This window comes from Populus euphratica, unplaced genomic scaffold, assembly GCF_000495115.2.
Source record: "Populus euphratica unplaced genomic scaffold, PopEup_1.0 scaffold130.1, whole genome shotgun sequence".
Taxonomy (NCBI): domain Eukaryota; kingdom Viridiplantae; phylum Streptophyta; class Magnoliopsida; order Malpighiales; family Salicaceae; genus Populus; species Populus euphratica.
In genome coordinates, this window is record NW_011500018.1 from 179,874 (window position 1) to 251,962 (window position 72,089).

At 30.1% G+C, this 72,089-nt stretch overlaps 4 protein-coding genes across 5 annotated transcripts; all 4 read right to left on the minus strand.

The window, feature by feature from the left end:
- Nucleotides 1–10,175: 10,175 nt before the first annotated feature.
- Nucleotides 10,176–13,297, minus strand: GPAT6 (glycerol-3-phosphate acyltransferase 6). Its single transcript, XM_011049123.1, has 2 exons — nucleotides 12,563–13,297; nucleotides 10,176–11,273 (listed from the first exon to the last, which is right to left on the minus strand). Exons 1-2 carry the CDS (start codon nucleotides 13,184–13,186, stop codon nucleotides 10,395–10,397), a joined length of 1,503 nt encoding a protein of 500 aa, XP_011047425.1. The 5' UTR covers nucleotides 13,187–13,297; the 3' UTR covers nucleotides 10,176–10,394.
- Nucleotides 13,298–22,605: 9,308 nt separating this feature from the next.
- On the minus strand, nucleotides 22,606–27,698 carry LOC105141774 (CMP-sialic acid transporter 4). Of its 2 annotated transcripts, XM_011049126.1 has the most exons (16): nucleotides 27,491–27,698; nucleotides 27,376–27,427; nucleotides 27,138–27,201; nucleotides 26,939–27,050; nucleotides 26,778–26,857; nucleotides 26,430–26,505; nucleotides 26,244–26,344; nucleotides 26,003–26,074; nucleotides 25,446–25,494; nucleotides 25,307–25,348; nucleotides 24,928–25,049; nucleotides 24,695–24,754; nucleotides 23,924–23,972; nucleotides 23,421–23,515; nucleotides 23,144–23,195; nucleotides 22,606–22,798 (listed from the first exon to the last, which is right to left on the minus strand). In XM_011049126.1, the coding sequence occupies exons 1-15, from the start codon at nucleotides 27,515–27,517 to the stop codon at nucleotides 23,144–23,146; spliced, it is 1,053 nt and encodes a 350-aa protein (XP_011047428.1). In that variant the 5' UTR covers nucleotides 27,518–27,698; the 3' UTR covers nucleotides 22,606–22,798. The 2 variants fall into 2 exon arrangements, with proteins under 2 accessions (XP_011047428.1, XP_011047427.1); XM_011049125.1 differs by lacking the exon at nucleotides 22,606–22,798 and having other exon boundaries at nucleotides 22,871–23,195.
- Nucleotides 27,699–35,284: 7,586 nt separating this feature from the next.
- LOC105141775 (probable aquaporin PIP1-4) lies at nucleotides 35,285–36,985 on the minus strand. Its single transcript, XM_011049127.1, has 4 exons — nucleotides 36,490–36,985; nucleotides 36,007–36,302; nucleotides 35,778–35,918; nucleotides 35,285–35,686 (listed from the first exon to the last, which is right to left on the minus strand). Exons 1-4 carry the CDS (start codon nucleotides 36,821–36,823, stop codon nucleotides 35,594–35,596), a joined length of 864 nt encoding a protein of 287 aa, XP_011047429.1. The 5' UTR covers nucleotides 36,824–36,985; the 3' UTR covers nucleotides 35,285–35,593.
- Nucleotides 36,986–44,622: 7,637 nt separating this feature from the next.
- On the minus strand, nucleotides 44,623–47,078 carry LOC105141776 (histidine-containing phosphotransfer protein 5-like). Its single transcript, XM_011049128.1, has 6 exons — nucleotides 46,920–47,078; nucleotides 46,546–46,676; nucleotides 46,320–46,388; nucleotides 45,983–46,054; nucleotides 45,319–45,391; nucleotides 44,623–45,031 (listed from the first exon to the last, which is right to left on the minus strand). The coding sequence occupies exons 1-6, from the start codon at nucleotides 46,980–46,982 to the stop codon at nucleotides 44,981–44,983; spliced, it is 459 nt and encodes a 152-aa protein (XP_011047430.1). The 5' UTR covers nucleotides 46,983–47,078; the 3' UTR covers nucleotides 44,623–44,980.
- Nucleotides 47,079–72,089: the final 25,011 nt, after the last annotated feature.

Consider the following 72,089-nt stretch of genomic DNA (forward strand, 5'->3'; position numbering starts at 1 on the left):
TAGTCAAAATTAAAAATTTATAGAAAATTTTTGATTGAAATTTATTAAATAAAATAATATAATCAAAATTCAGTATCTCATTTAAAACAATTGCATATTTAGAGATTAAATAAAATTTATCTTCATGCATGAATAGTAACAATAACTTTGACCGTCCGGTAACACTCTTTTCTTTCACTATAATTTTTTTGTCCCATGTTCTTTGTCTCTTCCTATTGATTAATGTTCCATGTTAGTTGTCTCTTCTTTCAAATATGCACTTAGTACGCAATTTTTTTAAATAGCAACTGTCATGAATTCTTCTTCTTCTAGGAAGTTCTTATTAATTGAGGAGATGTATCGTAAGACAAGCCTTCACATATATAAACTTGTTATTGATCTATTCACTAAGAATTGGTCTTTCAAAAGCATTAACCATTTAACTTTATATTTTTTATGAATTTTATGATGATGGTTTGTTTCAAGAAGTTTTACAACTTTAGTCTTTTTTTTCATATTTAACAAATTTTCTAGTTAATCTGTCATTACTAGACTACCACAAGCGTATAGCACACACTACTTTCAAGATTATTTTCTAATTTTTGATGCACTTGAATATACTCTCAAATATTAAAAATGAACAAAAGATATTTTAAAACACTACTAGTCAATCCTTGAATGGGCACATATTTGAGAAACTAATTTTGCATCCTTTCTTACATATGACTGCCAATTGAATGTTATCTATTCTTTCTACAACCATTAAAATCCTTCAAGTGACACATTATCCACCACAAATGGCGATAAGTCTGTATCATTTTTGGAATTGAAATAATGTAGCGGCTTTCTTATTTTTTGCACTTTTTATAAGAAATTCATCCCTTCAGCTAATGAACTTGATAAAGCTAATAGGAAAAAGATGATATTTTATTTCAAAGAGCTACAAGTATCTATTCATTGCCTTTCATAAAGGTCAAGATTAGGTAGATTTCTGGTTTCGAGATGATTTTATATATAAGGTGTCTTTCTCTATGAATAAGTCTAGTGAATACAATAAAATTACTTATCCATCTAGCTCAATCAACAAATCTTGTATTCGCTCTAGCAATTCATACATCCTCTGAAAGAGCTTAATGTCCTTTCTCATATTTAGGATGAAATTTTTTTAGTGGCTTTTCTTTCATGTTGGCTATGCAAATTTATATTTTCTAAAAAAGATGTTGGTTTAATTCATCCTAGTACTTTTAAAGTATCATTTATGTAAGCAGCTGAAAAGAAATTCTCTCTCGTTATACTAGTTTTAACAAGTATTTTCAAAGGTCTAAAGAAGATTCAATCTATATTAGGTGTAATTATATGAGACATATATTTTTCTATTTATTTTCTTAGCAATTTGCTTGCAAAAAAAATTGGCACCAATCAAACAACCACTTGCCCTATTAAGTTAGTTGGGATGACAAAATATACTGGTGAGGGGTTAGCAAAACATTTTAATGAATCTCAAGTTAATGCTCTTTTCATAAATCCCAAGCGAATCATATATCCTGTATTACTTCCCTTGGTTAAAATGGTTGTCTTGTTTGACAATGACAACTTATCGGGCCTCAATAGTGACTACTTTATATGTATTTAATCTGGCTATTTGACTCTCTATTGTGATGATATTTCTATTCTTAAGCCTTATTATCATACTAGATTTACCAAACAGTTTGGATTTTGCCAATATATTACCTGTGACTTTTGAGGGAGTACTGAGATTCTAACTTTGGAAGATGTGTTTCAACTTTGGCATAGCTTTACTACACTCAACACTCATTTTCAGTGCAAGCTTTTATTGCCCCATAATACGGGACTTCCTTTAATTATAAACTCTATATAAATTGGTAAACTCCAGAGTGGTTGAAAGTTTATCTTCATGAGATGAAAGTCATTTTTAAAAGTCTTAATAATGTTGATATAGTGCTTCCAAAGAAAAAAGAAAAGAAGAATGACCTTAGCTTAACAAAGAAGAAAATAACTTCACCTACCCATAAAAGAGACAAGAAGCCAGTTGATATTGATTTAGGTAAGGAAGAAGGTGCCTAAATATATGCTCATATAAAAAAAACACAAATTATGATTCATTATGCGAATAGAGTGAATACTTTAAAAGATCATCTTAAAAAGAAATCCATTAACTCCTCAAGGCAAAGGAAAGGAGTACACAATCCTTTCTCCAATAGTGGTAAATGATCACTTGTCCTTTTTATATGCCTTGTTGTTGTTGTTTTTTTTTACTAAGATGCTCACAATGATATATGTATAAGAGGAGAAATAAGATGATGTTGAAGCAAGTTTAAATGGTGAAGATAATAAACATAAAAACAGTGATCATCATTGGAAAGGTCTAAAACATACCAATAAGGTGTTCAATCCTTGAGAATTGAGTTTTCTTCATGGAGTCCCTAGTGTATCAATCATGCCAGATAATATTAATGAGTTGGTTTAATCCTTTCTTTGTTCTTAAATTCATGTTACTTATCATGTATTAACCTTCCTTTTTTTATTGTTTTTTGTTTCAGCTTGGTCAACAGGATCTACGGAATGACTTTGATATGTATATTGGGTAAGAAATGAGTGTTATGTATGTTCCTAACCGTAATCCCTTTAATATTTTAGCTGTTGTGATTGAAAAATCTCATCATTCATCTAGTTACCATATGAGCAGTTTAATCATCAATCTATAGCACCACCTTCACTAGTCTTTAATAATATAGGGACTAACTTGCATACTCTTAGATCTACTATTGCCTTTCAGAGTTACTAGGTATTATGTTAATGATATAATAGGTGATATAAGATTTGAATTTGTTGTTAAGTGTTGCGAGAGCATAAAAAATAAGATTGTTCGCACACCAGTCCTTTGTATTACTAACTTAACTAGTGAAGTTGAAAAGATCCCCCACTTCATAAAAGACAGTTGAAAAGATCCCCCACTCCATAAAAAGACATAAAGGTTGATAGCTCATATAATAGAAGAACAGTGACTGAGGTGATTGAAAATACTAAAAAACTTATCCATTTTGAGTTTTCACGATCTTCTATAATGACATTAGTGTAGCAAACCTTACACATTAAAAAGCTTAAAGTGCCACTCAAAAATTTTGAAGCTTTTGAGGAGAACGCATCTAGATCTATTTCCACCACTCATGTTGAGATAACAAAAATATAGGAACAATTAAGGGAGCTTTTGAATAGAAAGACCAAGTTATAGTCATCCCTCAAAGTGCATGATGAAGAGTTTTCTAAGAGAAAAGTCACCACTTTCGGCATTCAAGTAGACATTACCACAATATCCACTTCCCCTTTGATAACTAAAATTAACGCAGTTATTCTTTGAAAATTAAAAGGATTATTGGAGACCAAACAAAAAAAGATTAAAAGGACATAATTGGAAACCATAGTATGTTAATAGTTTCTCATGCTTTGGAATGCTTTTTAGTTTTGGTAAAACTAGCTTATGACTTTATGTTGAGAATACACACTTTATATAGTAGAATTCTTTTTTCTATTAATAAAAACTATATTTTTCCCACACTTGCATCTTTTTACTTGTGTTTCTATGTTATAATTATGTTGTCAAGTTTCTTTACCTTTTTTTTTTCTACACGAACAATCATATGGGTTTGAATAGTTTTAAAAAATGGTCATTATATATAAAGGATCAAGTCACGATGTCATTCAAAGGATTTGTTTTTGTCAATCATTTTTTCTTACATGACTTTACTTAAAACGAGTTTTAAGTTGCTTACATACTTTTATGAATAAAGGATCAAGTCATAATATTGTTTAATTTTTTTTCTTTGTTTTTTATGCAGTTCTCAATTTTAGCTTATGCGGGCCAGAAGTTATATTAGATTTCAAGCATAATATCTTTTTTGGAATTGCCATTGATATGCTTAATCCCTAATCTATTCTCATGGATGATTGATTTTGTAAACTTCATTAATGTAGACTTTTTAAACCACATAAAGACCATCCTATTTGGAGGAACTTATTGCCCATGTGTTTTGATATTATTATTAAGCGTTTTACTGCCATGATAAGATTTCCCACTTAGAATGAGTGCGGTTGCACCTTCTTGTTGAAAGCTTTACAAATTCAAAATTAATAATATTATAATCGTTATTCTACTTCAAGATGCATATCATCTAAAGCTTTAACTTCTATAAGGCATAAACGAACATTATCTTCATTAAATAGTCTTTCTTAGATTGCAATTCTTAGAGATAAAATTTGACTTTATAGTGGAAGAACAACTTTAACCTTGTATACGAAGGAATATGGTATAACTAAAGTTGGCATTTAGGCATATCTCTAATTATATCATGTTAGTCCTTCTTTGAGCAATTTAGCATCTTTTTTAGAATATTGTATAAAGTTTTGTTAAACATTTCTGTGAAGCCATTAGCCAAAGCATTATACATAAAAGAATTATGTTGTTTAAAATCAAACTATGCACACAACTTATTCATAGTTATATTGTAGAACACTTTTCCATTATCAATTATGATATATCTTGGTACCCTATAATGATAGATTATATTTGTTTGAATGAAGTTTACAACTCTCTTTCTTGACCTCTTTTAATGCTACAACTTCTACCCACTTTGAGAAGTAATTTGTTGTGATCAATATACAAAGATGCCCCCCCAAAGCTTTCCAAGAATGACTATACCACATCAAGTCCCAAGCATCAAAAAGCTAAGAACAAATTATCAGGTGCAAAGGTTTAGGTGGCTGGCAAATCAAATTAGCATTCAATTGACAACTTTGATATTTTCTGACATAATATATGCATTCTTTCACCATTATAGGCCAGCCACACCTCTCTTTTTTTTATTCAAAAGTAAAGTTTAAGATCTAATTGGTGCGCTCCATAAATCATCAAGTATGTTTCTTCTAGTGCTTTTGTAGCTTCTTCTTTTCTAACATAACACAAAATGACTCCATCAAAAAAGCGTTGATAAAAAGTGCTTTAAAAGTATATGAAGTGAAAAGCTCTTCGCTTTACCCTTGTCTTAAGGCATAGGTCTTTAAGAAGCTTACCATGTCTTAAATAATGGATAAGCAGCTAGCGTTAGTCTTCTTTTTCTATCTTATAAATAGAAATTATACTTACTTGTTTTTTTCTTTTATGTCATAAGTCATTGGTGATATAACCTATCTTTGACATACAGGGACTTTTATTTCCTCATTACGTGATGCTAATGTTGATGCTAAACTTTGCTTAAGGCATTATTTTTTTATTCTTTTTTCTTGGTACATATTCTAAAATGACACAATCAAGTGATGTCATTAGTTTTAGTGCATACTTATGATATGGGACATATTCTGGCTTCTTTACTTCATAAAGTGAAAAGAGTTGTCTGATAACTAATTGAGAATCTCCAAAAACTTTAAGATAAGGCATCTTTATACTTATCATCATTTTCAGCCCAATAATTAAAGCTTGATATTCAGCTATTTTATTGGAATAAGGTAAGTTAAAAGAAGAAAAGCAAGACCTTTCCTTCTAGTATGAAAAATATCACCCTAGCTTTAGCTCTATTTTTTCATGTTGTACCATTAAAGAATATTTTTCACGGTTTTAACATTTCAATAAACAAAACATCCATATCAGACAGGTCTTCAAAGAACTTTCATTCATCAAGAATAGGATGATCACGAGAAAACCAGTTAGTGCTTACCTCTTAATCATCTTTTGTGAGATATAGATAATTTCAAATTTTTGAAGCAATAAAACTCATTTTACCAATCTTCCTAACAGTGCTGGCCTTAAGATGATATACTTGAAAAGGTCAACTCGAGAGATTAGTCATACTGAATATGTTCAGAGGTAATGCCTTAACTTCTTTATTGTAAATATTAATTTTAGACATGTCTTCTCTATTGAGACTAATTCAATTCAGCCCCATTTAAGGTTCGACTAAGGTATTAGAGAGCAATTCAGTTCAACCCCATTTAACGTTCAACTAAGCTATTAAAGAGCATTTTCCTTACTTTCATCATTTTGTTATGTCAACGACACTCCCAAAGAACATATTTAAGCCATAATATATAGGATAAATAAGTGTTTTGATAGTTATGCTTGTAGAATAGATGGATTCAACAAGTACTTTTTAATCTTGTTGAAAGAATTAGTACAAGCTTCATCCCAATAAAATAATGTAGCTTTTTTTATCAAGTGGGTGAATGGTTTACATCGACCCGCTAAGTTAGAAATGAATCTCCATATATAGGCCAACTTTTCTTGCAAACTCTTCAATTCGTGGATGTTTCTCTAACATTTTTATAGTGATGTTGATTTTAGATTGGTCAATCTCAATTCCTCAACGTCGAACTATAATCCTAGGAATTTTCCCAAGGAAACACCAAATACATATTTTAGTGGGTTTATTTTTAAATAAAATCAACATAACTATTCAAATACTAAACAAAAATTTTACTAATGATTTTTCTTTTCATTTGATTTCACCACGAGGTCATCAATGTAGCATTCAACCTATTAGTGAAGCATATCATCAAAAATCTTCTGCATCGCCTTTTGATATGTGGCACCTATTTTTTAAAACCAAAAAAACATGACTTTATAGCAATATATCTCTTTAAGAGTTTGAAAAATCTATCTTTTCCTCATCTACAGGTGCTATTCAAATTTGATTATAGCTTAATCAACCATCCATGAAGGTTAATTTCTCATGGCCTGTGGTAGCGTCGACCATGATCATGGTGATTGGAAATGAAAGTTATATTTAGGACAAATATTGTTAAGGTCTCAAAAATCCATATAAACATGGATTTGGCCTTTTTTTTTTACAGGCATAATATCTAAAATCCATGGAGGATATTTGACCTCATAAATGAAACTTGCTTGGATAAATTTGTTAACTTTGCTCAATATGTGAGACAATATGTGAGATGAGTATAGGATGAAAGTGACGTTAGGTTTGTTTTACAGGTTTTGCTTTATTTTTTACTACTAATTAATGGACAACAACCTTTGGGTCTAAACCTAGCATTTTATCATTATCAAGTGAAGATATCTCGATAATCCATTAAAAGTTCTATGTAATTCATTTCCTATTTAGGTGATGTGTTTGCACTAATAAAGGTTAGGCGTGGGTTTTCAACGATGCCCGAGTTAAATTTTTTAAGCTCATCCACTATAGGTTTTTTTTTTCTGATTCAAGGGGGGGTGGAGCTTCCTCAACATCTTTTCTAATAATAATCTCATTTTTATTATCTTCTTCAATAGTGATGTGATTTGAAGTGAGATATATTATTTCATCTTCTTTCTCTTCATTAAAGAGGTTTAAGATCATTATTGTATGCTTTTGTCCTTTCAATGTTGCCTCAGCACTCACCACCTATTTGCATTGTCTCTTTATATATGTAGGTATTTTACTATGAGGATAATTTGAACCTTTCATCAAATTTAGTTAATCATTGAGTACATGTTTGTCATCTTTTAACTTGGATTATCTGAGTCTTATAAAAATTGATGAGCATTTTAATGCTTTTCCATTCTTTTGGGTTCCAATCCTAACAAAAACAGAAGCATGAGTTGTAGTCATACCAAGACAATCCCAAACTAAAGCTCGAAAAGGTGTAGGCTGACTTTGTTGTTTGTCCTTCACTTTGTCCAAACTTATGTATCGCAAGGCTTCTCTACTAATATAAAAATGAAGTGGTGTCTAAAACTAGCCTTTAAAGGTTTGCTACAAGTTTTCTTTTCTATGTAAACCTTTTTAGTTTTTACAGAAACTTGTTTACTTTTGAGTTGGGTCATATTGCTATCTTTTGCTAACTTATTGATGCACTCATGACTATAAACAACCCTGACTAAAAGCTTATAAGCATTAAGATCAAAGTTGTTTGCTTATTTATTAAGAAGTCCTTCAAGATTTGTAACCACCAGCTCAATCTGATAAACAACCCCTTTTAATAACGGTTTTAAAACCTTATTTAATGTAAGATTAGTAGCTAGTAAGGTCAGATTTTCGAGCCCCTTATTGTTCTTCTCTTCATACTTAGTAAAATAAAATTGACCCATTTTTTTTGCTAATATTAGGATATATTGTAGTACCATGAATTAACGTGATACCTTATCATTCACAAAGTCTTCTAGTATATTTTTTTATTATTCTTTATTGGACAAGTCACTCATTCATTTGCAGATGATTTATATTCTTTTGAGCTTTTGGAGTCATCTTTTCCCTTTTCTAAATGGTTAGGTGGAGATCGTAGTTCTTTCATCATAGTTGACTTAAAATAGAACTTTGAATCTATAAATTGGGTTTTGGTTATGGTAAAGCGATCAATGTTTGCCATTATCTTTCCCACTTGTTTATCTTAACAATACTTAAAACATTAGTGGAGTGTTTACCTATTAAGACTATTATCTTGTTGTAATAACATGGAAAAATACATTGGATTCCATATCTTCTATGTGTATCACAAGTCTTATCTTTCCTATTGTGTTTTGCCTTTATTAATTAATGCCTTAAATCATTAGATGACTTAAGAAGAGTTCATTTATAGAAATCATAAGTTCTTTCATAGTCTTAATAGGTAATATATTGACAGTTGAACCATTATTCACCAAGATACGATTCGCCATCTTTTCATCGACATATCCTTTAACAAAAAAAGGTTGATTATAGAGTTTTGATCCAAGCAACATGTCTTTATCATTGAAGGATATTTATATGGTGCATATATTATGAGGCAAGTTTGAGAAGTCATCATGACTTTCCTTTATGGCCTTTATGACCTTTTCAATAGGATTTTTCTTTTCATCAATATGATAACAAGCAACATACATATTTTTCATCCATTAGTATAACGGGCTTTTTTAAGGTTTAAACTAGAAAAACATCCTCTCTAATTGATATGGATTTTTGTCAAATCTTTTGGTGTATCAGCTCATCTTTCTTTCAACCTTTTGAAAAGTAGCTTGTGTTGCACGATCATTCCTTTTAACTCTAGTTGGTACCTTTATGACAGCAAAGTTAACTATTATAGATTGTTTTCCCTTGACCTTTAGAGCACTTTTTCTAAATCTATGACCTTCAGGTTTATTTCTCTTAAGTTCTTGTATATGTAATAATGAGCTTTCAACTACCGCAACACTAAGATCTATGTCATGTGCTTGAGTAGCCAATTCTTCAAAAGACTTTAATTTGATACCTTGTAAAATTTAGCATAGTCCTCAATGCATCCCTTGAATACATATGTCTAGTGCAAAAGTTTTGGTGAGTTGATCTTTACAGTTGAGGCTAAGGTTTCTCTATCGATAAATGTAATCAATAACAAGATCTTCCTTCTACTAACATGCATTGGTGAGTTCAATCATGCTAACCATACAATGCATATTATAGAAGCGAATAAAAAACTCACATTCTAATTGCTCCTAACTATCGATTAAGCCAGACTCCAAGTTAGTGTACTGGTCGAATACATTACCTTTCAAAGAACAAACGAATGAGTTGTTTTACCATGAGATCACTATTAGTTCCAACATGGTTGTAAGTCTCTATAAAATGAGTTATATGTTGCATAGGATTCCCTTTGTCATCAAATTGTTGAAACTTTGATGGTTGATAGCTTAAAGGCATCCTTAACAGGTTGATTCTTTGAGTGCATAGCTTCGCATAAGAATACGAGAGTTGAACTAAACTTTCTATTTTGTTTGTGATAGCTTCCTTGATGAGTTCTTTCAATTGATTCGTGGTGAAGAAGATATTTGTACTAACACATATAATCCTTACACCTCCAATTTTAGAATCCTTAATGACATCTAATTGATCTACTTAAAAAGTCTTGGTAGTCGAGCTTTGGCTTCCTTCGTTTATGCTTTCAAGTTTGTTCAACAACTATGTTATCCCGCGATCATTTGCTTTGAGAGATGTTGAAAGCCCCTCAACAAGTTTTATCAAATTAGCCACTCGATCCTTCAAAGATGCAATTTGAAATTAATATATTTAGCTAAAAAAATATTTTTTTCTCATTATTCATTTAAATTGTTGTGAATGTTTAAAAAAATTAATATCAAGTTGATGAAATTACAAATGAATAAATAACAAAAGACAAGAAGAAGAAACCACTAGTTGGAAAATTTAAAGAAAATATCTTTTTAAGGGTGAAAGTAATAATAAAAAGTTGAAGATTGAATAAACATTGCATTAGAGTAATTTGATATTGGTATACATACTTAAAAAAAAAAAGCAAATATACACTAAAGCTATTTTATACTAATTAATCACAATAGCGTTTGTCAAATTTTTATTGTTGTAGCAATATTTAATATATATAAAAAAAAACAATAGAGAAATTAAATCATGGATTTTCTTGTATGCCGCCTTTTGGAGAGATTAATTTTCTGAAGCCTTTTCCTTCTTAGTTGCAACACGGCCGTCTGTTCCTGCAAGCATAGCGTACTTGTCCTTCCTAGTCAAATTAGTGCACTCAAATCCAAGTGTCCCAGCCAGCACCCTTTGTATGTAATTTGCAACTTCAATGGCTGATTTGCCTCCTTTGCAAGTAAGCTCTGTGGGCAGCTGATTCAAGAAGGTGATCTCATATGTTGGCATTGGATTCATGAACACAAAATAAGGGTCCAACAGTTTGTGCCCTCGAACCGTCGTGCCATTGAAGACAGATTGTTTTGTATTGATAGCGACTGGCACAATCCTGTCTGTAAGTTCAGCAAAAAGAGCACTAAATCTCAAGAGAAATGGCTCTCTACAAGTGGTTCCTTCCGGGCAAATTACCAAGTCACCTTCTTCAAGTAGACGCTTTATATTTGCAGCATCTCTGTCTCTCTCCCTTGATAAAGCAACAGCCTTGATAGGTGAAATAATCTCTGTGAACTTGCTTATGCTGTATGTGACACAGCTAATTTTTCTTCTTAGGGCGACAGCAGTGACAACAGGGTCTAAGACAGTACGGTGATTGCAAACAAAGAGGACTCCACTTTGGCCTTTTCTTGGAGGGGGTGGGGGATTACCTTTAACAACTACTCTAATTCCTAGCAGCTTATAATTGTACCAGGCAAATCTCTCAGGCAAAGGGATGTTAAGGTAGACCCTAAGTACAGAGAGAATAATACCAATTGGCATCCATAAGAACGTCAGAAGGGCAACCAAGGGAGTAGGTCTTTGAACCAGCCGGCCCTCATGGAATATGACAGGGCTTAGAAGCTTGTTTCTTGGTAGTGGCTCGCACTTGGATCTTGGCACCATATATCCTTCCTGCAGTATAATTTAACAAAAGATTCATGTCAGCAATGTTTCACATGCATGTTTGCGTCAAATCTGTTTGCTAATTAATTGATCAAACTACTGAAAGCAAAGGTAATTAATCGAGATCAATTAAAGGAATGGGGATCCACTTGTGTTGTTGAAAAAACTGAAATTTATCTGTCTTGGAAACGACAGGAGACTAGATTAAAAAGTTATTAATTTTGATTTCTGTTCATACAAGAAAATTCATTAAAAGTACTGGTCTACATCACCCACTGGACCACCCGACCGGTTCATACTATGACGATATAACTAGCTTTCAATTCCTGTATTGTTTGTTAGGAAATGGCTCCCCAAACGGAGCAATAAATTATTACATGAATCTAGTACCAGATCAATTATATGATCAGGATCTACTGCAACAACAGTTTGTGGCCAGTATCAACTAGCTAGATCCGTGTGCATAACCAATTTTGTAGGGTGGAAATGCTCCATATAATCACGAACGAAGTGCTAACAGAATTCAAAGATGAGAAAATATTGCTGGAGCTATAATTTGGCCATCATAGTTCTTACATGATGTGCCTGGATTACAATTTGACTTGAATAGAAGAGTGGTTTTGGACATGAAGAATGAATGGCGTGGATATTTGTTGTGATAGTATATGCTATAAATGTTTTTCGTGCTTCATAATAAGGTATTTGAAATTTATCAGATAAGAGCAGGAAAAAAAAAAGAGAGGAGGAAAAGCAATAAGATAAAGGGCTAATTAAGAATAGAAGCCGTTAGCAAAGTGTTCTCTACACTGATGGTCCTGTACCAGTAGAAAATTATTAGAATAAAAGCCCTTCTAAAATCTGATGGACAGAGAAACAAAGAAAGAGATTCATGAACAAAATAATGCTTCCATAAACTTACTCACCAAACCAACAATAAATATTAAAGATATATTGACAGTTGGACTATACTGTACATATCGAGCTAGAAACAGCTCACACAGCGCTCAAAATTGTTGTCAAAATTGAATAACATCATGCTAAAAGGAGCATGCATTGAGGGCATTTGTGCATCAAGTTGTGTTCAAATCGATGCTTAACGTAACCGATTCAATTTAGACCGAATATATTACATTCATTTAACATCTGGTCTAAATTGAACATTTAGATATTGAATCTTTGAGAATGCACTTTGACATATTTTAACGAAGACAATAAAGAGTAATTTACTGAAAAAGAAAGAGGGGCTAAGTAAAGAGTAGTGAAATAATTTTACAGTTTAAGTAATTCTGAGATCTTACCTTGCAGATGGACATGAAGTCATGGTCAGTTTCGCGGTCTCCCAAGCCTAAATCAGGCAAATTTGTGCCAAACTCCTTTAAGAGAGCATTCTTTTTATGATCTCCAACAAGAACTCCAGGTTTCTTCACAAACCCAGTTGCCCTTCCAGATTTTGTAGCCTGTATTTCAGTGCCAAGAACCTTGTCAGCACCTAAAAAGTTCTTGGCAAAAGGCTCTACCATAATCCTAGGATTTGCTGTGACAATGTATCTCTTTCCAAAAGAATTGAACACCCTCCAAGTTTCTGGATGGACATCATCAGCATAAAACTTTGGCAAGACAGACCTTGAAACAAGCTCAATGTCTCTTATTTTAAGTCCAGCGAAGGCAATGAAGATGAAGGTCTTGATTGCCATTGCCTCTGATATAATTAAGTACGTAAAGTACACAAATGGGACTGATGATAAAAGAATTAGTCCTCTCAGGATGCTCCCAGCTTCAATAGCAACAAGCAAGAAGTAAGGAAAAGCACTTCTTGATACAAGAAGTGTTCCATCTAGGTCTGCAGCCACGGTCTGATTCGATCGCCCCTCTGTGCTACATTTTGTTACTGGTTCAAAATGGCGATGAGCTCCCATGACCATCACAGGGGGGGGGTAGAGAGAGAGAGGGAGAGGGATGGAAAGTGTTTATTTTGAGAGCCCTTAGGAAGTGTGAGTTTTGTTGTGTTAAGAAGAGAGAGAGGAGAAGGGTTTATAAAAGAAGAGAGGAGAAGGATTGCATGGACGGTAAGTTAAATGTTTGAGCAAGGAGCACGAAGATAATATGTGGTTGAGACTTGAGAGACTACACTTGACATTTCATTTTTCCCCCCCTCAAAAAAATAACAAATAAAAAATATTATTTTAGGTAGTGATTATGGGTTGCAAGTCAATTTTTTGACGTATAAATTAGGGCAGTTGTGAGGAGGGGTCTCTGAGTAGTTGGCAGTCGATACCACCACCCACAGAACATTCAATTAGCCTACTTTCTAGTTTTTAGACGCCGGCCATATGCCTCCTTATTAAAGCTCAGCTTCCGTTCTCTTTGATTTGGCTAAGCTTAATCCTTTTTTATACAACTAGTCACAGCAAATTTCAATGGCTTGCAGCAGTGCACTTAGCTAGCCAACATAATTTCTTACCTAATATAGAGATTCAATAAATAGATTCAAGAGATGAGTGGCATCAATCGGATCGACCCCTTCCAGCCTAGATCTTCCAGAGTGAACGATAAGAGGAGATTAGGGTGGGGGGGAAAAACATAGCATAGATTGTCCTTACTTAATTTCCAGATGTGGAACATAGGGTTTCATAGTCTGCATTCAAGAATAAAAATATATTAAAATGAATCTCAAAATGAGTTAAAATTAGAAAAAATTAAAAAGTGAAAAACAAAAATGAAAAATAAAACATATTTTTGACCTATTCAATGCCGAAGTGATTTCTATTTAATCAGTCAAACTTGATCACATATAAAATTGATATTGTTTGGACTTCTCATTAATGGGTGGTATTTAATCAAAAATACATTTTCAACGTTATTATTGTCAATCCCACGAAGATCGAAGCATAGGAATATTCAGTCCCAAATGAGAGATCTAGCAGTACGCACTACCAAAAGGAGAAAAAATAAGAGAGAGTTACTACAATTAAATGCGCCATGGCATTCTAAAATCACCAAAGAGATACCTATAAATAAAGGTGAAAAAAGAGAGAAAGAGAGAGAGTCATAAAGCTATTTAGCTTTAGTAGTTGAGCGTAAAAGGAGGCTAGGAAGAACCCCATAATGAGTCAATGGATAATTGGTCTTTTAGTTCCTAGTTTTTTTAAGATAAATTATTGTTTAACGGTATAGTATTTATTCATTAATTTTGTTTTCGTTACAGATTTGGTGATGATCGATGAGGCTATGAAGAAGTATGTACGTATGATGATATTTTGAAAGAATTTGATGAAGTAATTGGTTGAATATATAATTCCATGACACTTGATTCAAAGTTTTATTCTTAGAGGTATTTAAGAACTCAATATGTTTATTTAGCCAAATCACACTACTAGGAAAATAAAAGAAATTGTGCTTTTATAGTTTATAACTATCACAATTAATATTTATTTTGGATTAATTAAAAAATACATTGAAATTAATATTATAAATTATGTTGAGATTGAAACATGTTTTGATTTAGCATGTGAAATTATTGTTATTATTTTTTTATAATTTAGGACATTACAGGGATCAAATCTAACAACTCTTTGTTCTTGGCAGAACACAACTGTGAAATTATTTTTAATATAGTATGTGGTTGATCCACCATATTGATCCACGATGTTAGAGTTAACTAGTGCTGCAAGACTTGTTTTATTTTATTTTTATCTGAACAAGACAACCATGATTAATATTCACTTGAACAGTTCAAACGAGGTAACCGAACTGGGGGCTTGCTTTAATATAAATTTGGTTTGCATTTTTTATTTATTACTCGGAGAATAAATTAAACAGAAAATATATCCTTCTCCGTTTTGATTTTGTCGTAGTTGAAGCTTCTATCAACAACTTTAGGACAGCCTCCTTCGCCTTGCAAGACTTTCTAACTGGTAGATATTGACACCAACCGAGATTCTCTCTTGCTTGGTAAGAAACAGTTTACTTGAAAGCAATCGAGGAAAAATACTAAGTGTTAATTAATTGCAATAACTGTGGATTTTGTAGTTGAGGTTAGGAAGAACTCTTCCCCTACCAGTTAAGTTGCTGGAAACTACTCACTAAAACATCATTGTTTACTCTTTATAAAATTCAGGCATTTTGTTACATTTAACGTATCTCTAAGCTTTGATTTCTTTGAATTAAAAAAAAAAAAAAAAGGGTTTCAAGGTTATGAATTTCTCCCTCGGGATTACTTCTCTTTGTATTTGTGCCTTTCTCAACGATCTTATTTCTATTCTTAAGTGACCTAATTTAAACTACTTGTACCAAATGGGAGCAGTCGCGGCTATAACGTGGCCTGCCATCCCATGCTTGCCGATTAAAGGAGGGGCATGCCACACGCTTTTCTAAAAGCATATATATAGATATATATATATATATATCGGAGGGGCATGCCACACGCTTTCCTAAAAGCATATATATATATATAGATATAGATATAGATATATATGGCAATTAATGTGTCAATAGATAGGAGTGTTCATCGTGGTTAATATCAAATAATTATTAAAATTAAAATAATTCAATTGATTAATTAACTATAAATTTAAATTTCATCATTTTAGTCTAATTAATAAAAATTAAATATAAAATAGTATATAAATATATATATAAAAATTTCACATCCAAAAAAAATTTACTTTTAAATAAGTGAGATAGAAAAATATCTGACACATATCATTTTATTTTTATTTTTTTATGGAATGATTGGTAATTAGGTGTGCATTTTATGCCACGCCTACAACCAACTTAAAATTATATGCATGGCAAGAAATAGATTTTTCAAATGGGTTGTCTCCGTCAATAAATATAGTTGAGGATACTGAGAAGAAAATAAAATGATCATGAATGCTCGAGGTATATTTTTGTCTGGGGAGACGTTGGTTGTTGTGTGATATAATCCCGAATTTCAAGGTATGTTTTAATTAAATGTCTTAGAATTTTACGACTAAAACGAAAACAAAGTCAAATCTCATCAGACCGGAAATGATGAGATTAATGAAACATTTCCAAGACGCGAATGATCACTCCATGGCATGGATCATGCTTGAAGAAGAAGGATTTAATTAATACAAGGACGGAACCATTTAAGTTGAACCACCTGGAAAGATTTTAGGAATTGCTCGAAGAAAAAGAGACGCAAGCCAGTTAAATCATTTTTAGGTTAATTTATGCATGTCTTGATTAATTCTATAGATTTTAAAGTTAATAATTTTTAATGATTTTAAAATTTATAGGATTTAAATTGATAATTTTTAAAAAACAAATTTAAAATCTAACTAGTTGAATTATACTCATCAAAATTAAATCTAGAAAATCTAGGAATGATAATACTTTATACGATCCAAGTAAAGTTAAATTTGGATTTTAATATAAAATGTGCAACTATTCAATTTTATAGCAACAGTTATAATTCTCAATTCAACTGTTGGATTGAGCTGAAATTTTATGTGAAGTTTCTTGACATGTTATCATAACTTGAGTTAAAATTTCAGGTCAATCGGAGTTCAAGAAGACATCTTAATACAGATCAACATAGGCTGTACAAATTTTGTTATTTACTTCCTTTTGACTTGTGAACTTCCTATTTAGCTAATATTCTTTTCCTAAAAGGATATGGCAGCTTATTTTGGAAATATACTAATTCTACAAAGATCTTTAATGGGCTACAACATAATTTCCAAATGCGACAAGAATTCATAATTATTTCAGAATCTTTTTCTTACAAGAATTTCTCATTCATCCCAGCTATAAAAGGAAAGATGACTTCAGAATAATTTATACCTTCAAATCAGATTTTGTAGTCTATTTGTGACTTCTTAATGGTGACAAATCTGATTCTAGCATATTTAGGATGATAATTTTTGGATTTTTATTATTTTTATTATTTTCTTCTTAGTCTTTAAGTTATTATTACTTATTTGGGTCAATTATAACTGGACTTCATATAAGTCCACCTATGGAAGTCCATTAGAGTTTCTTTAAGTTTAGAGTCAGTATAAATAGAGGCATAGCCAAACATGTAAAGAAGACAATTCAGATTAATAAAACTTATTGTTTCCCGTACTTTGTGTGTGTGTGTTGGTGAGATATTCTCCCTTCCATGGTTCTCTAATGAATTGAAAAACAACTTATCGAAGAACAACTGTCTTCGTGACGTCATCCTTATACTTCTCGTTCGCGAATCAATATTCATTTGGTGGAGGTTTTTCGTTTCTAATAGTCCTGATGTCTAGATACAAGTTATATTTATGTCACACTCCTATCAAACCTGATTTACTTGCCTTTTCATAAATTGGTGTCTTTGCATGTGAGTTGCGTGACTACGTGATCACAAGATGACTGAATCGTATCAATACTAATATAAATGTGGCCCTTAATTTATATTTGTGCATAGCTATTAAGCTAAATTTTGATTAGGAATGAAATCACTTTCTAAACATGAATGAGCACATATTTTCTGGTTCAAAAATTAATGATTATATAAATTTTTAGTAACTCTAAAATTTATAAAATTTGAATTGATAAATTCTAAAAAGTAAATTTAAAACCTGACCACTTAAATTATACTCATCAAAATTAAATTTTAATTATACAACAATAAAAAAAAGCTAGGAAGCATTGCTCCATGGCATGAAGCACACTCTAGGTTGGATTTTAGGTCAAGCTACGGGAGCTCCGATAATACTAATATAAATGTGGTCCTGTAATTTATATTTGGGCATAGCTGTTAAGGCAAAATTTGGTTAGGTATGAAGGTCACCTTCTAAAGCATGAATGAACCCTCGCTCATGGTTCCAAGGCATGCCTAAAATTAATCAAGGGCACATGCATTGCCCTCAAAATTCTCACCTAATTAGACGGTTAGCTTCTCCTAATATTCAACACATTAATTGAGTTTTTTTTTAAAAAAAAAAAAAAAACCCCACTAAACACTACCTAAATGGCCCTATATTATGGATACTTGCCCTTCAGCTACGAAAGTGATCATCACTATCATGTCACAGAAGAAGATGAAATTAAATTAAATTAAATGCATCAAATTGTGAAAACGATGCAAGTTCCATCAGTACATGCACATGAACGGGTATCAGTCTTATCGCCATTGTTGTGGATAATAAATCACCGTATCTCAGTTGGTACAGTAACTTTTTGTTAATTTTCTTGCTCTTTTCTTCTTTTTTTTTGCTAAAATTTAAATTTTATTTTTTATTTAAAATTAATTTTAAAAAAAAAATTGGATCATTTTAAATGCTTGGTGTGCTGATATAAAAAATAAATTTAAAAAATATATTAATATATTATTTTTTAATATATTTTTAAATAAAATATATCTTAAAAAAACTGTTACCCCCATGCTAAATAAGTTACTAGTTTAATTACATGTATTTTTAAAATCATCAATTATATGGAGATAAGGTAATCTTTAAATCTTCTTGCATCTCATTTGCAATAATTGAATTTAATGTGATTACTTTTTATACATATATGTGATAAACGTGGATTATTCAAGTTTTGAAAAATCTTTCTATATTAATGACACTATCTATCTTAATGAAATATATTTAAAATATTTTTTAATATACATATTTTGCTTCTAACTTTATAATATTTAAAAAATCACATTAATAAAAATAAATAACTTCCCATTTGAGAGAATTCTTGACACATACATAAATACATTTATATCAAAAATAAATTTTAAAAAATATTATTTTAATATATTTTTAAATAAAAAAAATATTTTTAAAAATAACATAAAACGCCTTTACAACTACGTTTTGTTTTCAGTAATAAAATGCCTTTACAACTACGTTTTGTTTTCAGTAAGATATTTCAGACAAACCTTAGTGAGAATGAGAAATTTGAGTTTTCAAATATAATATTTTAAAATTATACTTTTTGACATGTGATAGCACGTATTATTTTAAAATCTCATCCACCGTACCTAATATACACGGATAGCATACCAACAACACATAATTCTATACCACTATTCCTATTCTACATGGTAACGAATTATGGATGTTTAGAACTTTGAATGTGATTATTTTTTGAAGTGATTTTTATTTAAAATATTAATACATTAAAATAATTTAAAAATATAAAAAAAAATAATTTTCAACAAAAATAAAATTAACTTAATAGTTTTTTTTTAAATATGATGTTTTTTGTATAAATAAATAACTATTCAAGTTAAAAAGATTAATGCAAACTCTTTATTTATGAACTAAATAAATAAAATAAAAAATAAGCTGGTAAAAAATTAAGGTCCATGCTTGTGCCTATGTGAGCCAAGCCAAGTTGTGTCTTTTAAGCTTTATTTCTCATCTTTTAATATAAATAAAATAATTGCAATCAATCTCCTAAAATTTCGACATTTTCTTGTTTAGTTGCATTTCTAAAACACACCAATAAACTCAAGGAAATATTACTTAAAAAATATCTCTACAAAAACATAATCTAAACTTTAGAGTTGAACGAAAAACATGTAGAAAAATAAATTTGAATTCTAAGGAAGTTAGTTTGAAAAACTGAGATGAAAAGGTGCCTGAAAATTAATGGAAATTTTTTTTTCATCAAATTTATTTTATAATGAATTTAAAAATTTTCATCAAATTTATTTTATAATGAATTTTGGAATCAAAATTGATATAAAGTTTATTTTAATGATAGCTAGAATTAATTACTATCATTTATCAGCCTTAATTACCCACTATAAAAACAAAATTAACTTGATAATTTTTTGCTTTATAATTTGATAATTTTTTATATATAAAAAAATTACTCATGTTAAACTAGATTTTTTAAGCTCTTTATTCATAGGCTACACAAATAAAAAAATAAACTAGAAAAAAATATTTTTTATGATTTAAAAAATTATTTTACAGTAAACTCAAACAAAAATTAATTTTATATGAAAAAAAATAAATATTTTTATACAAATCCAAACTCAAGAATGAACGGAGGGCTGAGGTCGATGCTTGTTCCTATATCAATCCGAACTGAACCATGTACTTAAAGCTTTATTGTTTATCTTATAATGCAAATAAAATGATATCAATCAGTTGTTTAGAATTCTAACTACATCATTTTGTTTAGTTATATTCTTAAACACGGTTAATGAACTCATAGAAAAATTATTCAGAATCTCTCTAAAAAAAGAATTTAAACTCTAGAAGGAAAAACAAACAACAAAATAGAGTTTAACTCTAAGGAAGTTAATCTGGAAAAATAAAATGTAAAGTACAAAAATTTATGTAAAACACTCAACCCTCAACCCAGGGGCGGAGTAAGAAAAAAAAAACTTAAGAGAAGCTAAATTTAAAAAATTATTTTAAAAAAATTAAAATTTTAGTTATTTTACTACTAAAAATATAAACATTGACAAGGAAGGGGACTTTGCCATTGCCTCAACCCTATTTTATAGTGAAATCTAAAATTAAAATTAATTTTCACCATTTATGAGCCTTGATTACCCATTATAAAAATAAAATCAACATCATAATTTTTTACTTTAAAATTTGACAATTTTTGTATAAAAAAAACTATTCATGTTAAAGAAATAAGACTATTAAAACTCTTTATTGATAGGTTAGACAAATAAAAAATGGACTAAAAAAATTTAGTTATTTATAGCTTAAAAAATTATTTTGCAGTAAATTCAATTCCAAACCCAAAATAGATAAACAAAAGATAACTCCTTATGGTCAAAAAATTATGAAAATACCAGCCTTATAAAAAAATATCAACTATTTTTTTAGTGCATATGACTTGAGCCTGAAAGCTCATTTCACCTCCGTCTTCTCCTCTTTAAAAATTTTAATGCTTTACATGTTTATTTTTAATTTTTCAACTTTTCACTGTAAATTACAAAAAAAACTTATGTTTTATAAAGGGTTTTGGCTCTCACAAAACATATCAATCAAGAATTTTTTTATTTTAATTTCTCAATCATTCATAATTTATTTTAATTATTATAATATTTCATGTTAAAAAAATTTTGATATAATAAAATTTTTAATAAAATTTTAACCATAAAAATAAATAAACCTCAGTTTTAGACTCACCTGAAATGTATCAATTAACCATGATTACAACTCTCCAACACAAAGGTCTGCAGTTCTAAAATGGTGAGGCCTCGAGATTAGTTGAGCAATTTCAAGGGATGAATACGTTTTTTTTTTTTTTCGGGTCTACATATTGAGTCCAAATTCTCAAACACAATCAAATTCTATTTCTTCAGCTTAGACATGGCCTCTTAATGAGTTTGTATTGTTATGCCACTCAGTGGCAAATTTCTTTCCATATGTCCTCCAAAGTTCTTGCAAGCAAGTGAGACCACCAACAATCAACAAACCTGAACGGCTTCAATCCCTAATTAACATTCTTAGAACCCATTAAGAACGAGAAAATTATATGAATTACCTTTAGGAAGAATGTGAGTTTACAATCAGTGAACCATAGAGACCAGGCTAAATTAGCAAAAGCTATTTCAATACGACTCACTGAACATGATTGGAACACGCAAAATCTTCAAACAATTTAAGGCAATTTAATCGGAGCATAAAGCTTAAAAAAAAAAAAAAAACCCTCGAATATGACGGATTCGACCACTAACCTCTATCACATGGTGATAGAGTTTTTTTAGCTTACCCATCAATACCCATGAAAAATCAAAATCAAAATGCAGCAAGGTTAAATCTTTCGTAGTAAATATCGTTCTGAAGAATCATAATCAACATAAAAACGACAAAATCACAATTAATTCCTATTATAGTAGAAGATATCTTGGCGAACCATATATAAAAAGAATAAAAAAAAAGTTGCCATTTATTTTTTATAGCAACTAGAAAATATAAAGGAATAATTATTTTTATGGTGACTGAAAAATATAAAAGAATGATTATATAATGGATTAGATAGCAATCATCCACTAACATAATATAAGACAAGGATTTGAGACTTTGCCCTCTAAAGGTAAAGGTAGAGGATGGTGTAAAAATGGCATGCAAGTAAATATCAATCTCTCACATCATGTATTTTACAATAAAGGTGTGAATGTGGTTGAGACTGTTGAATTCAAAAGGTTTGTTTTTTAGATTTAAAATTATTTTTAAAAAATTATTTTTTATTTTTTATTTTATTTTATTTTAAATTAATATTTTAATTTAATTTTATAGCATTTTAATGTACTAATATCAGAAATAATTTTAAAAAATAAAAAATATTATTTTAATAAATTTCTAAACAAAAATCACTTTTAGAAAAAAAAACCTTCGTTATACCTTCAAACACCTGAGAAAAATAATCACAACCCCAAAGGTGTAGCGGACAAGTTGCTCATTCTTTCCCAAGCACGTTACGGCAAGAAACCCTCAACTCAAAAGCTTTATTACATCTACGACTCAGGAAACAACCATTAAAATTTACGGGTGTTTTGAACTTCAAAGATGCCATGGCTCTCACATGCACCCCAGTTTCGCTTCTGAGTCCCATGAGTCTCATGTCTACATGAGAGAAGGGAGTAGAAACCATTAAAAGAGCACAATTCTCACGAGGAAACCAGAAAAATATAGATGGCAGCGTTTAAATTTACAAGTGACCATTCATCAAGAAGCCATAAATAAAATCAATGCAAGTTCTATCAAAAAAGATAAATAAAATCGAGTGGAATAGAGCTACAATTACAATCCCATGATATTGATCTGAGAGCACACTAATTTTCTTCTAATCTAATGTTCTATATTGGTGATTTCATGATTATCTTTCGAATAAAAAAATAAGTATACGTAGAAAGCCTTGAGAGAAGCCTTTACATTATGATTGTGAGGAATGGTAAGAGGACGATGTACCTATCTTTGCATCTTCCCAACAGAATGTAAATATACTGAAACAGAAACAACTCTGCAAGAACCAGAAAAAAGTAAGCAAACAAAACTTGAGTGCATTTTATCCAGCCTGTATTCAAAACAAAACAAAGCCAAGAACTCGTTATTTTTATAGTTAGGATCGTTTTAAATGATTATATTACAGTCTGGCAAGTCCTAGTACCACACATATTCCATTCTTAGAGCAAGAGAATTAAGTGGTTGATAGATAGACTACGCAAGCACGCCAAAGGTAACTTACGTTGAGCCAAGGAAAAATGCAAGGGACAGGTGAAAGTCAAACAGAAACACAGAGACAACTGCAGTAAGAAGCATTGCCACTGAGGTAGAATACACCTGCAACACATTGAAAAGCTAAATGAAGATGGAATTTCAAATAAATTATAAGAAAATGTGTAGCAAGAGAAAAAATGAAAACAGGTTTTCACATTGATTAAGCCACCAACTAGAGTCTCAACCCCTATCTTTCCTCCAACCAGACTAGAGAATCTAATGCTGAGGCTGAAAGGGGTCATGAAGTTTGTAGGTAAAAATTCCAAAATGATTGCAAACTCTCAAAACTTGGTGAATAGTACCAAGGACCAGAACCCTAGATCTTTCCAGTAGTTGCTAACAGCAATTAATGTAATGGAATTAAACTGGTGCTCATTGGAAGTTATCAAAGGAAAAGATTATCACTGTCATACGCAAGAAAATGGAAATTGGTAAATTCCGGAAACTGTTAAATCACAATTTGCATCTTACCTTTACAATGTTGTCTGCATACTTCATTACCATGGATACAGCAATACCACTGCAAAAGAAACAAAATGTTACCATGTAAATTTTACCTACACACTCATTGGATAAGGAATTTTTTAACTGACGTGACAGCAGACGCATTACTTAATGAATTGATGTTCTTCATATCAAACAAATTCTGATTTATTGGCAAAGAGGCAAAAAAGTAGATTTATAATCCCATTGAAATAGATTCAAGAAAAAGAACTAATGTCCCAGTCAAATATCTTGATTGATAATGTTAGTAAAGTAATTAGCATCTCTAGCACATTAGATATTTTATAAGCACAATAGTGACTTTCAAAGAAATGCAAAAAAAATATCAATTAAATGTCCATTTGTGTAGATATTTTTTGTGATATTTATCTACCAAAACTAATTCTTCCAATTGGTTTAAAGAACAGATGAGATCCTAAGCACAAGGCATGGAATCATCAAAGAAACACTAAGGATAAGGGCACTGGAAGAGTTGGGGGACTGCTATTAATATATCACTTTTGTTGGCAGTCTGTTTCTACTTAACTTGCAGGGAGGACCCAATTATGCATAACAAAAAAATTCTAACACCAATAGATAATAGTTTGCTACACAGTATATATATCCCAGTATACTCTGAAATGTCCTCAGATATCCCTCCATAGTGTCATCAGAAACAGGAAACTGTGGCAATGAAGAAGATAGCACTAGCAAACAACTCCCGATGAACATGATTAAGCCAGGAAAAATATAGCAAACCTGAGTGCGTGATTGAGTATCATGAGAGTTGTGATCAATGAGTATCCATAGAAGAACCCCCTGGACAACAAATATATAATTGTAAACAGCAAGCAATTCAGGTAATTGTGCATAATTACAAGCTCAGACACAAAACATTGCTAAAGTGCCTGAGATTGCTTCACTAAAAAAGACAGGGACAGGGAATAGAATCATACGATGAAAACAGAAAACAAAGAAAAGCTCAAATTTACTTGTTCACAACTGCATCAAAATCTTGAGTTACTATAGCCACAGCATTAAAGATCATCCCAAAGACATACAGCCAGAAGTTCTGCACATTTATGTTCCTCGAAGGACGTTTTTTAATTATAGCCTGTCAGAACAGAAGCAAAACTGATCAGTAATAAGAACTTTTTGGCCATACAATTGAGGCTTTCAATCAGCACTCAGCTCTGTGCATCCTCAATCCAGATAATTATCATAGTCTGAAAATAATCAACTCATGAATTCAGTCTGACTATCGTTCAAGGAATGCTGGCTTTGGAAACTCTCTAAATACAAGTTCGTTTTTAAAACACGAGCTGCATCTCCAAATGATAGTGGTGTAAACTATGTGCTTTGAAAACTCACCTCAGTGTACACTCCCGCAAAACCACTTAAAAGTGCCATTACCTACAAAAGAATCACCAGCTATTATTACGCAAACAAAAAGAAACAATAAATGAAGGCCTTCATTGTACTGTGAGCATAAAAGATGTAAACAACTCACAATGGCCATCATCCAACCTTGTAAAGGTGTTTCAAGAACATGGTCTGAACTGCAAACAAATTATCATTTTTAGCATGGCAATTCAATAGACTAAAACAAATTTGAATTTCACAATAGGATTACACTAATTGTGAAGTGAGGGACAAAGGATATTAAACCCTTTCTTTTCATGCATGGCTATATCAAAATTGATTGATGGTTTGAAATGTTTACCAATATTTCCAAGTACAGGACAGTTTCTAAAAACTAAAAACATATTAGCTTTTGCTATAGATACACGGCATTGAACATTACCTGAACACACACGATGTTCAAAAAAAAAAAATGCCACCTGCCACAAGCCAGGATTGATTACTTGACCCCAGGCCAGTTTTTTTTTTTTTTATCACAACACAAAGATGCAATATGGATGTCAATCAAACTGAAACTCTATATATGACAATCACAGAGAAGATTTTGAGTTCAGGATGCCAAAAGATGAGAAGCAGTGATGCTAAGAGATGTCTCTGGAACATTTTTATCATAAGCAATAGGAAATGGGATGGTTATCAACTTACGTAGGGTTTAGTTGCGCTGTGGTACAGCCAGCACATAAAAGTATGAAACCAGCCCACTGAACCTCACTTAACCTGAAAAAGATTAGAAAAACACAAATATACTTGTCAGGAAAGAATGCCTAGTTTTGCCAAGTCTTTGTTGATTAAAATATCCATCACTAGTTCCATCCATTCACTGAGTTTTAGTGCTTAAATGTATATACCAATTAAATCTAGCATAAACAGAGTAAAAAAACCTTACTTTCTCTTAAGTATTATTCGATATAAGACACCAGTGCTAATAATATTGAGATTCTTCAATATCTGATAGCCCGGGGCATTGACATAAGCAAAAATGTAATACTGCCACACAAAACACAAAATACATACAATAAGATCTCAGAAAGCAGCTTGTACTTATAATTAACAAACAACTAGGAAAACTCACCTGAAGCAAATTCTTGACAAGGTAAAGTGCTGCGGGAATGGGGTAAACTTTAACTTCATCGAATGTTGTACTCAACCTAGTTCGATAGAAGGATTCAGACAGCATAAGACATTCAACAACACTTAGTTATTCTAATTTGCAGTGCAATTACCAAACATTACAAAATAAAAATAAGTGCCAGTATCAAGAGATAAAGAAAATCAAAAAATGGGAGGAAAAGTCAATAATCCTAATGTAGCATGAAACACAAGCCAAAAAACTCCTATTGACACAATTAAAAATTCCTAATCTTTAAAAAGGAGAAAGAGAAGCAAATCATTAAAAAATAGTAGACCCTATAAAAATAACCTGTTATCTTCTGTAACGCCTTCCTTCTTCCATGTTCTTGCCAACGCAGCGAGTGATAATGCACATTTCAAAGTTTCTACCTATTTATAGAAAGAGAAACAAAATTTCAACAAAAATAATAGCCAAGTAGAAAACCTAGACAAATGCCACCATGTCCTCACCATGAAATTCGCTGTAGTAACACTATACTCATACTTGCCAGCTCGCTTAGACCAAACAATAAGTATTGCTTGTGAACTTGTAAGAATCGTTAATGCAAGCGTAACAACCATCCTAATCCAATCAAACAAAAGATAACTAAAAAAAATCCAAAATTTATGAATTATAACTATCCATAAAAATAAAAACAGCAGGCCTTACTTGCGCTTCCAGCGCAACCGGTCAACTGAGCCAGTCGGAAAACTAGTAACCTTGGATGGAGAAACTGCATAAATCAATCAACGGCAGCCAGCAATAAAGGAAATCCATATAGAAATCAGTACAAATAAGCAGTGCATTTCATGTCACAGCCATTAAAAAACCACCACATAAAAGCACTTTGCAACCGCAATAGCAAGCAAACACACTCAATCTAATAATAGAGACGAGATTAATTTACCTCCTCTTGAAGTTACTGCGTCTCCAACAACACCATCCCCAATTTGATCTTCCTGCAAGTCGCATATGAGTTTTGAAAACGCAGGTGAAAAAAAAAAAAAAAGTAGAGATTTTACCTCGTCTTTGATTTTCCTGTATTCCATATCGCTTGCAAAATGATGTGTGTTTGTTGCTTTGGTTGGATTAGTGTTGCATTGATGGAGAGAAGAGGTGAGGGTTGTTCGTACGAAACAGATCTCTGAACAGTAGAGAAAATTTAACAGATCCTCAACACCTGCTTCACTTCTCACTTGTTTGAGAAATATTTTTTTATTATTATTATTATTTTTGTTTTTTTTTGCTTTCCAAAATGGGCTGAAACAAATTGGTTACCAATATCTTTTGCTACTCAGAGGGGCTATGAATATGAGTGTTCTTTTGGGCCATAAATGGGCTCAGATCTGAAACAAAATTTGGAATCTCACCAGCTGGCTGAGAACATATGGAGGCTGGAGATTTCTTTTTTTATTTAATTATTTAACTGTTATGGAATTTATTTATTTTTACTTGATAAAATAAGCCTATCTTGATTTAATAAATTAAATAAGAAATTCTTGATTCAGAATCTGACTCTACTAAGTTTTAAATTCAACTGAAAAAAATGAGTAATGGTAAAACTTAATTTACTTATTTAGGTTTTTAATGATTAGGTTAATCCAATTAAATTTAATTTAAACTAGCTGATTAATTACTACAGATATTTTAAAAAAAAATTATATTCTTTTAAAAATTAAAAAGTACAATATTTTTTAAAAAAATTATATTCTTTTAAAAATTAAAAAGTACATCAATAATTTTTAAATTTAGAAAAAAATAATAATTTCCATATATAATATAACACAAATAGCTTAAACTCAAATTAGCTCATCCAAAATTTTCTACCTTTTAAATTGATTTTAAAATATAATTATTTCTTCTCTCCTCTCTAGAGATCAAAAAAAATCTCATAGAAATCAAAATATATTTTTTCATATTTCATTTATTTATTTTCTCTTTACGTATGATCCAAGTTCACTTCAATTGTGAGTTATAAATTAATTTTTTTTTCTATTTAAAAAAGAACTACAAATTGATTATTCAATTTATCATGATGACCCTTGGAAAATTCTGAAGTAAATTTAAGATTCCCAATTTAAAAAAACAGTGTAAGAATTGGTATGGTACATTGAAAAAGCTTTTAGAAGAAGGTCGGCAGCATGAAGAAGTAAATGTTGTTTTAAGTTCTTTTCAAGACTATGTTGTGTAAAAAACACAATCTCAACTTTGTAAGTTTTTTAAACCACACTTTGTAAGTTTTTTAAGTTTTGGTTTGAGATGGTTTTTTAATATAAATATTAGAGTTTTGATAATTAGATGGTTATAATTTTAAAGTTTATTTTTTTAATTACAATTAATTAATAATATAAGGTAATACATGTATGTGTAAGTTTCAAGTTTAAAATTTTTTATTTAATTTAAATTTTAAAATTTAGATAATTTTTTGACAAATCCAGAAAGAATGTGTTGGCAATTAGCAAGAAAACATTTTATAGAGAACATAAGAGATTGTTCTTTTATCTTTGTAGAATGAAATGCCTGAAAGATTATATTGCCAAGCAGCCTAGGTAATTCTTTTTGTTTTTGTGGCTAGAAAGTATCTTGGCAAAAACTTGAATTTTTTTTACTTGATTTTATTTTTTTGATTTTTCAGATTGTTTTAATACACTAGTGTCAAAATTAAATTTTAAAAAATAAAAAAATATATTATTTTAATATAATTTCAAATAAAAAGAAATACTTTGAAAAACATTTATTGCTACATTGATAAACAGGAGTGGTGGGGGTTTTAGATTTTTTTTAATTTGACATTAAAATTGTAATATTTAATTTAAGATATTTTTATTCGATAACTAATCTTCAGTGGTTATTAAACTACACGTGTAGTATTCTGTTGAATGAATTATGTAAACAGGGTAGAGTCGAGAAGGCAGTGGAGATTTTGGTGTTCCTTGCGAAACATGGGCTTGATGTATAATACTCTTTTGAATGGTTACTGTCAAATATGTGATAGATGGTGTCATTTTCAAAGTTTTCAGACCTGGTTAAAAATCTATATTTTAGGTATTAGTGGAGTCATTGGATTTCGATTGAATCACTTAGTTTAATTTTTATTTTTTAAAAGTTAAAATAAAGTTATTTTAATAAAAAATAAAAAAATTAATAAGATTTTTAATCGGGTTTTACAGGATTTACTTACCAAGTAAACTGAATTACACTAAGTTTTTTTTTTATTTTCTTTTAATTCGGTCCGGTTTCAATTATGGATTAACTAGATTATAAGTAGACCTGCGTAACCAGATCGAATTTTAAAAGTATGATCATTTTGACTATTGAGTGAATGAAAATTCATGGGCTAAGGCCATGGAAGGTTAGGTTGTGTGCTTTTGCCAAGCGTGGAGACATATAATACCCTTATTGATGGCCATGGAAGGTTGTGTGCTTTTCATAGGTGTTTCCAGATTCTTGAAGAAGTGGAGGAAATGGGAAAAAGTCAAATGCCATAAGCTATGGTTATCTCATAAATTGTTTGTGCAAAATGGAAAGATTCGTAGTCTTTGGGAAGAAGGTGGTCAATGGGGTTTTGCCTAATGCAACAAAGATATATATATAACTCTTTGATCTCAGGATATTTAAAAGCAGCAAGTTCACAAAAATGTCTTGAGCTATATGAAACGATGAAGAACCTACTCTAATCATCCCCTGATCAGCGGATGCTGCAAGGAAAGGATAGAGCTTACAGAGATATTGTTTAATGAGGAGTTGCAGATAAATTTGTCCCCTGATCAAATTGAGAAAATCATTAGAGGGAATTATCTTTATTAATGGGCAGGTATTCTAGATTAAAAATTAAAAATTAAAAATCATTTGAAGTCAGGTGCTCTATATTATTGCAAACACAAAAATTCAGTTTAGAGCTTAATTAAAGGGAATTCTATGGACGATATTTAATTTAATTCTTTAATTGAATTTTGAAGCAGCAAAACAATGCAGAGGTTAGCTAAAGTGTTTTGGAACTCAAGTCTCGAGCGATTGCTTTTGTCGAATTCTATTTGTGATTGGTGCAATAACTGGGCTGGAAAAGTTAGATATGAAGGATTCAAATCTCATTCCATCTATTGATTTTATAATTAATATTGTTTTCTTAAAAAAAATCAAATATATATTCAAAAACAAAAAAAAACAAATATACTTCCAAACCAATCAATCTAAAGTTTTTAAGATTTAATGGGACATGATAATTTTTTAATTGTTTAAAAAGCACATTAAAGATGCAATTCAAGAAAAACTGGTTGTAATTGAAAGGATTCAATGACTAAGGATCACAGTATTGAATTGATATAATTTAAAAGGTCTTTTTAATTCAATCAAGGCTAGGCTTGAATTGAGTGAATATCTGATTTTATAATTAATTTTAGCTTTAATTAAAAAGACTTGAAAATCCAAGGACTATTTTGGAAAAGTAGAATTTGAAAAGCTTGTTTAATTTTGTCCATTGACCCATTTAAGAAAAAAAAAAACTTTTTGATTTTGTTTCAATTCCGTCTCATATTGCATAATCAAAACTTTAAAAGGATTAAAACTAAAAAGACGTTGATATTCAAGGACCAACTTGAAATTGAGCAGAAATTCGGGCTGCATAAAATGTTGTCCTTTCAATTTGTATAGATACTAAGCGTCCCTTTTATCTTCATCTTCAAAGGCTAAAAAACCAAAAATCCTATTCGCGAAACTTTTGAATTATAGACAATGCTTTGATGTAGAATAAAAAATTTATAATTATAATTATTTTATAATTTTTTAAAGCATCTTTATTCCAAGAATATTATCTTTATTACTTTAATTAAACATAAAAAATATTAAAAATAAAAAATGCATTTATTAAAAATAAATGTGTTTTGTATAAATAAAAGTAGTGTAATTAACCAATTAATTAGTTATATGGTGTGTGTGCGTGCTAACATATTTCGTGTTATTTAAAGTTTTCTGTAATTTTTAAAAAGATACATAGTAAAAAAAAAAGAAAAGAAGAGGTAGGCCTATTTTTTTAAGAAATAATATTGGCTTATACTTATTTTTTTAAGAAATAATATTGGCTTATATTATAATAATTTATTGTATCAGTATATTTCTTATTTAAAAGATGGGGTAAAGAAAAATACTAACATTGAGATAAATTATAATATTAATATCATGTTAAAGGTACAATAGTCTATCAAAAATATTAAAGGAGTTCTTTCTTTTATACGTAATTATGGATTTTACTTTATCAAATATTCGGAAATGTCATCATATGTGAGAAAACTTTTATACATAGTATTTTGAGGTTTATTTTCACTTTCTTTTGACATTAATGTCTTTATATTATTATTATTATGGATGATGCAAAACAAAGGTCCCAATTTATTTTAGTTTTGCACCTATTTTATTTATTTTTAACCACCTTGTTTTTTTTTAAAAAATAATTTTAAATATCAATGTTACACGTCATTATTTGCATTTTTTAATTTGAAGTAGAGGTATTTGAACAATTTATCTCAAGGAGGTTCTGTTTGATTAAATTTGCAAGAATTCAGGGATCAATCCCTTTGACTTTATTTTTATTTTTTATTTTTTGAAAAAAAATGAATATAGTATGCATTTGAGAAACTAGAGAAGCAACTAGATTCACCAATCTAAACTTCATTGGGAAATTGAAATTTTTTCCATATTTAACACAAATAGTCATCATGGACCATAGTGTTTCCGTATGAGTTTATTTTAAAAAAACAATTCTCCACAAATTTGTGTGTACTGAGACTCATAATATAAATATAATAGTATAATTATGAATTTATTTATTTTTAATATTTAACTAGTTGTTAAGGGAAAATTTATTTTTTAACCATGACATAACTGTTTTTAATATATTGTATAAAGTTAAATTTATCACTTTCTTCTTCTTTTTATTACAACTAAAATCACTACTTTAGTTTTAGAATAAAAAAAAAATCTAATGCATGTTCTAGTGCTTTCATTTTTTCTCTCAAAATAATGCAACTACTTTAATGTTCTTAGAAATAAAAACAATATAACTCTTTTATAAAGATTTTTTTTATTTTTTATTGATTTTATTGTAAATATAAAGACTATTTATGGATATTATTATAATTAACATATATTAAATATTATTAGTACAGGGATGGCTCACATGTCATTTAAGTGATGTGAATGATTCTGGAGCGGTATTTGAGAGATTTAGGTGTCATTTAAACGAGATAATCAATGCGTCTGTAAGAAGAGTTTATGGTTTGATGTCGATAATTATTTTCGTTTTCTTTTTCTTGTCTCTCTTCTTTTTAAAATTTGCGTTAGTCTCTACAAAATTTCAAATTAGCTCTTTTAATTTTTTTTCTTTACATTCGACCCCTATTCTTTTGATTTTTTATATTTTAGAATAAGCTATAAAATTATAAATGTTTTTTAAATTTCACAACTATTATTTTTAATCTATAATTAGTCTATCAAATTACAAATATTTTTCAATTTCAACCCCTATCATTTTTTAATATATAAATAATTTATCAAATTTTTTTTTCAATTTCACCTCTTATAATTTTTTTAATCTTTAATTCAGTCCTTATTCTTGTAATTGCTATTTATTTTGTTTATGATCATTTTTAAATATTTTTTTTATAATTTCATACCTTTTAGGTTTTTTTTCTATTAAGTTTTATTCTCATTTTTCTTTTGTTGCTATTTTTTATTTTTGTTTTTGCAAGTTTTTTTTATCAATTATTTTTTATAAATTTCATCCTTTAAAATTAAGTTAGTTGAGAATTAAGTTTTTCAATTGAACTCGTGTCTAGAATTCCAAGAATTGCGAGTTTTAGAGATTAGAACAAGTTTAGGAGGTTTGTCTAGATTTATTTGGTTTTTTTTTCTTTTTTTTAGCTAACATTTTTATCCATATTTTGAGGTTTTGTTTTGTTATTTTTTTGCAGTTTGTTTTTTATTGGGTTAGCCCCCTATATTGTTTTTCAATTTCACCCTTTACTAGTTTTTAAATATGTATATAATCTATCAAATTACAAATATTTTTCAATTTCACACTCTATGATTTTTTTTAATCTTTAAAATTTGATGCTCATTATTTTAATTGATATTTATTTTGTTTGAGATTATTTTTTTTCAAATTTCATCATCAGATTTTTTTCTATCAAATTTTATATTTATTTTTTTGTTGTTTTTTTTTTACTTTTGCAAGTTTTTTTATTAATATTTTTTTTTCATGATTTCATCATTTAATATTAAATTGGTTCAGAATTAAGTTTCTTGATTGATTCCGTGTCCAGAATTTTATGAGTTCTAAATTTTAAAAATTAGAACAAGTTTAAAAAATTCATCCAAATTTGCTTGATTTTTTTTTATTAAATTGATATTTTTTTATCCTTTTTTATTGGAGTTTTGTATTATTATCTTTTGCCGTTTTCTTTCTATTGAGTTAGCTTTGAGTTCTTTACCAAGACCACCAATTTCAAAAGTTACGAAGGTTTACTTATATATATATATATTGATTTATTTTAATTTAATTATTTAAATTTTATTTTTTAATTTTTATGAAATTATTTTAATTTGATACCCATGATCGTGAGGTTTTCAATTTCACCCAATTTAATAGGGTCTTTTTTAAAAATATATATATTTTTTACGATTTCACCTTACAATATTAAATCGTTTGGTAATATAGATATACTCAAATTTACTTTTTTTTTTAAAAAAAATTAGTTATTTTTCTATCAGCATATTTGTTTTTATTGTGTTTTTTATATTATTTAAATTACTAATTTAACCAATAGATTGTAATTGAATTTCTTTTACCCTGTAACTTTTTTGATGTCAACAAATCTAGTGTACATACTAATTAATTTATCCGCGATATGCTACAAGGAGATGATAAAGCCAAATTCAGTATGAAAGAAAGTGAAGTTTCAATTATGAGCTTGTGTTCATGAGAGCATGGAATCTACATGTTGAGGAGAAAAAAAGCAAGTAAATATTATAATTAAAAAACCAAGCATATCTTATATTTAACGTATTTTTAATTAAAAATATATTAAAGTAACATTTTTTTATATTTATATTTATATTTTTAACACTATCAAATTAACTTAAGCTCATAATATTGTTACACGAGTCACAAATCATATGTCATCGTCATATAGTTCAAGCACCTTCTTGTATGTCATTTTGCACCTTCCCCCCCCGGGAGATGCAAGCCATACTGAAATGTTCAATGGTTCTAAACTCCCATTTATTTATTTTTAATATTTTGATGCAGTGATGGTAAAAAATAATTTTTTAATTCTATAATATATAGTAATATTAAAAATAATTTTTTAAAAATAAAATATAAATTATTTTAATATATTTTTGGCTACCAAACTATCCACTATCTCTTACCAGCCAGCTCTCTGCAGATCGTTCATTGGCATGCCCTGTAGCTATAGTACTTTGAATATTTCTTACTAAATATTTTCGTTTAAAGTGCATGTTTATTGCTTGCATGAGTGTAATATTCACTTTTCTGTCATCACCTCACACTGGCTGAAGTTCCCCCAACAGCCATTGTAATAAATGTTCATTTTTATATTTTATAAGTACTTTTAAATAGGTTTGAATTTTTTTTTTTAATATTTTTAAATTATTTTGATTTAATGTATTGATATAAAAATAATTTTAAAAATTATTATTTTAACATATTTCTAAATAAAAATCATTTTAAATTTAAAATGCAATCGCTACAATTCTTTCATTCAACCACGAAATCTTGTCACAGATGAGTAACACACATCATAAATCCATTACAAGAAATAATTTATTGTGTAAATATGACACTTCAACAGAGAAGGCTCCCAGACGCAATTGAGATCCCAATTTCATGATTTCCGACATGTATAGCTCTGGTAACCTGGTGAGTGAAGAACTCACTGAGAGGGAATATAACCAAATACCTTAAGATATAACATTTTCTTTTCTTCACAAAGTACATGCTAAAATAAGAGACAGAAAGGAATTAGCTAGATCCCATGGTAGCAGATAAACGGGATTATTTCAAACATCCATTGATTGGGAACGATAAAGAGCCTTGTTTCTGTTATGAATCATTTGGATTTGAAAGGGATGGCCCTGATCACGATCTGGTGGTACAAGGATGCAAGTGCTGCTCCAATGAATGGTCCTACCCAGAAGATCCACTGCAACAAAACAGAATTAGACATTGCTAATGTTTTCCAAGACCTTACGAAGATGAAGTATAGGAACTCAGAAAAGATGTGCAAGGCTTACGTGGTCATCCCAAGCTTGGTCTTGGTTGTAGATGAGGGCTGCACCAAGACTTCTGGCTGGGTTAATGCCCGTGCCTGTAATAGGAATGGTTGCCAGGTGCACCAAGAACACTGCAAATCCAATAGGCAGTGGTGCCAAGATCTGACCATCCAAATTCAGCCCTTTGGAAATCAATTTCAATTATTAAAAAAGCATCGTGAAAAGAAATAACGCTGTTTTTTTTGCTTACAGGAACATGGGAGTCTCTGGCATTGCGCTTGGCATCGGTGGCGGAGAAGACAGTGTAAACAAGTACAAAGGTGCCAACAATCTCAGCTCCAAGTCCACTGCCCTTGGCGTAACCTGTGCTGACAGTGTTAGCACCACCGCCAAGAATCTCGTACTGGTTCTTTTGAAAAGCTTTTACAACACCGGCTCCGCATATTGCTCCTAGACACTGCATTATCATGTAAAACACCGCCCTTGTCAACGACAACTTCCTTGCCAACAGCAGCCCAAAAGTCACAGCTGGGTTGATGTGTCCTCCTGCATCACCACACCAACGAGAAGCCATTAGTCCCAACCACGTTAATGATTTTAAGCCATGAGTCCCAACCACATTAATGATTTTAACTTCATCATGTTAGCTATTAATGATTTTAAGTTAATGATTTTAACTTCATCATGTTAGCTATAACGTATATGATGACAACTTTGGTTACAACACCTATACCTGAAATGCCAGCAGTGCAATAGACAAGAGCGAAAATCATCCCACCAAAAGCCCAGGCAATGCCCTGAATGCCAACCGTGGAACACTTGGTGGCGGATTTCGCCACGCCCATGACAGTGAGGACTGTGATGTAAAGGAACAAGAAAGTGGCAACAAATTCAGCAATGCCCGCCCTGTAAAAAGACCATGATGACAACTCTCCAGGCTCAAAAAGTGGCGCTGGAGGTGGCTCTGTGTAGTCCTTGACATCTCGGGCTTGAGCAGCCGTTCCTATAGGTTGCCTCTCTCCATACTTATTTGCTCCGACCCGCACATCTTCTTCTCTCCCCTCCATCTTCACTATTTCTTTCGCAGTTATGAAAAGAGAATATGGTCTCACTTGTCTTTTATTACTATTTCTTCTGCCCTTTCTCAGTCAAGTGTTTTGGATCAATTAAGAGACTCACAAGTTACGAGTAGCGAGCAAGTAGGGTATTTGTAGCCTGAGCCTGGGAGAGATGTTTGGCCTGATGTAGGTAAATTTCTTTTCGTTGTCCTCTCATTGATTGAGATGGAAATGAACTGTGCATTGCAATTTCTCCACATGTGACCGACCCTTGAAAAAGGAGCTCCATGGTTTGCTGTGCCTGGAAGATCATGAGAAGATTTTGATGTCATTTCTTTCCCATGTGTAACTTTCACTTTACTCGTACAAATTGATGAGCTCATTCTTACCTTTTAATGGAAGTTTGAACCATATTTTTCAAGATAGTGACTCCAGCAATATGATTGAAATAGCCACTCATGGATCTGGAACGATAGCAGTAGTTCTTGCTGGAAGGTAGTAATCAATGCGTATACCGAAATTGCGTTCCTTTTGTACGTACTCATAATTGAAACATTTCTCATTGTGTTTCTACAACAATTAATTCTTCTATACGAAGCTATTGATATGGTCAAACACTATACAATAAAAATAATATAAATTTTTAAAAATTAGATTTTATAGAAATGCCATATAATAAAAATTTGTTTCAAAATACCAATACTATTAAAATTAAAAACCTTTACTTAGTAGATAATAATTCATAAACAAAAAATATAAAAAAAAAACTACAAAATTAATTATATATTGATAAATCAATTTATTTTTTTCTCGATAAAAAAAATATATTGCATCACATAAAATGTAAGTTTATTTCATAAATTTATAACTATTAAAAAAAATTTTAACTTATAAAATCTTAGATAATGATTGAACTAATAATCCTAATGGACTCAAAACTTATGGACTAATATTTACTTACTTACAATAAAGCTAAAATATATTAACTAAGTTCAAACATGAAGAAAATAATAAAAATAATAAATCTAATACATAAATTAAAGTTGTTACATCTGATTAAATAAAAAAAATTCAAAATAGATAATTTTCTCAGTTTAAATAATATCATCAACAAAATTCTCATCTTAAAAACAATAAAGTTTTCGTTACGACTTTTAAATATTCAAAATAAACTAGAAAGCTGATTGTTGAAATTAAATCTAGTACATAAATTAAAGTTGTTACATCTGATTAGTATATTAACTAAGCTCAAACATGAAAAAAATAATAAAAATAATAAATCTAGTACATAAATTAAAGTTGTTACATCTGATTAAATAAAAAAATTTAAAATAGATAATTTTCTCAGTTTAAATAATATCATCAACAAAATTCTCATCTTAAAAACAATAAAGTTTTCGTTACGACTTTTAAATATTCAAAATAAACTAGAAAGCTGATTGTTGAAATTACCTCATATTTAGTTTCCTTGTTTATCTATGATAACTAATTATAATTTAAAAAAAAATCAAAATATAAAAACTCTTGTTTCATTCATTTAACTTTTCTTGTAGGATTATAAAACTCTCATAAAAGTTGTCACATCCTTGTAGAAAAATAATCTTTCTTTAATAAAAAGTTTATAAGTCAAAATAAAATAACTAACAAAATTTATATATTATTTTCTGATCTATATTATAAAGTCTTTTTAAATTTCGACTAATCTAAAATTTCACTTAAATGTAGAATAATATTTTGGAAAATTTTTGTTAAATTTTTAGCTTAATTCAATAATTAAATTAAAAATTATAATTATTGTTGTGAGAACAAAAGTTAGACAGAATTACATTAGAATTTAAATTTCTTCAATCCTGAACCACATACTCAAGAATGAGAAAGTAGCTGTTGTCATGTATTTTTCCATTACAAACGGAGGGCTGGCCTAACTTAGCTAGGTACCTAGTTTTGCATCCGAAGGAAAAGGTGATGGCTACATTGATTTCAAAATCATTGGTTACTTCAATTTTTTCTTAAGGAAAATGTTTATGGTTGCTTAATTGAGTTATAAAAAATAAATTAAATCTTAACCGAAGTCAAGGAAGTAAGAACCCAATTAATTTTGTATGATCTTTACTCATATAACATATGGTGTGTGCGGCATTTTCTTTTCCCAAATCAATTATTATTAATCTTACTTCACATCTGATAATTAATGTATTGCTTTGAATGTGGCAATATGGAGTCCATTACATGTATGAACCCTAAAGCATATAATAATTGGAATCATTGATGGTAGGTGGCTTAGTGTCAAAGTTGGCTGAATTGAGTTACAGAGCTGTTTAAAATTGTAGTTATTGTTGTTTTTTAAATATTTTCTCGTATTAAAATACATATCAATGATAATTTTTTATTTTTTAAAAATTATTTTTGATATCAGTACATCAAAATAATTTAAAATACTAAAAATATATTAATTTAAAGTTAATAAAAAAATAAAAAAATTTAAAATTGAGTTACAGCGCTTAAAATTATGGTTATTGTTGTTTTTTAAATAGTTTTTTGTATTAAAATATATATTAATGATGTTTTTTTGTTTTTTAAAAATTATTTTTGATATCAGTACATCAAAATAATTTAAAATACTAAAAATATATTAATTTAAAGTTAATAAAAAAATAAAAAAATTTAATTTTTTTAAAACATTTTTAAAATACAAAAATAAACCACCCATAATCTACTTGGCATTCCTTGGTATTTTACCAGATAAACATAATAATTGCACAATGGGAGTGGGCTGATAGTGTCGGCACCAAGAGAAAAACAAAATCGCTAAGCATTATTTTTAATTATCACGAGCTGAAAACCAAAGCCATTCAAAGGTGGGATTTAACTTTAATTTCTTCAAATGTCGTTGACTTGCAAAAAACAAATAGCACTACAACGGAGGGTGGAGGCCCTGAGTGGAGCTGCATGTGGTTCAAACACGGCCAGGTGATCATAAGCCGCAAATGCCTGCCTAAAGCTCACCGAGTGTGGACAACCGACTTCTGCCGCCCGCATCTGCTATAGATTCATTATTTCAACAGTGGTACGTGACATGGAACTTGTTTCCTTGAATAAAATAGATTTTTTTAAAAAGAGATTAGCCTAGTAAATTTAAAGTTTGGATAAAATAATATCCTTGTTATATTTTTTTATAAAATAATATATTTTTATCTTATTATATTTTTTATTAGAGATATTTAATAAATATGATACTTTCTAAACATGTCAAAATAATTGTCACATTTCAGAAACACATATTTAATTATAATTTAAATTTTTTAGGGAAAAAAACATACAAAATAGATATAAATCTACATCTCTCTCTTTAAATTGATCGGCGCCCTCACCACTAATCTCTTTAAAATACCTACTAAACATTTATTGTTTCCTTAAAACAATAAAAAATCAAATGCATCATAATTTCTAAGTATCATTTGATGTTTTTGTGTTCAAAATCCATCATTATTTTTGTTGTTGCTGCCACTTTCACCACCACCCCAACCATTTTTCAAGTCTTATAAGCAAGGTAAACATACTATATTGTTATAAATTTGTGTTTGGTTTAATTGCGCCACTTCCACCACCACCCCAACCATTTTTCTAGTCTTATAAGCAAGGTAAACATACTACCTTGTTATAAATTTGTGTTTGGTTTAATTGAAATAAAATGATTGTTTAGGTTGAATTTAGAGTTTAGGATGAATGTAAAGTTTGTCAAATAAATAATAAATTAGTTATGAATACCATTAATTAAAGTTGATTTGATATAGTTGAACATGAAAATATGTTATATTAATTATGAATTAATAATATGTTGTGTTTAATTTTGGATAAGTTGCCGAATTAGAGAGTTTATATATTATTGAAATCAACTAATAATAGAAATAACTACCCTTGATGATTTCATGCAATAGAGCATGAATGTGGTATAATTATGATGAATTATACATTGCATTGAATTGTTGATAAGTTGATGAATATGATATTTTTTTTGAATTGTTTTAATTTGCTATGAATATAGGTTTAATTTAATACAATTAAGTATGAAAATATTAATTAGATTTAGTATCATGAATTATGTGTACTTTTAGTCAAGTTTGTTTTAGCGTTGAGAATTTTATTGAATTTGCTATATATTTTCTAATTAAGATTGGATAATGCAATTTAGTTAAATTTAAATCCAATTAACTAGGATCTAATTTGATTTTTTTTTTCCTTCATAAAATATCTTCAAACATATTTATGTTATGTCATTATGGTGACACTATTGCTTTTGATGTGAATAGTCATATAAATATAATGACAATAATAGTTTGTTGTTAAATGTTAATTTAGACATGCCATATGCAAAAATAAAAGCAGCTATTTGTAATGAATTTAGGTGGAATTATAATGATATTGACATTAAAATAACTTGGAGGTGTCAAACTAGTGAACATCAATATTATCTTATATCGATTGTGTGTGATGACAATTTTAAAACAATGATTGATTCTTTCATTCAAAGTGGTTTGAACATGATGGTATTATATATGAGTAATCGACCAAAATTTGACTTTTTTCCAACTTTTGCTGGTCCTTCAAAATTAGTTAATAGAGGTAAAAATAATTTATTATAAGATGATTTGTTGTAAAGGATAGATGATACTATGTTTGACAATCCATTTGCTAATCAACATAAATTTAACTATTCTGAGCCTAGTGACAATAAAAATGATGATATATTAGACCCAAATATGATAGTAAATATTGATGATGATAATAATATTGATGAAATCATACCTTATGTTTCTGAATTTAAAGATACCTCTAGACTTAGTTTTGTTATTTCTAATGACTGGATACTTGGTCATAGATGTATTTTATGAGAGTCTGATTTGGAGGTTAAACAAACATTTAATAATAAAAATGGATTGGTTAATATAGTAAAACAGTGGCATATTATACATTCGGTTAAATACTGAGTTCAATGGTCAAACTCTGCATTTGTTTAATTATAATGTGTGTAAGCACCTGAATGCAAAACATATTTGCATGAGGAATATAATAAAAGGTTGGATTTATTTAAGATAGGAAAGTTAAAAAGATTCTACATGTGTGTTTTGATCTTTTAAAAAAAAAACCACCATCAATTTGATGCAAATTTTATTGCTAATGTTATATCAATATTTGTTATGAATAAGCTTTTAATGATGATTGCAAACATACAAAATGAAATAAATTTGTATTATAAATATAAAATTTCATATGACAAAGCATGAGTTGCAAAATATTAGGTAATTAAATATTTTTTGGTTCACATAACGTGTTTTTTGAAAAACTATCTAGATTGTTGGTTGTAAAAGAATCAGACTCTAAAACAGTTGTTTTATCGTTAAACAAAATCATAATGATAGTATAATGATTTTTTAGAGAATTTTGTTTTTTTTTTGTTATTTGTGTATTGAAGATTTCAAGTATTATAAATCACCTAGTAGTATTGATGGCACATATTTTTATGAGCGATATGATAAGAAGTTATTGATTGCAATTGTTGTTGATGCAAATAATGAGTTATTCCGTTAGACTTTTATAATTGTTGATGAAGAAAATAATTCTAAATGGAGATGGTTTTTGCTTTAGTTAAAAACATATATTATTAGTGATAGGACATGTATATGTATAATAATAGATAAATATGCAATGTAGACATCAAGAATGGAGTAGTAAAATTTTAGCATGAACCTATAGAATACCATTACTATTGTGCTATATATTTTATTAGTAACTTCAATAAAAAATTCAAAGACTCAACTATGAAAAATAATTTAATAAGGATGTGTTACAAATCTTTAAAACATAACTTTGATTGTGGTATAAAAAAATATGTATGCTGAACTCAACATATAAAAAATGACCTGAACGAGAATCAAAAGAAAAATGAGTTTTATGTTACGATGACGGTTACTTGTATGGTATATGACAATTAATTTTTCATAATCTTTTAATTATGTTATGAAAATTGCTTATGCAATGCATATTTAAGCTCTAGCTCTAGTGCAATTATCATTTTACAAGTGTAATATTTATCGGGTCAAGTGAAGAAATAAAGCTAATAATTTTATCAGGGGGAATTTAGCCATCAACAATTTAGATTGAATTAACAACGAGTAAAGATGAGTTAAGAGATCATACTATAATGTTATTTGACTCTAAACAATATATGTTTAGGTCAATACCCTTATTAAACTAGGTATTGTAAAAGAAGTTAAATGAACAATAAGATTGAATGATAAAACATGTATATATGATAAATGACATTTCAATTTTCATGTTTACATGTTTTTGCATGTTATGCCAAAAATCACTTAAACTTCATATAATTTGTTGATAATCATTACATGATTTAGAGTTAGAAATTAATATATAACATATCTTTATGTTTATTACCAGATGAGCTAGAATGAAGTAATTACACTGAACCTCGAGTTGAAGCAGACTTATTTAGATGAAAATTTAGACGTGGTTGAAAAATGTACTTGTTTACAAAATGAATGGAAAAGAAAATTATATATATTATAGGTATAACATATGCAATAACATAAATCATAATTGAAAAACATGTCCTAGTTGACAATGTAAGCACAAGAATATAATCATTATATGATTTAGATGTTTGTCACAATATATGCCTATTGAACCTACTGACTACTTTTTTTTAACGGTTACAGGATCAACATTTATCGTATGATGTATTTGCTAGTAAGTTAAGTATATTTGCCAGCATTATAAGTATATTTATTTCCTAGCATTGTAAGTATATATGCATGTACTTTAAAATTAAATTATTATGCCGGATGAGTTCACTATTTGTCGTCCTTATAGCCTGTATTGAAAGCTAGGGCTATTCACCATGGCCAGCTCGAACAAGCATACGAATTTGAAGTTTAGTAACACAATCTACACACAACAAATACACATCCCTTAAACTTCAATTATATTTTATACATTATTTTCTCAGAGGGTCTCCATTTCCAACATCGAGACTGTTTTTTGAGGAACAACCCAAACCATAAACGTTCAAACCCATCACTCCACCAGCTCGAGATACGACCATGGGAGACTTTGATTTTTGTATGAAGTTTTCTCACACCTTCATCAGTTCTCATGCCTAACAGCATTCCTCTACTTGAGTACTCCCATAACCTATAGTCGAGCATAGTTGTTTGCATATAAACTGAACGATGTGTTTGGTATACACAGGAAGTATTTCCTGCTTGCCTTTATACTTAATGCACTTGTGGGAAAGGTTTTATGCTTTCCCAACGTCTTAATTTGCATTGCTGTTATTAAGCAGATATGCTATGCTTGTGGAAATTGGCATTAGAGCTTGGGAAAAGAATGAGAGAGCGGCCTCAAACCAGGAGATGGGAAAAGTACATTCTACACCAACAGGGCATGGAAACCAATGGGAAATTTTCTGGTTAGTTTCAAAAGCATCCATTCAGGATCTAAAAGATGCATTGATTGTTGACAGGTGAGAGGATTTTTTCTTTTGTTCAGGAGCGCATTCCTATGAACTAAAAGGAAATTTATTAGAAGGGTAGTGGTAAGTGGTAAATGCCATTGATCAAGCATTTAAACATTAACATCGTCATGTAAACAACATACATCACATGAACACACGCACTGATTATATTCACAAATCATGACCTATGCACAGTAATGACAATATTTCCAATCTGATGATTTGATCTGAACAATGATGCAATTATAATTAACATTTCAAACATCACAAATCAACCAAGTGATGATATGGTGCAGTACTATGCTGGAATGCTTAATTTTTCCATGAATTACTACATATCTACAGGAATTCATCTGCTTCATGCATTTAATGGGTTTCACATTGGGCTATTGTAAACAGTTTGATGTGACTAGAGATAACTTTGGCATTCTAGTTAGATACAACAAATTTGGACCCACTGAGAAGCGGCCGAATTTGTATGCGCTGTGGCAGAAGATATATAAAAGTCGATTCACATTTACTCTCCTATCATGTGAATTTTGAAGAACTCCAATAAGCTTGAACTTACAACTGTATCTGCAACACTAACTTTCACCTTTCTATATGTGTTGATAGAAGCGTTACATCAACATTACTTATTGCATAGCAGGAACTGAACCCCCTGCTGCCACAATCTGTCGCTCCAGCTACAGAAGCCAAAAAAGAAGAACAAAGAATGAAAACCGTTAACTTAAGATTGAAATTGATACAGAAATGTCAAAACAACTTCTAATTTTTTACAAGAAAGATGCTTGAGTGATTTTTAATCACCCAAAGGAAAGGGATTTCTAAAACAACACTCCCCATGATTCCTACATGGCACATGGGTAGACACCGGAAACTAAATCAAACTAGGGATTTTAAAATGACGTGTTGGACAACAATGGAGTTTCAACAGATGAAGTAATCTTTTTACTACACAGTTTTAACTCACCGTGAATAGAGTTTGAAGATTGGCTTTCAACTGCGTGTACTCATGACTTACTTGTTGCAGACATCTCAAACACCTGCACAAACATTCTGGGGTCAATCACAATCCTCTGCAACTGCCATAAGACTTAGGTAAAAGGCCAAAAAAAAAAAAAACTGGCCAATAAATGCCCAGCAAGATCAACATGAAGGCACTTAATATCAATCACATTAGCACATCAAGGCTCCATTTCTTCAACAGTCAATGATCTTTCAGCTTCAATGTCATGGAAGAAGTTTTTAGGACTTCATCCTAATTCTATAATCAGTCAAGGAAAGCAGGCCGACCATTCCTGAAACATGACCATCTCATGAAAACCAATTAAACTAATTGCTTAACTGGAATAGTATTCAAAATTGTCAAACTTTATATCCACGACCATTTAAATAAGTTATATAAAATTCAGGAGACCATAGGAACTCAGCTGTAAGAGTAAAAAATTATAACAAAGAAAAACCTGAATCTACACATATAATTCTTTTGCGACTTCTAACAAACCAAAACATAAATAATCAAGAATCTTATGGTAGATAAACTTTCAAGAGCAACTGGATAAAAATTATGACTTAATATTGATTGAAAGGAAAAAATAAAACATTGCAATAAAGGCGCGTGTAAGAAATCTCACCCTTCACGGTTTTGGGCTTCACAAAAAGTTTTGAAGGGAATGCAGACATTTTTAATTCTTGCGGCACCTATGCTGTTAGCCATAAAAAACAATAATATAACAAAAAAAAAAGAAGAAACAAAACCAGTAAACCAACAAATATGTAAAGTGATTCCCACAACATGACTTAATATTAATATCATCAAATTTCCAATGTTATGATTATGAGTTCCGAAATATCCCTGGCATGGTATTGCTGATTTTTGATGCAGTCATTAAACATGTCTCCTTGGAAGCGACTAAATCACTAATGAGACAATCAGATAACCTAAGATGAAATAAGGATGTGAGTGAATACCTGGAACTACTACCTTTCAGTTGATGAACGTGAGAATCCACCTGTTTGAAGTCCACAACCTCCTGTTCTCTGAAAAATGAAAAACCCAGTAAGGCAATTTTCCAGGCGAACAAGTACTTTATGCCTGCCAAGAAAGCGAGAAGCAAAGAGCTGCACAATCAACTAGAAAACGTTATGTATCTCTACATGAAATCCAAGAAACTGAAGGCATGAAAAACAAACTCACAGGGCTTTGGCCATGTTATTAACGAGCTTTTCACAATCTTCAAAGAAGAGAGACACAACCTCCATCACAAAATCAGGGCTGCTCTCATCTTGTAGCTTTTGCAACTGAGTAAACTGATCGTCCACAAAACCCTTTCTCAAAACCAACAAAACCCTTTCGTCAAAAAAAACCTCTAAAACCATTCCAAATGAAGAAACCAAATATTAACCAAGAAACGATTTCCCTTAATTCAAAAAAAGAAATAAAGACAACCTCAAAATCTTTCCTTAGTTTCACCAAACAGAAAACAAATCGTATATTTGTCTTAATCATTCAAAATCAAACAGTTTTCTCGGTTTCCGAATATTTACTGCATATAACAATTACAAACTAACCTCTCGGTAGAGAGGAGCTAGGAAATCGGCAAGCTGTCTCTGCAACTGACTCAGAACATCCATGAATTGAGTTGGATTTCAACACAGAAAAAACAAAAATTAATACACGGTATATCTTTATGGCAGGACGCTAGGACCTAGCACTAGCACTAGTCCTAGTCATAATATATATTATATACAGATTAATGTAAAGGTTGACTTGGGCTTAATTAAAATGAATTATTTTTGGAAATAATAAGGCTTGTGGAAACTAATTAATGACTTGCTCAAAATTGGGCTAATTACTATTCTAATGAGCACTAATAAGAAAATTTCTGCTTCGTTACTGCTTTGGGCTTTTTTTTTTGTATTGCAAAATCACCGGCTCCAATCAAATCATACATAGAGCATGGCCCGATGGCTGAAATTAAAAGTTCGAGCAAAGCCCGATACAGTAGCAGGGCAGGCCTGCAAACTAAAATGAATGATACGAGCCAGTCCGAAATCAAAAACCCGCTCACTAGACGCCCTCAAAAGAATTAAAACAAAAAATAAAAAGCATCAATGAAACAATGTGGTACAAGATTTATTGTACTCTGTAATAAAACAATGATTCTTTGCCTTTTGAAAGCAATTGAGTGAAAAATCATCTTTTTCGAGATCTATTAGACATTACCGAAATAATTGGGATCAAATTAGTATATACACATAGTTTTAACATAGTGTAAAGATATCGTTATTTTTTTGTTTTAATAGTAAAATGACATTTTAAACCCAGTTGAAAATACTCAGGTAGTGTATATAGTTGTATTTTGGTCATCGAAAGGTGGCTTTCAAGGCAATATTTATATCATTTTTGTGAATTTTTAATATGAATCAATTTATATTTGAATTTTATATACTTGTTGATAAATTTTACAAGATTGAACATATTTATTAAAAAATACAATATATTAAACTAAAATTTTATAAAAAAAACATTCAATATATAAAATTAGTTGAACTTGTTACTGTTTTGGTAGATTCATCATCAAAATGTTTTTTTTGGCTATTTTATACCAAATCAATTTAGACTTGTAATGGGTTAATTTTGAATAACAAAAAAAATAATTTAATTAGGCTTCTAAACTTGTGTATGGTCTTGAGCTAATAAACCCATTAAATGTTTTTTTTTTATTTATTAACTTTGTAATTGACCTAACCAACACCTATAATGGATCATTTAACCAATTATTTAAAGGGTTATATCATTTTTGTTTTAAGTTAATAATGAAAAACAAAGTTTGAATGATGTTGTTTTTCATTTTTATAATATATCTTGTTGTGTGGTTGTAATCTCCCCCCTATCCATTTAGATTCAATTCGACTATTCTTTCTTTTCTTGAATACAAAACATTATAAATAAAAAATAAATTTTTTTTTCATAAGTTTTTGTGGAATTTTGTACTTTTCTTTCTTAAATAATATTAGATTATATTTAGTTTTCATATTCACTATTGTAATCTTATATTAATTGTAGGTGATTTATGAAATTTAAGATTTGTATTTATTTATCTTATAAGCATAGTTTTTTTCATTCATTCTTGTATCCTATAATAGTATTGGAGCCCTACATGTATATATATATTCTCTTTTTATATCTCTAATGAGCTTTTGTTGTCAAATTGAACCTTTTTCTCTGCTTTCATGATGTTTCACCTCTTCTTTTTTCCCAACACCTATACAATATCGTCAGTCCATTGTAGCCAGTGATCTCGAGCTTTTTTTCAATGTCTCTTATACTGTTATCTGGTAATTGGTTTCTTGGGTCAAGACAGAATTCTGGATTGGGCTGTGCTACTGCAGGCTAAGTTCATTCTATCTCAAGTTTCGACTGCAAAATTAACAAGAGTTTAATCACATTTTCAAGAGTATAGACTAGACAGTACTCTTGGATTGGGTTGGGCTGCGCAGATTTAATCTTCATCATCATCTTCTTCTTCTTCTCTAACTTGCGATCGTAATGCATAAGAAATCAAATAGTATGAAACCTCGTGACTCTAGACTCGCCCTTCGGGAGTCGAGATTTACCAAATTTTTTTTATATAATTTTAGATTATTTTAATATGTTAATAGTAAAAATAAAAAATATATATTATTTTAATAAAAAATAATTTAAAAAATAATCATTACTATATTCTTAAACACTTTATATATATATAACACAATGGTGCGTCAGCATTAATCATTTTGTGATAGAAATATACCTTCATCGGTGGATTGGAAGAATCTACAGAATTGCGTGTCATTTATACATGAAGTTAGAAATGCTAATCTAATTCTTCTCAATTTTTATTCAAAAGTATATAATTGAACGTTTGATCCTACATGCAATCCAAAATTGTAAAAGATATGCGATTCCAGTGGGAGAATCCACTAAGCAATTCTTCCATGTTGACTTTGCTAGGAATCTCATCTTCTTCTTCCTTTTTTTCTTATGAAAATCTTGAATGCCACTTCGTGTGGGCTTCTTGGTGTCTGCCACAATCCATCCAATCCATTCGTGTCATAGGGAAAAATGGAGGCAAAAGCTAGTGGAAAGAAAATGAAAAATATTTGGATTGGATTGATGCAAAAACTTCAATGATACTTTTGGCATGCACTAGCTCTATCTTCTGAATTCTACTGTATGTTCATCATTCTTTAAAATCCCAAACCATGGACTTAAAAAACTGGAAAAGGATTTGTCGTCAGCTTTGGTTTTTTCTTTAATCTTTCCTGTCTCTTCCTCTTTCGAACTCACATGCCATGTTTAATTGGAAATAAATGGGTAGATTGCTAAACCCTCCACTAGGCTTGAGGGTGTTTAGTTCATTGTCGGCAAAGATTTTTTTTTAAAAAAATAGGTTTTTTTGTTTAAAAATATATTAAAATAATATATTTTTTAAGAAATTATTTTTGATATTAGAATATCAAAACATTCTAAAAAAATTTAAAATAAAAATAAAATTTCAAAAATTTGTAAACTTGTGGTTTTACTGCAGCTCCAAATATTAATGGGATTAACACCTTAACTCCCCTATCTTTTCTGAATCAATCATTTTCATCCCTAACCATTAAGTCACTAATTTTATGAGCCATTCGCTTAGAATAAAATGGCTGAAATACCTACATATAATTTCCTATTTAGTTACTAATTCTTCCATAATGTTTAGCCTACTCAACATTTACCACACCCCTTCGTTTTCTTATATATATCACTTTTTTTAGAAAGAAAAAAAACACACACATATATATATATTAAAATGAGCACTCAGTTATTCATGTCATAATGCATTGCATTAAGTCTTTAAATAAATGTTATTTCAAGCCATTATAAAAAAATATTAAAAAACGCATTCCATTAAAGGAGAGATAATAAAAAAAGACGAAAGAAGAGTGAAGTTTAGGGTTATTTTGGACATTAGGATGTAACCTTTCAACTCAAAATTTTGACTACGTTAACATTTAAGTAATAAATAGCAAGCTAATAAAAGGATGTAACTGTTTGAATTAGTAAAAAAAAAAAAACACAGGGATGCGAATGTAGATCAGACCAAACTTCAGGGAAGTTTTAGTAATTTACCTGAAAAAGATTGAAGGATGCAAGGCACAAAAGCTCCACTTTTATAGCCAGGCATTTGCGAAGTCTCATATTGCTTGCGCTGCAATAAAGTCACATATATCCAACTTTAATAGATCAGCATGACAAAAAATATAAAAACATAAAAAAATAAAATAAATAAAATAAAAAAAGAGGGAAAAGGAGAAAGGGCTCCTCACGTGCAAAGGAAAAGAAAGTATTTTCCAATATTCTTTTTTCACTCTCTTTTTGCTACCAGATATTTCAACTCTCAACTCTGTATGTATTGTCCAAAAGCTCCAACAACAATCATGAATTTTGGATTTGTTAATTTCCTAAGATACAAGAAAATCTGGCTTTGCTAGCTACCCAATTGTTTAAAAATCAAAGCAAGCGCACACTTTGTCTACTGTTGTTGGACCCTCTTTTTTCCCCTTGCTTTTATAGCGTGTGAAGCATCTTCACTGTCTAGACTTAAAGCTCCTTTCTGCAAAAATCCCAGCCCCCCTTCCCTCCCAAAATTAATACAAACAAGTAATCAGAAAACAAAAGGGTATCCATAAGTCAAAAGATACCACGGTTTCGATGGTTCATGTAATCTGAGGAGACAATTCGACTTGATTATAATGATTAGATAATAAGTTCATTGGATCCCATGAACTGGGTGCAGATTATGGAGATTCCAATGGAAAGACAACATTAGTTTTGGTAAGGGATCGAGACTTGTTCGTACCAGGTTCAGCTCTAGTAGTCAAAACAGAATCATATAATATCTGAACCAAATCGAGTTTAAGCGTTACCTACCTCGTTTAATCTTAGATTATGAGAAATCCGAGAATTAATCCAATCAGTCTTTGACATAATTATATGCCATTGCTTTAATGTTCGTGACACAGGAGGCTCACCCTCTACATGATCCATGCAGCCCTTAAGAATGTCCAGATTGAATGTATGTTTACTATTTATTATTAGGAATCCACATTTCTTCAAGTTTGACGTCGCGTATGGCAAGATGATATGATTCGTTAAAAACCCTAAAAGCATAATGGAGAGAAACAAGATCCCGTTTTATATATTTATTTATTATCTTACAAAATCTGATTTTATTAAAGCGGAAGCATATGGTCTGCATTATAGAATCCATCTATATAAAAAATGTAATAAATATATTTTTATATTGAAATATCTACAATTACTATTGTATATTACCTTATATATATATATATATATATATATATATATATATTGAAAAAGTTGGATAACCAATAGGTTAAGCCTCTTAATTATTCTCAATTTGATATCAGAGCTTTTTATTGTCAGAACTCTTCTTTTTCTCTCTCCCTCCCTCCCTTGCAGCCGACCTTCTCTCTTCCTCTCCTAAATGGACTCTACTGCTGCTACCACCGACTTCTCCCTCAACACCGGTGTTGTAGCCCAACCAGCCAGCCATCTACAAGCTGTTGCTGGTGGTGTCCTTCCTTCATAACAATAGCATTCACTTGTAGAACATGTCCATGACTCCTCCTCGCTAGTTTCTATCGTTCCTCTGCACATTATAAGAACACAAACTTCAGCTTTCATTGCTTTACTAAACACCCATCAAGTTGTTTTATTAAAACATATGAACACAAATTATCTCTATTGACGAATGCAGATGAAGCCCTATCTCCTTTGTCAGGGTGAGAATGTTGATGGCTTAGTGTCGTGGCCTCCGTCTTATGTTTTTGATAGTTCTGTTGGTTCTTTCTCTACAATTAGCCTTTTTTTGCTTCGTTAGAAGCAACATGATCAACTTATTTTGAGTGTATTACTCTCCTCTCTCTTTATAGATGTGTTGCATCTCGTGGTATATTGTTATACCTTGCAATGTGTTTGCCGCACTCTTGAGAAAGCTTTTGTGTCTTTGTCTAATTCTCGCATTATGCAACTTCGTGGTTCCTTTCAAGATCTTCGGCAAGGTGACTCATCAGTTAGTATATATATACAACAAGCCAAATCATTATTTGACGAATTGGCTGCTACTGGTCGCTCTATGTCCCTTATAGGCTCCAATTTATTTACATTTTGTGGCATTCGTTGTGAGTTCAAAAACTTGGAAGGAGTCATATAACCAAGACAAAACCGCTATCATATACTGATCTTCACAACCATCTTCTTACCCATGAAATTTTGCACAAAAACTGCCTTCATTCCATGGATGCCACTCCCTCTCTATCATCTTCATCTCTGCTGCCACAACCACCACTACCGCCAACACCACAACCCTTTGCTCATCTTGCTATATTTCATAACAACTTAAATTTCAGTCGTAATAGGGGTTGTTCTCATAGCAATTGGTATCCTAACAATAATCGCTAAAATCATTAGAATAGGGGCTAATCTATCGCCGATTGGAGGCCAAACAATAGGCACAACATAAGGGCTGGTAGGTGGTCTGAATAACAACATGTTTCATGCCAATTATGCTCTAATTTCGATCACACAACTCATTATTGTTCCAAGTTTCGCAGTAGTACCCAACAACCCTATACTTACCTAGTTATTGGGAATATTTTTGCTGCAACTTGTTTCCTCGACACCTGCATGAATCAATATGTCACACTTAATCTTGCAACTCTGACCGATTCTTCAACCTATCTTATTAATGATCATTTTCGTGTTGGTGATGGTAAAAGTCTTGACATATCACATATTGGACATACTACATTAAATTTTTCAAAACGTATTTTTACATTATCTAATGTTCTTCATATTACCAAACCTTTATTACTTGTTCAGAAATTCTATCGTATTAATCATGTTTATTTTGAATTTCATGCTTCCATACTTTATATCAAGGATCTCATCACCAAGGAAGTTCTCCTTTTCAGTCAGGGTAATGATGGTCTTTATGTTCTTTTCGAGTCTTCTACCACACCAATTCCTTAAGCTTTCTCGTCTCCTTGCATCTCCATGACTATCGACTTGTGGCATCGTCATTTAGGTCATCCAACCCCTCGCATTTTAAATTTTTTAGTTTCTAGAAATAAAATTATATGTATTTCTAGACACTCTTTCGGTTAGTGTCAAGTTTGTTAATTAAGCAAGTTGTCACGTCTGTCGTTGCGACCTACAAGTCACAAACTACTGCCTTACTTGATTTAATATTTAGTAATGTTTGGGGTCTCGTCCTTATATTTTCTTCTAATGGCTTCCATTACTTTGTTATATTAATCGATGCACATACGAAACATATATGTTGTTATCTGCTCGTAGCCAAATCTGATATGTTTTCCATCTTTCATCGTTTTCAAACACTTGTTAAGCGTTAATTTTTACTTAAAATTAAATATGTTCAAACTAATTGGTGGGTAAATATCATAAGTCAAATAAATTCTTTCAGACCATTGATATTTATCATCAGTTAATCTGTCCTTATACTCATAAACAAAATAGCACTGTTAAACGTCGTCATCAGCATATTGTCAAAACTAGCCTCACCTTTTTAGGCTAATGTAGTGCACTATTATGATTTTGGAACTACGCTTTTAAATCATCAGTATATCTTATTAATCGTATGCCTACTCTTGTTGTTCAAAATACATCTCCATTTGAGTGTATGTTTCATCATACTTCTAATTATAATTTTCTGTATACTTTTAGGTGTCTTTGTTTTTCCTCTTTGCATCCATACCATGCTCACATATTGAATTCTTATTCTTCTCTATATTTGTTCTTAGGATATAGCTTATCTCATCTTGGTTATCATTCTCTTGACTTAGCATCTCATCGTATTTATGTCTCCTGTTATGTCCATTTTCATGAAAATATCTTTCTTTTTATGAATTCTAAGCAAATAACACATTCAACACCACCCTCAACCTGCACACCTCTCATCCTTGAATCCTTCTAAACTCTTTCAGCCTACCACTTCATAAACCTGCCCAAACAACACCTTTGCTCTGCCCTCTATCGTACCCCAACATACCCCCCACTTGCCTATATATTCTACAACCACTTCATCACTGTCCAGCCCTGTCATACTGTCATAATTTGTTGATTTCTCCAATAATTATTATGTAGGAACAAGTTCTCCATCGACAAATGTTCATGCTTTCAAGTATGTCATTGCAAAACAACCTAATTCTGCAGTATATTTGCCGGTGTCTACTATGCAGACCAATCCCTTCATCGATTCTCCAGCTGCAGCTTTATATAGACCTCTTCTCGTGTCCTCTTTAGTAACTTTAAGATACAAACTCTTCTTCTCTATACTTAGCCGCTCATTAACATCAGATGGTCCTTCGTCGTAGACAACCTAAGACAACACTGTCTACAGTAACTATTATTATCTTTGCTGCCTCTTTTAGTTTGGTAGTTTCTCCTCCTACTCATAAACCATTTATTTTTAATGATTTTAACAGGTATGAGATGTGACATACTGCTATGTGCGAGGAAATTTAAGCCTTATACACTAACAAAACTTGGAACTTCATGTCCTTTCACCTTTTGATGAATTTTATTGGTAGTTGGTAAGTGTACAAGATTAAACGCAGAGTTGATAGCAACATTGAGAGGTATAAAGTGTGTCTAGTTGCAAGAGGGTTCACTTAGCAAGAAGGTATTGATTACTCTGAAACCTTTAGTCCTGTTATCAAACAGGCGACTGTTAAATTAGTTTTCTTCATTGCAATTTCATATGATTGGAAAATTCATTTGCTTGATATTCATAATATATTTCTTAATTACATTCTTAATAAAGAGATCTACATGAAGCAACCTTCAGGTTTTATTAATTCGACTCTTCCTTCTCATGTGTGTAGATTACATAAGTCTCTATATGGTTTAAAACAGGCTTCGCAAGCTTGGCACACTCATCTAAATAACTTTATGCAATGAGTTGGTTTTCGCGTCTCTAAGGTGGATATCTTATTATTTTTCTTTGTTGATGGTGATATTTGTTATCTTTTGGTCTATGTTGATGATATTCTGCTTATGGGTAGCAACTCTCTTTTGCTTCAAAACCTCATCTAGTTATTAAGCTTGTGACTTGGGTACTGTTTATTATTTTTTGAGTACTGATGTTTAGTCTACTGGTGTGGGTCTTATGCTACGACAATATAAATATACACTTGACATCTTCACTTGGGTTGATATGACATTTTACAAACCTGTTGATACTCCTATTTTTACATCTAAAACTATCATACTGCCCAATCCTTTATTTTCTAATGCTACATGATTTCATCAAATTATGGGTGCTCTTCAATATCTCACTTTTCCAAGACCAGATATTTGCTTTGTTGTTAATAGAGGTTATTAGTTTATGCATGCTTCTATAAATTCTCATTAGGCTGCCGTTAAACGCATTTTGCATTATCTTAAAGGTACAACAACACATGGCCTACATATTACTCATTGTTCTTCATTTGCATTACATGACTTTACAGATGCAGATTGGACAAGTAGTATTGATGATAGAAAATCTACGGGTGGTTATCTTGTATTTTTTGGTCAGATGCCAATTTCATGGAAATTAGGTAAGCAACGTACAATTACTTGCTCCTCTATTAAAGCTAAGTACAAGGCCTTATCTAATAACACTGCTAAGGTTATCTAGCTTTGGTATTTATTAATAAATCTTTAGTGTCTGTTTTTTTTTGCTCCTATCATTTGATGTGATAACTTTGATGTCACTTATTTATCTGCAAATCTTGTTTTTCATACTCGCACAAAACATATTGAGGTTAATTATTATTTTGTCTGAGATAGAGTTGCAAAGAAGATTCAGATTCATTTTATTTCCCTTCATTATCAGTTTGCCGATGTCTTTACTACAAAGAAGATTTAGATTCATTTTATTTCCTTTCATTATCAGTTTGCCGATGTCTTTACTAAGCCATTTCCTACTGCTTCATTTACTGTTTTTCATTTCAAACTTCAGGTTGATCCTCTATCTTCAACTTAAAAGAGTATATTATAGAATGTACCTATATAGAAAATATTATAGGTATACTTTTTTGTTATAATTTCCACCATTATATATATATATATATATATATATATATATATATAATGGTGGAAATTATAACAAAAAAGTATACCTATAATATTTTCTATATAGGTACATTCTATAATATACTCTTTTAAGTTGAAGATAGAGGATCAACCTGAAGTTTGAAATGAAAAACAGTAAATGAAGCAGGATGTTATGAATCGGATTTCCAAAGGATATTATTAGAGCTGAGAAATGAGAACAATTGGACTAGTAAAGTCAATACTATCTTAGTTTTAAAATAAAAAATAAAAAATAAAAAATAATAATTTATGAGATTGAAACTTAGTATTTTATGACTTACATTTTACTTTTTGTTATATATATATATGTATCATCAATTGATTTATTTATTCATGAAGTCCTAAAAATTCAACCAGCTTAGGAATAGGGCTCCCAGGTTGAAAAATCAATTAATCAATTGGTTCTAGCAACCTTATCTATTCTCCCTAGCCAAGGTAGTTGATAACTTATACTTGATGCTTGGTAGACTAAGGTCACTTATGGCTAGTACCTATTTGGTAAGTCAAGGTGGAGGTGAAGACTTTTCGATACTTAAATAAGCATCCTTTTAGAGAGAAAAAAAATACAAGAATATTCTAGAAAGAGATGTTTTGAAAATATATATGTAGTAAGGAATGAAAATTGTGAACCTTTGTTCTGAAAGTCTCATTCTCTCATGGTGTATTTATAGCTAATGAGTCTTTTTTTTTTGTGAAGAAAGAGTCTGTAGTATAATCTCACCTTGATAGTGTTTAATGTGAGATAAATATCTTTTACATCTATATTAATGTTTGATGAGAATATAGTAAGTCATTGGAGAACTTTTATACACCTAAAAGGTGTGATCTTACATTGATAGCATTTAATGAGGGATAAATATCTCTAATGAGGTGTGATCTTACACTGATAGCATTTAATGAGGGATAAATATCTCGTATATTTATATTAATATTTAATGAGAATATGGTAGGTCATTGGAGGACTTTTATATACTTAAAAGGTGTAGGAAGATTAGGGCCCAAGACCTCAAATGTAAGTAAGTTCATGGAGGCCGAGTTCTTCCTCGAGGTTAGATCTAAAAGAGGATGATCATTTATTTGGGTGTGCTAGGGGAAGATGGTCGTTATCTTGGACTTGACTTATTGCTAAGTCTATATGCCTTAGATCTGACATGTTTTTCAAATCCACATCACCTCATTCTTTTAGGCGAGTTAATAGAGGATGATCGTTCCTTTGGCCATACCCAATAGAGAATGGTCGTTACCTTGGACCTGACTAACTATCAAGTCTAAGTATCTTGGATCTTACATGTTTGACAGAGCCATGTAGTTTTAGGCACGGTTGACTGTGAAGTTCAAGTGCCTTGAGTTTAACATGTATTCCAAACCTATATTATCTCATTTTGTTGAGCATGCCAAGGGAAGATGATCATTCCTTAAGGCATGCCCAAAGAAGAATGATCATTCTATTGGGTTTACCAAGGGTTTAGCATACTACTGAGTCTAACATGCCTGAGACTTGGCACACTACCAAGCCAAATAGTATTTAGGTGTGGCTAACATTAGACACAACATGTCAGGGATTGACACACTACCAAACCTAACCATGTCTAGGTTTGGCTTAGCCCAGTCTATTGAATGCTTGACACACTACAAAAGAGGATAATCATTTTCGTAGGCGTGTTAGGATTTGACATATTACTGAGCCTAGTGTGCCTTCTACTTAGCACATTGTCAAGTCTCATCTCAAGGCATGCTGGGTATGCTCATTCTCTTGAGCGTGCCCAAAAAAAGAGAATTATAAGAGATTTTTAAATTTGTTGAAAATAGATTTATAATTTATAAACGTAGTTAATGAAAAAAAATGATGTCAAATTAAAAGCGAGGTCTATTTGTTAAAAATTATTCTCAAAAAAGCTCTTTAACATATAACTTTAATATGATTAAAAATTATAGATGAATGATAAATTAATCTTAAATAACCCTTAAATGGTATATTTGCTAAACTAAAACCCTTTATGTTTATAAGAAATGCAAGATTTTCTTATAGCTTATATAAGAATAAGTTAAAAAAAAGGGTGCTTTAAGGTATTAAAGTTTTTAGAAGAAAGAAATCTTAAGTGAAATGAACTTTGAGTTTAAAACATGAGCATATTTGATTGGACTTGAGTCTTGAATTATGAATTTTCTATAAAATAATTTTTAGACTTGTAAATTATTTTTTGACTAACCATGAATGAATTTTTAGATCCATAAATAATTTTTTCTAAACCATAAATAAATAGTTTTAAACTATCTTCTTCATTAAATTGATTTTTCTTTTATTTAAGCAAAAAAATGCTAGGCTGATTTTTTTTTATGAAGAGTAATTAAGATAGACAAATGACATAAATGAATTCTCGTAATTGAAGTTGTTAGATTACTTTTCTCTTGTTCATACTTTAGTTTTTCCATTTTTCTTTTTAATCTAAGGCTTAGGCTATGTTATATATTATAGATAAATTTTGAGTCATATTACCTAGAGTTCATGGAGCTTGCTTAGTAGTGCAACTAATGAAGGTGTTATTGTTGAAATTTTATAAGGTTGATTTTAATTATTTTGTTTGTGTCATAAGATTAGTTATAAAATTTTAAAGATAAATTATTCATCATTAACATATTTTCATTTAGTATCATTAATATTTTTTATTTAAATCAGACTATATATACTTTAACAGTAAGTGTTCTTAATAATTTAGTTTAAATATTGTGTATGCCATTTTATTCAATCATGCTTATTCATTTTTTTTAACACATTTAATTCATGTCTAGAATTATACATTCTATAATCTAAAATCTAGAAATGCAATTAATAATATTCATTTAATTTTTACATTTCTATATTAAACAATTTTTTAGTAATAACGTAATCAGTGATTTACAAACAATTCATTTCATATCAGACTATATTATTTAAATCACTAGTTTTAGAGAACACTATGAGCAGTTAGTAATTTATTGGTTTAACCAACAACTCTAGTTTTGTAGCTTAATCCAGTCATTGTCATTAGTTATTTTTTTATATTTTTTTTTAGTAACATTGTCATTAGTCATTTTTAGTAACATTGGTTGAGAGGTCGCAGGGCAGCTGAGAAATGATTATGAGCTTCACGGGGCTCTTGAAATTGGCTAGAATATTATATTTATATTTAATGGAGCTGACAGGCATGCAACTCCAAGGCTCGAACCCGTGACAGCAGAAGGCGCAAGGCGCCATTCCACCGCTGGGCCGTTGCCTTGGGTGCGTCATTAGTCATTTTTAGTAACATTGGTTGAGAGGTCGCAGGGCAGCTGAGAAATGATTATGAGCTTCACGGGGCTCTTGAAATTGGCTAGAATATTATATTTATATTTAATACGATAGATCCATCATTGTTCAAGTTCGTTAATACGATGGAACAAATGGTTGAAACTTTGATTTTCGGACCCTTGTTTTTAAGGTAAAAATATGTGAAAAAAGTTATTATTGTATTTTTTTGAAAATAAAATTATAAAGTTAAAATTTACTGTATATAATTTTTTTTTTCAAGTATGAAGATGATAAATGGGTCAACTTAATCTAATTTATCAAATTTTTATTTCGAGTTATCAATCTAGCTTGGCATGATAACAACATTTTTACTAAAATAATTTTTATTTAATTAAATGACAATATCTATCAGAAAAACAACATATATAATTTTAAAAAATTAATGATAAACTATAAAAATATTATTAATATTATAAAAAAAACTATTATACTCTTATTAAAAAACAAAGTGAAAATTAAATGATATTTAATAAAATAATATTTAAATTATTTTTAATTAATTTAATATATATATATATATATTGATATTTAAATTATTTAAATTAATTTTTAATTATATATATATATATTATGAATTGATTAATGTTTTCTTAAAAAACCTTAAATTTAAATTAAAAAAATATCACTTAATAAAAAAAACCCAAGCCTGCTTAGTATTTATTTATTTTTTCCTCTGCTCATTTTTATGCAATGCAGAGAATCACTAAATAGAATCCGGCTATCGAAGTAGTAGCTAAAAAATCAAAGAGGAGAGTTTTGCCTTAAAAATTAAAATTTTAGCCATTTTCATCTAAAAATACATCAAAAACTTAAAAAACTCAAGCCTGCTTAAGATTTATTTATTTTCACCTCTGCTCATTTTTATATAATGTAGGAATTACTACGTAGAACCCGGCTATAACTATAGCAGCTAAAAAATTAAGGAGGGGAGTTTTGCCCTAAAAATTAAATTTTTAACTATTTTTATCTAAAAAACATATTAAAAATATATAAAACCCTATATAAACTACCTAATCACTCCAAAAACCACAATATCACTAAAAAAAATAACTCTAAAAAACAATAAAATAAAAAAATAATTATGACTTGTAATATCTAAACTTCATATCTCTTTCTAAAATCATGTATTTTAATTGCTTCATTATTGTTATTTATTTTTTATATGTTATAAAAAATATTTATATTATAATATAATCGATTCAATACTTCAACTTATAATCTTATAAAACCAATAATATGATGATTTTTTTGTTTTGACTGAATTGTTGTCTGATTTAGGATTAGTAATATTATTTTATATGATTCATGTAGTTCTTAAAAATACCAAATTATAAGTTTTTTTTATTTTTTTAATATAATAAATTCATTTTTATTTAAAATGATTAATGCATTGATCAGATGGGCTCTCAATAAATCATGAACATGGCTCAAAACTTCGCTCTTTTTTTTTTCCACGAGCCTTGCGAGTGGAAAAATCATGAACAAGCCGAAGCAGTAAACTAGAAGTAGCAGTGGCAGTGAATAACATAGGAGGTCCTACAAAACACAAATTCAGCTGTTCCTCAAGTTTCTCTTGTTGAGTCCCTGTCAGTATGAGCACATTATCACGTTGGGTGGATCCACCTGAGTTAGACGTGGCGGCATATTGGAGGATAAAGGCAGGTAGACATTATGTGTAGAGGATTGGCTTGTGGGGCAGCTGTCTAGGTTATGTGGAGTTGAAGCACGTGACAGGCACGATGGCCCCCCCTCGAACGTCTGTATGCGATAACTCCAAATTATTATCAGAAACTCCACCCTCAGAGGGCTCCTTGACTCATAGGTTTTCTTTACTTTTTATTTATTTTAATTTATGTATTCGAAATAGTTGGTATATATTTTAATTAATTTTTATAAGTTTTAAAATTAAAGGCAATTAAATAAGTTATTAATGGCTATTAAGTTCAAACCTGAAACCTTACAGGAAATAAATTCTTTCATCCTAAGTATTATATAAAAATATAAATTATATTATGATATCTTATTTAATAATTTAAGTTATTGAATTGAGATAATTCTTTAACATGATATTATAATTTTAATGACTAAATAGTCTTGAGATAGTTTTTTAATAAAAATTAAATATAAAATAATATAAATTATAAGTTTTTTAACACCATAAACTTTTATCAGAGGTCACCTGCTAGAAGGTTAGTTTTCTTTATTTTAGTCACTCATGTAGTAGCATTACTGTCTTGCGATGAACAAAACAACCTTAAGAATTATGTGCGAAAGGGTCACCCATCTCTGTCTAGAGCTCAATTCTTGGGGGATGTAATAGTGGGGTATTGGCAAGGGGTCCTGAGTAAGGTGAAGTAAGCTTGCTAGCGGTGGGCTGTCTATTCCCTTCACAACTAAGCAATGACTAAACTTTAGGCTAAGAGAAGAAGAGTCAAGTCGTCGGGGAGGAAGCATTTAACTCCAAAATGACTCTTATCTTCCACATCCAGGTGGCTCCCACTATATTTCACTTTCTCCTACAGATTTTAGGTCCTCCACATTTCCCTACCATCTATCAGATCAAAGGCTTTAAATGCATGCCTGGGAGTATGGGTAGAATTGCTTTACAATGAAATTTGACCATACTCCTTTAACTACGTCTTTAAAATGGTATTTCCTTCTCAAATGGGAGATAATTGTCCATATTGGACCCTTAACCGCCTGGAATTCTAGGTGTTAATGTGAAAGAGAGAATAAATAGGAGGAGGGATGTTTCAAGGCCACGTGATCCTGAAAACAATTCAAAGGGTCCTCATAACTTACCATGAATGAACAAAGAATAGTTGTAGCGGGTAGAAACTTTGAAATGATTGATGGGATATGAATTCTAGGAGTATTTTTCCCATTTAAGTCTGGAGAATGCTAGCTTCTAACCACCAAGTGTTGTTTCATCAATGGACAACGATGCGCAATGAATTCTCCTCTGAGCAGACAGGTGAGAGACAGAACCAATTGCTGCTAGCTATTACAATTTGCAAGAAGAAAGTGGATGAGGTTAAAGCATTTCACTAACTACTGCTGAAAGGAGCAAGTTGAGTCGGTAGCCACACTATCATAAGTAGGGACTATCTGTTTTGTAAGGAGCTAATGTAAGTCTCACGATAGCATGTGTCAAATGTAATGATGGTTTAGTATAGTGGTGGAGCATGACTTTGGAGATATATATGGAATGAGTCGAGATTTATAATTAGTTTCTTCTCGAGGAAATGTACATGTCTATTCAAAATGCCAAATAAGCATTTTAACCTAAAATTTATATGGTTGATGAAGCTTTAGAATAATTTTATATTATATTTTTAAAAATTTATTTGATATTAAAACTTATATATATCAAAAAATTATTTTAATCTTAAAAATTAAATTATTCAATATAATTCTAAAAATTATTTTATATTAATTTCTAATACATTTTCTCAATCAAAAACTTTTTAAATTAGAAATTCTTAGATATTTATTTTTCTACCTAACTTTATTAATTTAATTGAGATAATAAGAATCGACTTCTTGAAAATTTAGTTATTATAGCTCTAGTATTATATTAAATAAATTTCTGAATTTAAAAAGCTTAAGTTATTGCATGATGCTACATAAATGATTTGATATTAACTCTCAAACAATATGAAATTAAGTTGTAAAATTTGAATTGTTGAATATTTTTACATTAAAATTCCGATACAATAAAAATAAATTTAGGCTGAGCTACAATAATAATCTCTAAAATCTAATTAGATTTATGCGTGCAAGGATTGTAAATATTGTAAAAGGCTGTAGATTTTTAAGATATTCATGTGTGCAAGGACTGTAAAGGGCAGTAGATTTTTCAGACATAACAGATTCCTAGGAAGGATATTATTGTGGGGCAAACTATTCTCTCTAGGAAAGTTAATACCACAATAACAGTTGTGTCGTGTTCACACTAGAATGATCAAGCCGGGGTCACAATTCTAGGCTTCAGGCCACAGATGAAGGACAAGACCACATGGATAACACAATATTTACAATTATGGTCATATTTAACGTGGATGGTACCTAGGACGTTATTACATTAGAATTTTATTACTTTTCTTGCCTATAAGAATCTCAATTGTTTAATATTAATAATCAACTGTATAATTATATGTACATTCCCAGTAATGCTCAATAGTTGAAGAGTTTCAACTTTCAATTTGTTTTTTAATTATTTGAATCTGCAGGGTCATGTGTGTAAGTGGCATGCAGTACAGCCCACTAATTTAAACTATCAACTTATCAATGTAAATGCCAACTCATATGATTCAGGAATTCTGTGCAAATCACGATGTAAATTAAGGAAACTTTTAACAAAATATTTTATGCCATGTTAGTGACATTATTAAGTTGGCTAATTATGAACTAATGACAGTATATATACTTTGAAAAGTAGTGAACGACTAGCTCATGATTATAGCCTGAACTCTACATATTCTCAATCTCAGGTTTGATTTTTCAATTCGACGACAGTTTCTGTTAGTCTGGCAGATTTTAGTATGATTTTGCTAGCACTTAAATTAGCATTCATGTGGTACACTATGATTACCTCCTTGATTCCTTGAGCAATTTTCTTCTTCTACTTCTTTTTTTTTAAAAGGAAAATCCGAGCAACAACTAAGAATTAAGGGCATGTGCAACACAACTATTTTGACTAAAATACTTATATGTAAGATATGATGAAGTGTTCTACTTTAAATTAAGAGAAGTATTAATACTATTAGCAATTGGTAGAACGTGTAAACATTTTTTTAATTCTTTAAAATCCTTAATTTATTGCATCCTTTAGTAAATCACGTTATGTACTAAATCTAGCAAGCTGGGATGATGTTTTTATTATATTATGTGTCAAATTTATTTCATCTATGGTGTGGAAACATTGACCTAAGAATAACTTTATTTTTTCTTTTTATGAAGTCCATTACTTTAAAGAAGAAGTTGGCCATTAAAGAGATGAAACCTAGCAAAATACAAGGAATGAAGCAATAAAACAAATGAAAACACAAGGAACAAACTCTCAAAACTTATAAAAAAAATCAACTTCCTATATGCCAACCAAAAATACACTCATAATTTCTTAAGAGATCCATATACATGTGAATGAAAGAATTATAAAAGGATCAAATCCAATATGTAACTTGATAAAAAATAAGATGACAGATATAATTCTAATTAAGAGTGTAGCCCTCAAAGATAACCTTATTTATACTTTACCAAATATAATAAAGAATGAAATAACATATCACATCCTAAACTTTACTTTTAAAGTCTTGTCGGTTACCTTTTATAAGACCACGCCAATGAAGCATAAGATCATCTTAGGAGTGGGGTATATATAAAGTGAAATCTAACCAATTGATAAAGTTATTCCACAACAATCTAGAATCTTGGCAATGCAAAAACAAATAAGTGATAGATTTAAAGTGATAAATAGGACAAAAAGGTTCATGTTTAAGAATAAATTTTCTTTTAACAAGAAGAGCCATTATAAGTAATTTATCATTCAAGGTCGACTAAGCTAATAACATATGTTTTGGAATATAGGAGTTGTGCTAAATATCACTTTTGTATTGCTGATAACCAGGAAAAAAAATATATCCAAGAAGAGGGAACAATCTTTAAGTAAGAATTACACTTTAATATCTAGAGCCCAAACAAGCTGATCATCCTTCTTTTTACTGCTAGTAACATTGTACAGAATGCATAATAGCTTATTTTGCTGCTCAAATTCCCTCTGCCTTAAAGGCGTATTCCAAATGAAATTCCATCTCCATATGTCTGTATCCCAATAACATATATCAACAACAAGCTCATGTTTAAAGCTGTTAATCATGCACAACTTAGGAAAGGTAGAAGATAACAATATCTTTCCACTTAAAATATGATATTGAACCCATTGTCAAGCCTTATATGACATGAATTCTTTAGCGCAACAACAATCATGTTTAGAGAGTTAATGGTCGAGACAATACCTAACCAAATTGGGACAACTTCTTTTTAAATATGGGGATACCATTAGTGAATTGGGGTTTACACTTATCCACAATAAATCTTTTCTAGTCAGCATCATTTCTACAGCCTAATCTTCAAATCTAATTAAACAACAAGCTTGTATTTTTTTTTTTGAAATGACTGAACCCACTCTTAACCCTTTTCTATCATTCTCATTGATAAATAAGTTCCATGCAATATGATGTATATGATTTTTTATCTATCACTCCAATCCATAAGAATCTAGCTTGTAGCAAAGTTATTTACTTTGCAACCACTTTTGGATAAAGGCAATAATGATAAAACCCTTTTAATCAAGCACATTTTTCCCATAAAAGATAACATCTTACCCTTCCAGGATTGTGAACGAGTTCTAATTATTGATAGTATAGGTTTCCATGTGGAGATCTGTTTAGGATTAAAGCTCAAAAAACACCCAAGTATTTTAGAGGTAAGGACTCACCTTTGTATTTAAGGAAATTTGAAATTATAGTAACATAATCCTTATTAATATTAATTTATTCTATGTAACTCTTGTAGAAGTTGACCCACAAACCCGAGCACTTACTAAACTAACATAAAACTCCTTTTCATATTCATCAAGCATTACAAGTTATTTAGGATGAACAACAGGTATCATCCATAAATTGTAAGTGTGAAATACTTATACAATCATGCAAATCAATACAAGAAACAAACTTAACTAATAAGCTTCTATTGAGTATGATTGATAAGCCTTCAACAACTATGTTAAAGAGAAAACAGGATACGAGATCTCCTTACCATATAATACAAGAAACCCTAAAATTAGGATATGGACACCCATTAACTAAAACTCTCATCTGAATTGTAGAGATACAAGCCCTTATTTATTCATGCCAAAATGAGCTAAAACTCATATACTCCAAAATGTTGTCTAAGAAGTCCTACATAACAAAGTCAAAAGCTTCGTGAAACTCAAGCTTGAAGATAAAGCCCTTCATTCTATGTTGTTTCTGCCTTTTATAAAAGCTAATTGGTTAGAGCTAATGATACAACCTATAACCTCTTTCATTTTATTCTTAGGTATCTTTAAAATCATCCTATAGATCCCATTAATCAAATTAATAGGTCTATAATCACTGAAGGTTCTACATTTTGCAATCTTTGGAACTAGCATAATATAGCTAGTAGTATAAAAGATTATGGGACCATCATAAATAAGTCAATTTTAAGCAAGGCCTATGTCTTTTTATAAAAGTTAAAACTAAACCCATTTGGTTGTAGAGCCTTTATCTTATCACTGTTAAAGATGACATCATGAAGCTCATAAATTGTTACTGCTCATTTAAGACAGTTTATAATGAACTTAGTTTATTGAATCCATTGCTTTCTAAAAAAGGTTCATGAGTATTAGTCTTAGTAAATATTTAAGAGAAGAAGTTGAATTCCCTATCTTTAATCTCGTTAGAAGTTTTAAGATAAATCTTATTCTATATAACCTACTAGATGTGATTCCTATTGTTGCGGAGCCTAGTTGATATATAAAAGAAACCTGTATTGCGATCCTTAAATTTTTAACTAGTTCAATCAAGTATTCTGTCTCTAGATAGACTTTAAGTTCTTGTTAACCTTCAACCTCTTAGAAAGTCAGTATACTTAAATTGCATTGCTCCTCAAGGTTAAGACCTATAAATTCAGCCTTACACTCGTGATGATCAATGGAAGGATACATGTCTTTTACAACTTATTCTTGATTACCAAAGGATATCTTATTCTAGTATTTCAATTTTCCTTTCAATGCATTCAGCTTTCTAAGAATCTGATAGTTACCTGGAAAATATTTCTCAATATCTTTCCAAAAATCAGTAACTATACTGTGAAAATTCAGGTGTTTTAACCAACAATCAAAACTTATAAAAAGCTTTCATGTCCAATACACTAAATCTTCTCTAAAGACAAGGGAACAATGATCTGACATGCCTATACTAAGTTTAATCAATCTTAAAAAAGAAAATGAATTTATAAATTATGGATGGATAAAAATCTGTCTAATTTAGGCATTGAATTCCCAAAACACCATGTGAACTAATGGTTAAAATGGTACTCTATCAAGGCACAAGACTGTATAGAGTCTTGAAATTCAGAAGCATATTTTTTGTTATAAAGGCCATTATTCTTATTTGATGCTCATCAAATCTATTCCAGACAATTCTTAATATGCCGACCTGCAATTTAAATCAAATACTTAGAGAATTCAATAGATTTTACTGAAAAAAATACTTTTATCCCACATTAAAATCATACCTTCAGACTTAACCATAACATCAATTAAAACCCATATAATACAATGCCCAGGCCTCTAGAAGTTAATTAAAGCAAAAGAGCTTCTTAGATATAATAAGTTCAAAAGTTAACTAAAGCAAAAGAGCAATTGGCTACTTGTTTTTTTCAATAAGAAGACAAAATGAGATACCATAATCTTTAATAGCCTTATTTATAAATCTCCTCTTAAATAAGAAACCCAGATCATAGACATTCCATGGTGTTATCATAAGAAAAGATTAATACCTGATCAAATAATCTCCAACTTATTAAGTGTACCTCTTTTAGTTCTTCCTTTCTCCTTTGATATCTCTATGAAATTCAATTGTCATTGTAATATCACTTATTAACCTTAGCCTCATTAATATATTTTCAAGTTGAGCTTGCTAATAATCATCGATTCACCACACGTTTGTATTTATAAAAAGTTTCGCTAAGTATGAATTATGCTCTAGTTTTAAAAATCTATATCCTTTTAAAAGTAATCTTTTTCCACTTCTCTATTGCAAAGAAAAAGTAGAATGTGTATCTTTATTTATGGTCCATACATTTTACAAGATGATATCACATCTCATCAGCCTCTATTCTAATTTTTATTTATAGCCCAATCATCTTACCTATTGTTATCACAACCTAACATGCCCATGTTCTCTTTATAACCCATCATGTGTTCTGTAGAGATATGTTTAGTCATTCCTAAAGAGTGACTACTATTAATATTTTAAAACTCTAAGATTTCATGAAATAGGTACTTATGATACACTATCGCAGTAGTATCAGCCTTGGAATTAAGACCACCTGGCACCTTCAATTTGTCAAACCAAAGCTTAATAATAATGTCAATATCATCAACATGGTGTTTTGTAAATGCATGAATTTTGGATGGGTGGGGCTAAATTGCTTGATGTTGTCATCTTCATCCGAATCTGAATCTGAGTTAGACTCAAGAATTACCTTTATGGAATGATTGGTTGAAGCAAGGTTGGGAAACACTAGAGTTGAATCTCTGATACTTTAATCTCTACTATTTCATCATCAATTTTGAATGAAACATTTTCATTCAAAGCATTGTTTTGTTCAGTAATTATAAGGACATAAACATCCTCTAAATAACCCTTAGTTATACTCTTCATATCATAACCAATAATCTATTCATGAACCTCCAAGATGAAGGAGATACAACTCATGTTCTATGCCATCATTAGTAACCCCTATATCTTAACCTATTTAAACATATCAATGTCTCTATCAATGGGTTTCCATTATCAAAATTCATCAAAAAAACAACTACATAGAGTTCTACCATTCTCTAGCAAGTGATTTATAACTTTTTAAGTTTGAAAATTTAACATATCCTTATTGGCACCTAAAAACCTAAAATCAATGAGATTATATACTAACTCAAGAAGTTTATTTTTAAAGCTAGCATAATTAACTCTAGATGAAGTAGTTCCTATCTTTAAACCTAAAACCAATTAATATCATGTTCCTTGGTTGAGTTCAAGATTTGTTTTAACCAATTAATATCATGTTCCTTGGTTGAGAATACCATTATACAAGATTTTTTATTGAATTCAACAAAGGCATATGTTCGCCCATCTCTGAGTCTAGGATGATGAGTATTGATGGTCTTTACAGTTTGAGCTTTAGGGACATTAACAAGTTTTTTATTTTAAAAATGAGTCACATTAGCTTTCAACTTTAGCTTCCTAAAGCATAACTTTTTCATCTGCGGTATAATGTATTCTTTAATTTTGTTTGATATATATGGACTATCTTTTTTTTTTTAGCATATTGGCTTCTTCTAAGTTTAGTAGAATGATCAATTTGATTTTTTTTTTTAAATTTCTATTACTTGGATCAAAACCTGCAATAATTTTCTATTACTTGGATCAAAACCTGCAATATTTGTTGACTTTATTTTAATTTTAAAATTATTGATTTGTTCACTAATTGAATTGAAATTAATTTTAAATTTATCTCAATAAACTCAACATCTTTTGGTTCCACAATTACATTAGAACTTGAATCCAATACTCTATATGCTTTTAAAGTTTCAACATAGCAAACAAAAATCCCCTTTAAAGCCTTAGGTTTTAATTTTATCATTTTAAAATCTGGAACTCTATAAAAAGCAAGACAGCCCCATACTCTAAGATAATTTTTAAGTTTAGTTTTCTTTTCTTTCATAATTTGCATAGAGAAACTTTTAATTTTTTAGAAGGAATTTATTATGTATATGACAAGCAGCGAGTATAACTTCCCCTCACAAACTAGTATGCAATTTAACATTCACTAACATAGAATTAAGTATATCAACAAGTGTTCTTCTTTTTTTTTTTTTTTTCTGCCAAGCCATTTTATTGGGGTGTATATGGTGCAATAGTTTGATATATGATTTCATTTTCTTCATAAAATAAAGAAAATCCCATGAAAAAATAGTTTCCACATTTATCACTTCTTAGAATTTTAATTTTCTTCCCTTTTTGGATGTGAAAAAATCATATAGAGGATCTGGTAGATTATTGAGGATGTGACATCTGCACAACAATTCATCTTCATCTTGTTTCTTATGTTTTACCTTTAACTGATCATTGTTTTGATGTAGGATATTTTTAAATTAGTCAACATGAACATTATTTTGTCTTTACAACATGCAAAATTTATGTCATCAAAACAATTTAGCTTCACAAGTTCTTTTGGATGTAGATGCAAGAATTTCAAGCAGATTCAGATCATGGATGTAGGAGATTTTTAAAGTAGTCAACATGAACATTATTTTGTCTTTGCAACATGCAAAATTTATGCCATCAAAACAATTTAGCTTCACAAGTTCTTGATTCACCATAGTCTTGGACTCTATTGCAAATTAATGCTTTATAATTATAATGTCAATAGGTATAGCAAATAAGTTTTGAGGCATGAAGATCATTATTTATTTTTAAGATATTAAATGCCTTTACTATATTTGTTGCAAACTTAAAGCAATATACCTTTAGAATATAGTGAAGCCTTAGCTTATAGACAACAACTTTTATAAATTTATTAGAAAGTTTTGTTTTATTTCTAATAAATATAAACAGATAGTTTGTAGAGAAAGTTCGAGAGAGAAGAAAATTATTTTTAATTAATTTATGTCAATATTAAGTTGATATTTATAAATAAAATAACATCTTTTTAAACTGTTGTATGTAGAGTTTAGAAATACACCTTTTTAGATCAATATATTTGTAGAGTTTAAAAAATAATTTTTCATTCAAATTATTTTAACAATTTAGCAGGAGATGTTATACAGAATTAAATAATAATAAAAATTATTTATGTTACATGATACCAAGAGTCAAGTGTCATACATACATATATATATATATATATATATATATATATATTAACAAGAGGTGAGTTGTTCTTTGTGAATAGATAGTGTAAATATCAAACCCAATTATTTATGAACTCTATATGCATAATATTGACATGCCAAATTGCCAGATGTGCCAGCGACTTTTCAAACATGGCTCACATGATTATGTAACAATAAAGCCAGGCATCTGACACCACTCCTAATCCAATGTCTCTTATTGCTGCTACCTTTATTCAAAAAAACCGTCATCTCTGTAATTTTCTTCTTGGCTTGCTTAATCCCGAAAACAGCTTTGCCAAAACGCCAAACTTTACTCAGTCAATACTAAAAAAACCCTCAAACTTTTCTCATGCACGTTAAGTATGTAAAGAAGCACACCATTGCAGCGTGCAAGTCATTGACTAAGTGCAAGGTTTGACATTTATTTCCAAAGTCATTGACCATAATACCAAGCCTAGATTGTTGGCATGCCTTGAGCTAAACTAATTTTATTGTCATTAATTT

Bases quoted from the DNA above. Each gene is read 5' to 3' on its own strand.
- GPAT6 (XM_011049123.1), bottom strand. From the start codon at position 13,186: ATGGTCATGGGAGCTCATCGCCATTTTGAACCAGTAACAAAATGTAGC. The intron at 11,274-12,562 runs GTAAGATCTCAG...ATTATACTGCAG, and splicing joins ACTTCATGTCCATCTGCAAG to GAAGGATATATGGTGCCAAG.
- LOC105141774 (XM_011049126.1), bottom strand. From the start codon at position 27,517: ATGGAATACAGGAAAATCAAAGACGAG. The intron at 27,202-27,375 runs GTAAATTAATCT...TGATTTATGCAG, and splicing joins CGCAGTAACTTCAAGAGGAG to TTTCTCCATCCAAGGTTACT. The intron at 26,858-26,938 runs GTGAGGACATGG...TTCTATAAATAG, and splicing joins TTACTACAGCGAATTTCATG to GTAGAAACTTTGAAATGTGC.
- LOC105141775 (XM_011049127.1), bottom strand. From the start codon at position 36,823: ATGGAGGGGAGAGAAGAAGATGTGCGGGTCGGAGCAAATAAGTATGGA. The intron at 35,919-36,006 runs GTAAGCAAAAAA...TTGGATGGTCAG, and splicing joins CCAGAGACTCCCATGTTCCT to ATCTTGGCACCACTGCCTAT. The intron at 35,687-35,777 runs GTAAGCCTTGCA...GTTTTGTTGCAG, and splicing joins ACCAAGCTTGGGATGACCAC to TGGATCTTCTGGGTAGGACC.
- LOC105141776 (XM_011049128.1), bottom strand. From the start codon at position 46,982: ATGGATGTTCTGAGTCAGTTGCAGAGACAGCTTGCCGATTTCCTAGCT. The intron at 46,389-46,545 runs GTGAGTTTGTTT...TTCATTTTTCAG, and splicing joins AATAACATGGCCAAAGCCCT to AGAACAGGAGGTTGTGGACT. The intron at 46,055-46,319 runs GTATTCACTCAC...TATGGCTAACAG, and splicing joins CTGAAAGGTAGTAGTTCCAG to CATAGGTGCCGCAAGAATTA.